At 48.5% G+C, this 69,995-nt stretch overlaps 5 protein-coding genes across 8 annotated transcripts; all 5 read left to right on the forward strand.

Annotated features, from left to right (window-relative positions):
• The first annotated feature begins 439 nt into the window (after positions 1–439).
• LOC124469796 (ankyrin repeat domain-containing protein 31-like) lies at positions 440–3,687 on the forward strand. The gene is made up of 8 exons (XM_047023292.1): positions 440–522; positions 1,037–1,140; positions 1,332–1,562; positions 2,092–2,234; positions 2,401–2,545; positions 2,632–2,699; positions 2,868–3,222; positions 3,632–3,687. The coding sequence occupies exons 1-8, from the start codon at positions 440–442 to the stop codon at positions 3,685–3,687; spliced, it is 1,185 nt and encodes a 394-aa protein (XP_046879248.1).
• A 1,647-nt stretch (positions 3,688–5,334) lies between these two features.
• On the forward strand, positions 5,335–9,289 carry LOC124469798. Its single transcript, XM_047023293.1, has 6 exons — positions 5,335–7,922; positions 8,007–8,162; positions 8,555–8,697; positions 8,786–8,997; positions 9,048–9,125; positions 9,208–9,289. The coding sequence occupies exons 1-6, from the start codon at positions 6,131–6,133 to the stop codon at positions 9,287–9,289; spliced, it is 2,463 nt and encodes an 820-aa protein (XP_046879249.1). The 5' UTR covers positions 5,335–6,130.
• Positions 9,290–15,129: 5,840 nt separating this feature from the next.
• Positions 15,130–20,410, forward strand: gcnt4a (glucosaminyl (N-acetyl) transferase 4a). The gene is made up of 3 exons (XM_047023315.1): positions 15,130–15,983; positions 17,932–18,008; positions 18,207–20,410. Exon 3 carries the CDS (start codon positions 18,208–18,210, stop codon positions 19,510–19,512), a length of 1,305 nt encoding a protein of 434 aa, XP_046879271.1. The 5' UTR covers positions 15,130–15,983; positions 17,932–18,008; position 18,207; the 3' UTR covers positions 19,513–20,410.
• Positions 20,411–32,094: 11,684 nt separating this feature from the next.
• Positions 32,095–48,635, forward strand: fam169ab (family with sequence similarity 169 member Ab). 3 transcript variants are annotated; one of them, XM_047023313.1, is made up of 14 exons: positions 32,108–32,244; positions 37,332–37,472; positions 37,569–37,668; positions 38,402–38,487; positions 39,676–39,847; positions 40,036–40,215; positions 40,581–40,703; positions 40,853–40,971; positions 41,069–41,096; positions 41,177–41,294; positions 41,410–41,476; positions 41,581–43,233; positions 43,675–43,685; positions 43,917–48,635. In XM_047023313.1, the coding sequence occupies exons 2-14, from the start codon at positions 37,338–37,340 to the stop codon at positions 47,311–47,313; spliced, it is 6,189 nt and encodes a 2,062-aa protein (XP_046879269.1). In that variant the 5' UTR covers positions 32,108–32,244; positions 37,332–37,337; the 3' UTR covers positions 47,314–48,635. The 3 variants fall into 3 exon arrangements, with proteins under 3 accessions (XP_046879268.1, XP_046879269.1, XP_046879270.1); XM_047023314.1 differs by having other exon boundaries at positions 41,581–44,505; positions 45,214–48,635; XM_047023312.1 differs by having other exon boundaries at positions 32,095–32,244; positions 41,581–48,635.
• Positions 48,636–49,715: 1,080 nt separating this feature from the next.
• Positions 49,716–54,060, forward strand: LOC124469477 (ectoderm-neural cortex protein 1-like). 2 transcript variants are annotated; one of them, XM_047022803.1, is made up of 3 exons: positions 49,716–50,016; positions 50,483–52,274; positions 54,021–54,060. In XM_047022803.1, the coding sequence occupies exons 1-2, from the start codon at positions 49,999–50,001 to the stop codon at positions 52,262–52,264; spliced, it is 1,800 nt and encodes a 599-aa protein (XP_046878759.1). In that variant the 5' UTR covers positions 49,716–49,998; the 3' UTR covers positions 52,265–52,274; positions 54,021–54,060. The 2 variants fall into 2 exon arrangements, with proteins under 2 accessions (XP_046878759.1, XP_046878760.1); XM_047022804.1 differs by having other exon boundaries at positions 50,483–52,278; positions 54,021–54,055.
• Positions 54,061–69,995: the final 15,935 nt, after the last annotated feature.

The following is a 69,995-nucleotide window of genomic DNA, read 5'->3' on the forward strand; positions in this document are numbered from 1 at the left end:
CTGCAAGTGGCGCCAAACTGTAAGGCTTGTCTTAGTGACTTTAGTAACCATAACTACCTGTTTACAAGTAGTAGCTCTGCTGCCCTGCTGCTAGTGTGTGGAGAGGCTGAATCCTAAGAGTTATCAAGTAGTGTCAAGATCCCCTCAATTTAATTCATTCCAATTTGATATACCTGACATACCTGTGCTACTGTATTCAGAAATAATCCTTCTGAATAACTGCTGACAAGGCTATAATGTAACAGCCTACATCAAGATTTGCAAACTCAAAAACAGATGAATGCTTGAAGTTGATGTGCTGAATATTGGGCAAGACCGTCAGCCGCACCAACAGATGTGGCCTCTCGCTGGTGGCCAGAGGTCTCCAGCCCCCACAGCATCTGACAGCTCTGAGGCCCAGACACACAATCAGAGGCTTATTCACTGAGAAAAGTACAGCATGTACAGGGAGAACTGCTGGGCAGCAGGAGAACTGGAGGAGCAGCACCAGAGGCCTGCAGCATGCAGGGGGGAGGCAGGGGGGTACACTGACCTCTGTACAGCAGCACTGTAGGAAGGCCTTATACACTGCGGGTACACATCCCCTGACAATCCCCCTCTCATGCCTCGCCCGTCTTCATGAACCTGCTCAGGACCACGCTGACGGAACAATGTGCTCCTTATGACCGGCCGCAGAGACCTGACACATAACTGATGCAGTAAGATAATATTTGTGGCTCGTAAATGAATGTTGTTTTCTCTTATTGTAGAGAGGAGAGGAGAGCAGATGGACCCAGTGTAAGTAGGAGGGGGGTGGACGGGGTTCATAGGATTTTGTCAAGTAGACCCATGGAGACCACAATTTGGTTCCTCGGTTCTGACAGCTTCTGGAGTCACTGTCCACATGAGAAACCCTTATTAATCTTATAGTGTCACATACAGTAATATAAGAATGCATCATATAATATAGTATAGGACTGTTTTCTCCAAAGCGTACATGGGAAAGCGTATGGTAAATTCAAAGCTGGTTTGATGTGTCTGTTCATGCCCCATGCAGCATCCAGCTGAGCTCTGAGGGCACAGCTTCCAGGAACAGGAAACGGAACTACGTCAGCACCAGAAAGACTACATCTCCCACGATGCACCAGTCCCCTCTGAAACGTAATCCTTTCACAGACTTCATTGTTTCTGTGCCAACTATGTTCCGTTTGTCTAGGCAGCATTCATCCTTTCAGATTTCTAAAAGCTGCCTTTTAATTATCTGTCACTAAAATGAAATAGAAAAACAGTAAAAGAAAAACAGTACCTCAGAGAAATGGAACTTTAAGGTTATTTTTCTGTGTTTTTGTCAGGAGCAAGGACCAGCCCAGTGAGGACCAGCAGCTGGAGGCGGGAGGGAGGGAGGAAGAAAAGAGAGAGGAAGAGAAGAGGGAGGAAGGAGGGAGAGGTGACCCTGTCCTTGGCCCACAGGAGGAACGTCCTTGGGGAGTCTGGGCTCCACGTGGCTGTGATGAACGGAGATACTCAGAAGGTCCGAGCGTTCCTCCGGCTGGGCCCCAACGTCAACATGGCTGACAACGCCGGTGAGACACAGAGACTGTCACCCCCAACACGCTCCACACCCTCTCTCTCCTGTCCTCACCCCCAACACGCTCCACACCCTCTCTCCTGTCCTCACCCCCAACACGCTCCACACCCTCTCTCCTGTCCTCACCCCCAACACGCTCCACACCCTCTCTCCTGTCCTCACCCCAACACGCTCCACACCCTCTCTCCTGTCCTCACCCCAACACGCTCCACACCCTCTCTCCTGTCCTCACCCCAACACGCTCCACACCCTCTCTCCTGTCCTCACCCCAACACGCTCCACACCCTCTCTCCTGTCCTCACCCCCAACACGCTCCACACCCTCTCTCCTGTCCTCACCCCCAACACGCTCCACACCCTCTCTACTGTCCTCACCCCCAACACGCTCCACACCCTCTCTCCTGTCCTCACCCCAACACAGATGGGACTGGAACATTATGAAAGGGTTTGCATAGCTGTTAGAAACTAATGAGCCGATATAAAAGTTGAACTGAGTGGTGTGTGAGTGTTTGCCGTGTGGTTCAGGCTGGACCCCTCTGCACGAGGCTGCTTCCAGGGGTCAATATGACATCAGCATGGCGTTGATCTCAGCTGGAGCTCTGGTCAACGCTGCTGCCGATGCTGACATCACGCCTCTCCACGACGCCGTCCGGAACCAACACCTGCAGGTTCGCCATGATGATTCAGCCCTAACCCTAACCATTCAGCCTAACCCTAACCATTCCGGCTAACTATAGCCCTTCATGCTCAGAACACCCCTTTGGTGTACAGAAGTGAAATGTTCTGAGTGTGTAAGAGAGGTGAGTGTGTAAGAGAGGTGCGGTTGTAAGTCAGGTTGCAGAGCTGCTGTTGCGTCACGGGGCCGACCCCCTGCTGGAAGACACAGGAAGAGAGACGGCCTATGACATCACCTCAGACTTCTCTCTGCTCAGGCTCATGGAAAGACACGCCCCTAAACACAAGAGAACACAACTGACAGGTAAAGTCCTATTCATTCTGTCTTGGATATATTCAGTGGGTTTAATGTGCAGTTGAAAACATCTGAGGTTTGTTGTGTTTTCACAGCTTTAAAGAAAGCAACAAACTCAGAGACCAGAAACAGTGAAGGCAGGATCTCAGAAGACAAGCAGGGTGTAAGTACAGCAATGGCTGCAAATATTGACTCTGTCACTTTTCTTAAAATAATGCACACTTTCTTTCAGAAATCTGTAAGGTTTAGGCTAACCCTAACGGTTTATATAAATACAATTATCTCGTTAACACACTTATACTGATTTGACTTGATGATGTATCTGACCAAGATGGAAGACCCACCTCTGCCCCCTGGGAGGAAGCGGAGGCCAGCTACAGCAGAGGTCATCTCTGCTCAGCTCAGCCCTAGACCCATCAGACCCATCAGATCCAGACCCATCAGATCCAGCCCCATCAGATCCAGACCCATCAGATCCAGATCCATCAGATCCAGCCCCGGCTCTGCTCAACCCAGCCCTAGGACCAGACCCAGCCCTAGACCCAGCCCTAGACCCAGCCCTAGACCCAACCCCAGCCCTAGATCCAGCCCTAGACCCAGCCCTAGGACCAGCTCCAGACCCAGCCCCAGCCCCAGCCCTAGGACCAGACTGGAAGTCCTTCAGGCCTCCAAGCAGGAACAGGAAGGTACGTGACTCAGACAGCTGAGATGGTTTGTTACAGGGTTTACGATCCATGCAAAACACACGGCTGAGATGGTTTGTTGCAGGTTTTATGACCCATGCAAACCACACTGCTGCAAAGGGTCCTAAAGAATGGGATTTTAATGTATTTTTGGGGGATTTACAATGTTTTTATTTTCACCTTTTGGAGTAATTTGATCAGTTTTCTGACTCGAAAGTAATAGATTCTGCACTTGAAAACAACATCAAATCTACAGTACGTATGACAGCTTTATCCTGGCCTTCCCCTGGAAGTGAACTAGACTCTGAATGTTCTCATCTCTTCCTCAGTGAGGCCTCCTCCTCTCAGTGCTCAGACTAGCCCCCCAGACCTCTCCTGCCCCCCTACACAAGCCTTAAGCCCCTCTCCCCAGCCAAGACTGGCAGTCTCCACATGCCCCAGAGCCCTCCAGACACCCGGGGGAGATGACTGTGGAGAGCTGAGCGTTCTCAGTGACAGTGACCAAACTGTGGATTACACTGAGGAGATGTTCTCGTCTGACGACACGCTGGACTGGGATCTAAGAGCCACTCAGGACTTCCACAGAGGTCCAGGGACCCCTACTCCGACAAGCCCACCTCCTCCGACAAGCCCACCCTTCTCTCCTCCTCCGACAAGCCCACCTCCTCCTCCGACAAGCCCACCCTTCTCTCCTACTCCGACAAGCCCACCTCCCCTCCTCCTCCTCTGACAAGCCCACCTCCTCCTCCAACAAGCCCTCCTCCTACTCCGACAAGCCCACCTCCTCCTCCGACAAGCCCACCTCCTCCTCCTCCGACAAGCGCACCTTTCTCTCCTACTCCGACAAGCCCACCTCCTCCTCCGACAAGCCCACCTCCTCTCCTCCTCCTCCGACAAGCCCACCTTTCTCTCCTACTCCACAAGCCCACCTCCTCCTCCAACAAGCCCACCTCCTCCTCCTCCGACAAGCCCACCTTTCTCTCCTACTCCACAAGCCCACCTCCTCCTCCAACAAGCCCACCTCCTCTCCTCCTCCTCTGACAAGCCCACCTCCTCCTCCGACAAGCCCTCCTCCTACTCCGACAAGCCCTCCTCCTACTCCGACAAGCCCTCCTCCTACTCCGACAAGCCCACCTCCTCTCCTCCTCCTTTGACAAGCCCACCTCCTCCTCCTCTGACAAGCCCACCTCCTCCTCCTCTGACAAGCCCACCTCCTCCTCCTCTGACAAGCCCACCTCCTCCTCCTCTGATAAGCCCACCCTTCTCTCCTCCTCTGATAAGCCCACCCTTCTCTCCTCCTCTGATAAGCCCACCCTTCTCTCCTCCTCCTCTGACAAGCCCACCTTCCCTTCCGCAGTAGCATGAAGCTGCTGCTCAGCTCAGTGCTCAACCGGCCAACTGTTTATGTTCTCGTTGACATTGGATGCTTTTGTCTAATCTCTTTGAATATGTTAGATACATTTACTGTATAAGTAACTAGTTAAGTAATGTATGTGTGCTTGTGTACATTATTTATTTTGTCAGTTGTGTTTTTATATTCATGTGTTGGTTTGATTTCAAAGTAGCATAATATGACCTCATGTATGTTGAGTTTCAGTTCCTCAGTATGTAGGATCTCAGGAAGTGTATTTTATCTGAACAGTTTATCTGGTTCTTGTTCTAATGCTGTACTTCTGACCAATATATTTTATGGGTCGCATCAGAGATAAACACATTACATTTACGCATTTAGCAGAGGCTTTTATCCAAAACGACTTCCAAGAGAGAGCTTAACAAAAGTGCATAGGTCACTGATCATAACAACGAAATAGCCCCAAACATTGCGGGTAGACAAAACATGAAGCATACATTGTGAAAACCAAATAAGTCCCAAAGGGAAGAACCATAAGAGCATGTAGTTAAACAAGTTACAACTAAACAACATGAACATCTAAAGTGCAAGAGTGTACCTGTGGAAAAAGCAAGCAACAATAATACATTTCACAGCGAATACGATCATTTTAAGTCAGTTTCAACTAACCAACAAGGGCCGCGTTTCCCAGATTCGTTAAGAAGCTCTTAACGCTAAGAGCTTCTTAGGAGCCTTCTAGAGCGCTCCTAGAACGCTCCTCGTTAAGAGCTTCTTATCAAATCTGGGAAAAGCAGCCAAGATTGATCAAATAACTACATAATTTCCATGCTATACTGCATCTGTGTAAATTATAATGGCAACATCATCATTTTAATACTCGTCTAGTTAATAACTTCTTGACTGCTTTCTTGTGTCTGTGCAGTTGCAGGGATTAAGGGAGATGGGCCACAGTACGGTGATGCAGGTCCAAACTGTCTCCTCCAGCCCAGTGACTATGGGCCAGATTATGGTGATGCAGGTCCAAACTGTCTCCTCCAGCCCAGTGACTATGGGCCAGATTATGGTGATGCTGGTCCAAACTGTCTCCAGCCCAGTGACTATGGGCCAGATTATGGTGATGCTGGTCCAAACTGTCTCCAGCCCAGTGACTATGGGCCAGATTATGGTGATGCTGGTCCAAACTGTCTCCAGCCCAGTGACTATAACAAGGCAGGCTTGGGATTGGTTCAGTGATAAACAGTACTATGTTTGTGCACCCTGCAACAGATTAAGTTTAGTCACATTGCACTTATATAGTGAGTTATTGTCTTGTTGCAGCATGTTGAACCCATCTTATATCACAGTTCTGTTGTTTTGTTGCAGCATGTTGAACCCATCTTATATCACAGTTCTGTTGTCTTGTTGCAGCATGTTGAACCCATCTTATATCACAGTTCTGTTGTCTTGTTGCAGCATGTTAAACCCATCTTATATCACAGTTCTGTTGTCTTGTTGCAGCATGTTGAACCCATCTTATATCACAGTTCTGTTGTAAATCAGAACTGTGGATCGTCAGAGAGGATGTTCTCCAGCAGAGCAGCTGAGGTTAAGGAGCAGCAGGGAAACCCATCACAGCAAACATCTACACCCCACAAAGCCATTCAAAAAGATCCCCGAAAAAGGAGAGATATTTTTGACCTGCTCTTGCAGAATGAGCCCTTTGACTTGGATGGCATGCTAGGTTTAGGGTTAGCTGCTCAGCTAACATGCCATCCTGAGCCAGGTCAGTGCCCAGCTGTGGAAAGTTCTGATGCAGATTTCCTGTCGGAGGAAACAGACATTGGAGGACCGAGCGAGAGTCTGAAACGCTGCCAGGAGACACCACTGACAAAGCTGCAGCATCAGCAGAATGGCAGCACGAGTGGAGGAGGCTGCCTCTATGAAGGGATGAAAGTAGTAGATGGAGGAGGCTGCCTCTATGAAGGGATGAACCCAACCAACAGTGATGAAAGAGATGTCCAGGTAGTGACCTCGGGAGCGTTGCCTCAGAAACAAAGTGAAGCCGATGTGAGAGACCCCTTCAAAGTCACGCCAGAGGAAGCTGTTACCTCCAGCCCAGCACCACCAGAGGAAGCTGTTACCTCCAGCCCAACACCACCAGAGGAAGCTGTTACCTCCAGCCCAACACCACCAGAGGAAGCTGTTACCTCCAGCCCAGCATCACCAGAGGAAGCCCAGCCAGACATGAAAGAGCAGACTTGCTATGCCGGTTCTCCGTCTCTGCTTGAACAAGACGCCAGCAGGCAAGAAGCTCTCAACAAGTGGTTGAGTCGTCCACCAAGCAAGGCAGTGTCACAGGAGGATGGTGTTGTTGAATGCCAACAGCAGGAGAGAGCTCCAGAAGTGTCTGATGTTTTAAGAGCCATCCACGCCCCTACTGAAGACTCAGCATTTACTGAGACCCATATCGACACGCCGGACGTTGCCAGGCCAAGGAGCAGAGAAGCGGACAGCGAGGACCCAAACATCTGTCGCTCCTCGGCCTCCCCAGACCCTGACCACTGTCCCATCACTGGGGGGCTGAGTCCTGAACACTCAGTCACTAAAGACCCAGGACACTCAGCTGACCCATCCGGCCATGACGACGACGAGGTAGAGTCCGACTCGGACTGCACCATGATATACGAGCCGGGCCAATCAGAGCAGCTGTCAGGAGGACGTAAGGGCGCTCACCTCCAATCAGATCGGGCCTTCAGCTCCAAAAGAGACAATGCCATACTGATGGACGGTCCAAATCTCCCCGTGGAAGGCGTGAGCGTGAAAGCTACGCAGAGCTGCCGAGAGGAACCTGACAGAAACCACTCATCAAGTTTATCTTCATCAACGGAAGATTCCAGAAGCCTGCTCACCCCGTCACACTACCAAGTTAGAGGTGACAGAGAGGACGGGAAACCTCAGGTTGAGACACAAGCTGCTGCTGGGCCAGAGGGACGCTCTGCTGGGCCAGGGGGACGCTCTACTGGGCCAGAGGGACGCTCTACTGGGCCAGGGGGACGCTCTACTGGGCCAGGGGGACGCTCTACTGGGCCAGGGGGATGCTCTGCTGGTTGCTCTGCTGGGCCAGGGGGACGCTCTGCTGGGCCAGAGGGACGCTCTACTGGTCCAGGGAGATGCTCTGCTGGTTGCTCTGCTGGGCCAGGGGGACGCTCTGCTGGTTGCTCTGCTAGGCCAGAGGGACGCTCTGCTGGCTCTGCTGGGCGGCGCAAGAGGAGACCGAAAAGCATCAGATCCAGGTTTGGACCAGGACCTTCAAAACCACCCAACCCGTGGAAGTCACCCCACGAATGGGCCCAGGCCAACAGCACTAAGTCAGGTACGCAAACATCACAAATTGTTTAAAAAAAAACACAAAAATCAAGTTACTTGTTTTTTTAAATGTTTGTGTTTCATTCATCAGGTCCTTTAGGAGGAACCAAAATCCTGCCGAGAAATGTTCACAAGAGGAATGGACTTGGTGAGACTCACCTGCACTTAGCTTGCAAGAAAGGAGACCTGCTTCACGTCAAAGCTCTTATTGAGGCTGGAATAAACGTCAATGAGAAAGATAATGCAGGTCTGTAATCTCATCGCTAACAGCATATTTCATCACTGCTAAATCACCCTTCAGCCTTCCTTCACTTCAGTATTGAATCTCAAACACAAGATGCCTTTTATCCTGCAACCACTTGATGTGTAGACCCGTCCCCCTGTATTGGCAAGGCTGGGTCATGTGACGTGTGTGCTGCGTGTGTATTGGCCAGGCTGGGTCATGTGACGTGTGTGCTGCCTGTGTATTGGCCAGGCTGGGTCATGTGACGTGTGTGCTGCGTGTGTATTGGCCAGGCTGGGTCATGTGACGTGTGTGCTGCGTGTGTATTGGCCAGGCTGGGTCATGTGACGTGTGTGCTGCGTGTGTATTGGCCAGGCTGGATCATGTGACGTGTGTGCTGCGTGTGTATTGGCCAGGCTGGGCAGCACTGCACGAGGCGAGCGCGGGGGGATTCGGGCTGGTGGTGGAGGAGCTGCTGAAGGCCGGAGCTGACGTGACCAGCCAGGGCCTGGAGGGCCTCACGCCCCTGCACGACGCTGCCGCCTCCGGACACGCACAGGTACACACCTGGTACCAGATACACACCTGGTGCACACCTGGTACCAGATACACACCTGGTGCACAGCCTCTTGGTGTGTGTGTTCCAGGTGGTGAGTCTGCTGCTGCAGCATGGCTCCAGCCCTGGGGCCAGGTCTGCTGTGGGCCTCAGCCCGCTGGATGTAGCGCGAGGAGCAGACGTCCGAGAGCTGCTGTCCACCTTCCAGCCCGTCACCCCCCTCAGACACGCCCCCTCAGGTGATCACACCCCCTCAGACACGCCCCCTCAGGTGATCACACCCCCTCAGACACGCCCCCTCAGGTGATCACACCCCCTCAGACACGCCCCCTCAGGTGATCACACCCCCTCAGACACGCCCCCTCAGGTGATCACACCCCCTCAGACACGCCCCCTCAGGTGATCACACCCCCTCAGATACGCCCCCTCAGGTGATCACACCCCCTCAGACACGCCCCCTCAGGTGATCACACCCCCTCAGACACGCCCCCTCAGGTGATCACACCCCCTCAGACACGCCCCCTCAGGTGATCACACCCCCTCAGACACGCCCCCTCAGGTGATCACACCCCCTCAGACACGCCCCCTCAGGTGATCACACCCCTTCAGACACATGCTGGTGTTCATAGCTTGGGCGTGAGGCTTCGCAGTGTTATGATGACCTGGGACCCTAACCCTGGGACAGGCAGGGAAGGGATGGGATGGGGCTGGGACTAACAGGGAGGATTCAGAGGGTTTAAACAGCTTCATTGTTCTGTCTAAAGACTCTTACAGCAGATGCCTGTAATATTCTTACCAGACAAACCAAACAAGCTTGTCCAAACTACTTTAACACACCAGGCATCATAGACAAACAACAGACACCTTGTTTTATCACTTCCTCTTCAAAAGCTTTTGAATTCCAGGTTCATCACAAGAATCCAACCCTTTTGTGAACGGGTCCATCTGACACCAGTGCTGTTGTCTGAGAGGAGCTCATCAGTCTCGTCTTCTTTCAGAGCCCGGGTCCTCCGAGGGAAGGGGAGTTTCGAGGCGTCTGGACGGAGGGGGGCCCAGTGCGTCCTCAGAGAGCGGAGGGGTCGGGAGAGGAGAGGAGAGCGACACAGACAGAGCAAGGCGTCGCTGTGACCCCCAGAAACACGGCTCCACACACACCGTGAGGGCTGCCTGCACCTCGCCCCACACACCCAAACACTGCAGACCGCCAGGCTCTGTTCTCACTGACGCTGTTGTTGTTGTTGTCCTGCTCATGTTTAGCTGGATCAGTTCCAGGTCATAACTGCAGCCCTGGAAGAGGTGGAGAGGAAACAACAGGAGATATCAGCCTGGAACTCTGCACAACCAGGAGACTCAGGTGGGCTGGTAGATCTGGAACCAGTCTGATCTGGAACCAGTCTGATCTGGAACCAGTCTGATCTGGAATCAGTCTGATCTGGAACCAGTCTGTGTCAACATCACAATTATCCCTGTGCTTGTTCAGGGAAGTTCTGCAGTCTACGACTCAGCCAATCTCAGATGTGTTGCTAATATTAATAAATAAAAAAATAAATGTAAATTTCCATGCAAATAAGAATCCATCAAAAATCAAATTTAAATACAGAATATCTGAACTTCTGCAAAGACAAAATTATGGGTATAACTCAGTGGTAGAACATGGGGATGGGTATAGCTCAGTGGTGGAACATGGGGATGGGCATAGCTCAGTGGTAGAACATGGGGATGGGTATAGCTCAGTGGTAGAACATGGGGATGGGTATAGCTCAGTGGTAGAACATGGGGATGGGTATAGCTCAGTGGTAGAACATGGGGATGGGTACAGCTCAGTGGTAGAACATAGGGATGGGTATAGCTCAGTGGTAGAACATGGAGATGGACATGTAACTCCAGATGTAGCTGTTTGTGAGTGATTGTGTTTGCTAACAGCTGCTCATGTGTTCCCCAGACCAGCTAAGCATGCAGCTCTCTCAGATCCAGAGCGTGCTCAGTGACGTGCTGGCTAAGCAGAAGGCAGAGAAGGAGGACCTCACCAGGAAGTACAGGTCAGCAGCTGCACCAGAACATCCTGTCTGACTGGGGCACGCGTGTAGCGCTGGGTCTGCTGGGTGTGTAGCGCTGGGACTGCGGGGGGGGGGGGGGGGTAACGCTGGGTCTTCTGGGTGTGTGTAACGCTGGGTCTGCTGGGTGTGTGTAACGCTGGGTCTGCTGTGTGTGTGTGTAACGCTGGGTCTGCTGGGTGTGTGTGTGTGTAACGCTGGGTCTGCTGGGTGTGTGTGTGTGTGTGTGTGTGTAACGCTGGGTCTGCTGGGTGTGTGTGTGTGTGTGTAACGCTGGGTCTGCTGGGTGTGTGTGTGTGTAACGCTGGGTCTGCTGGGTGTGTGTGTGTGTGTGTAACACTGGGTCTGCTGGGTGTGTGTGTGTGTAACGCTGGGTCTGCTGGGTGTGTGTGTGTGTAACGCTGGGTCTGCTGGGTGTGTGTGTAACGCTGGGTCTGCTGGGTGTGTGTGTAACGCTGGGTCTGCTGGGTGTGTGTGTGTGTAACGCTGGGTCTGCTGGGTGTGTGTGTGTGTAACGCTGGGTCTGCTGGGTGTGTGTGTAACGCTGGGTCTGCTGGGTGTGTGTGTGTGTAACGCTGGGTCTGCTGGGTGTGTGTGTGTGTAACGCTGGGTCTGCTGGGTGTGTGTGTAACGCTGGGTCTGCTGGGTGTGTGTGTGTGTAACGCTGGGTCTGCTGGGTGTGTGTGTAACGCTGGGTCTGCGGGGTGTGTGTGGGGGGCAGGATGGCGGCAGACTCCTTCCGGCAGGGTGTGTTGAGGGGTCAGCTGGCCTCGCTGGCCAGCAGGCAGAGGAGGCTGTTGGGAGTTCTGCAGACACAGAACCACCTTAGGCAGAAGCTCCGCCCTCACAAGGGCCCCTCCTCCCCCAACACCTCCACTCACTCCGTCAACACCTCCCCAGCCAGCACATCCACTCCCCTCCCCACCTCCTCCACTCACCCCCCCAGTGTCCTCCTGGTGCCCTCCACCCCGGTCTCCCCTGTAGAGCCCTGCTCCTCTCAGAGAGGTCAGAGGGACATCACCAAACCACAGGCTGCTAGCACCAGTGGCCAATCTCAAACAGGAAACTCCAAGCCTCAAACAGGAAGTGCCAAGTCACAAACAGGAAGTTCCAAGCCTCAAACAGGAAGTGTTAGTGCAAGCCTGCAGCGTGGAGAGGGGGGTGAGGAGGGGGTCAACAGGACACTGAGTGGTCTCATCCAGAGGGGGGTGCTATCCCCAGGGGACGGAGTCCTGCAGCTCACCTGGAAGGTGAGTCAGACTGGACCAATCACAGCTTCCTTCACTTTCCTGACACTCTGTTCTGTAGTATTCTGTAGTCGTAGTACTTTGAGGTATCTATGATGTTGCTGTGAGTCATAATCAACTGCACAAACATGTTTCCTGCCTGAATGACATAAAAACATCTACAGACTGTGTGTATGTCCAGAGTGTGTGTTCACCAGTGTGTGTGTCCAGAGTGTGTGTCCAGAGTGTGTGTTCACCAGTGTGTGTGTCCAGAGTGTGTGTTCACCAGTGTGTGTGTGTCCAGAGTGTGTGTTCACCAGTGTGTGTGGATCCAGAGTGTGTGTTCACCAGTGTGTGTGTCCAGGGGTGTACTCACCGTGCATCGCTGCTCTCTGACGGGTCGGTTCAGGGCTCGCAAGGCCGGGTGCTGTCGGCTCCGGAGGGCTGGGTGGAGACCATCCTGGGGAACAACATTCCTGTCAGCCACGCCTACACCTGGGACAAGGTACAGGTGTTCACCCTACACTCCACATGCTCCAGGAGATGCTCCTGGGAGGACACTTGGGCAGGTGTTAAATAGGGAGCTTGGATCTCACCTGTAGACATCTACTGTTGTAGCAGGAGAGAGCTGTTCTGCCCACACTGGCCTATCAGAGTCCTGTTAACACACTGGCCTATCAGAGTCCTGTTAACACACTGGCTTATCAGAGTCCTGTTAACACACTGGCCTATCAGAGTCCTGTTAACACACTGGCCTATCAGAGTCCTGTTAACACACTGGCCTATCAGAGTCCTGTTAACACACTGGCCTATCAGAGTCCTGTTAACACACTGGCCTATCAGAGTCCTGTTAACACACTGGCCTATCAGAGTCCTGTTAACATAACTCTGCTTCTCCTGTACTGCCTTGTTTGTGCATCGGTAGTGTCCATAATGTAGGCAACAGGGTGCTCAAAATAGGATGTCTATGTTTTCCCTGTTAGCGCTTTAGTTTAAGTTAATACAAGTCCACACTAACACACTTTAAGTTGGGTGTTTTGTAAAAGTTCAATAAGTGTTTCATAAGCCGACCCAGCTGAAACAAGCTTGACAACCCAAAGAGGAATTTCAGTCATGTCATCTTCATCACAAGAAACATTGTGAGACATTCCCCAACCACCGTCTCCAACATGCAGATAGGTGGTGAAGTTGGAGGCACTGGAGCTGGAAGGGTTGTGCGAGAGTGTTACTTCCTGTTTCCAGACCGGCTTGTCAGTTGGAGGAAATTGAACAGCAGAAGCTGATGAAGATTAAAAAAGCACCACAGAGCAGTAGCAGCCACAAGCTCCTCCTCCTTCTCCCTGTCCTTGTGGTAACAGAGACGTGATTACTTTGCAGTGTCACTAGTAAATACAGACCGTTCCTTGACGCTTACCACCAGAACACTGTAAGAACTAAGATCCAGATCCTTGATCTGGATGCTGTATGTTGCACATACACTATTTATACGTGGCTTTGAATGAAAGCTTCTGCTGGTCTGTCTGCCACCTGCTGGTAGCAGACACAGGATGTGTTTATTGTTCCGTACATATAAACTGTTGTACAGGATGTGAGGGGCTCACTTTGACCTATTACTGTTTCTGCAGGTCAACTACAGGGAGAGGTCGTTGTCTAGTTACATATTGGATACAGACGCAGGAACAGACCACAGTCCTACAGCACATCCCCAGCCCCGCCCCTCCTCCTCCCAGCCCCGCCCCTCCTCCTCCCAGCCCCGCCGCTCCTCCTCCCAGGAGCCCGGAGCCCACGGACCCCCCACAGGTGTGTCTACACCCCAGATGACTGGTCTCTGCCTCCTCAGTGTTGACTGGTCTCTGCCTCCTCAGTGTTGACTGGTCTCTGCCTCCTCAGTGTTGACTGGTCTCTGCCTCCTCAGTGTTGACTGGTCTCTGCCTCCTCAGTGTTGACTGGTCTCTGCCTCTTCAGTGTTGACTGGTCTCTGCCTCCTCAGTGTTGACTGGTCTCTGCCTCCTCAGTGTTGACTGGTCTCTGCCTCTTCAGTGTTGACTGGTCTCTGCCTCTTCAGTGTTGACTGGTCTCTGCCTCCTCAGTGTTGACTGGTCTCTGCCTCCTCAGTGTTGACTGGTCTCTGCCTCTTCAGTGTTGACTGGTCTCTGCCTCCTCAGTGTTGACTGGTCTCTGCCTCTTCAGTGTTGACTGGTCTCTGCCTCCTCAGTGTTGACTGGTCTCTGCCTCTTCAGTGTTGACTGGTCTCTGCCTCTTCAGTGTTGACTGGTCTCTGCCTCCTCAGTGTTGACTGGTCTCTGCCTCCTCAGTGTTGACTGGTCTCTGCCTCTTCAGTGTTGACTGGTCTCTGCCTCCTAAGTGTTGACTGGTCTCTGCCTCCTCAGTGTTGACTGGTCTCTGCCTCCTTAGTGTTGACTGGTCTCTGCCTCTTCAGTGTTGACTGGTCTCTGCCTCTTCAGTGTTGACTGGTCTCTGCCTCCTCAGTGTTGACTGGTCTCTGCCTCTTCAGTGTTGACTGGTCTCTGCCTCCTCAGTGTTGACTGGTCTCTGCCTCCTCAGTGTTGACTGGTCTCTGCCTCCTCAGTGTTGACTGGTCTCTGCCTCCTCAGTGTTGACTGGTCTCTGCCTCCTCAGTGTTGACTGGTCTCTGCCTCCTCAGTGTTGACTGGTCTCTGCCTCCTCAGTGTTGACTGGTCTCTGCCTCCTCAGTGTTGACTGGTCTCTGCCTCCTCAGTGTTGACTGGTCTCTGCCTCCTCAGTGTTGACTGGTCTCTGCCTCCTCAGTGTTGACTGGTCTCTGCCTCTTCAGTGTTGACTGGAGATTCTAACCCTAACCCCGACAACAGAGCTGCGTGTCTGTTGAAGCATGCCCACAGCCTCTCAATAATGAATGTCCTCGTCTAGTGGGTTCTGCACCTGGCGAGCTGCTGTGTGGGGATGAACTGGGGTCATAAACAAGTGCACCACGGCACTAGCTATAAATAGAGTGGTGATTATGGAGTGTTTGTTTTCTCAGAATGGACAGCGCTGCAACACCTCCTGCAGATCAAGACGATCCGGCTGGTGTGTGAGGAGGAGCTGGCGCCCAGCGACGTGATGGACGGCTACTGGGAGCGCCTGTGTCTGGAGGACAACTGGTCCTGCTGACTCCTCCCAGGGGAGGGGCTGGCCTACTGACTCCTCCCAGGGGAGGGGCTGGCCTGCTGACTCCTCCCAGGGGAGGGGCACCTCACCCTGGAGAACTGGCCTGCTGACCGTCACCTCACCATTCACAAAGAATCCCTAACCACACCTGATATGAAACATTCATGAACCTCATGTTGTTTTTGGGTGGTAACCCAGTGAGTGGTTTTTGTTGTAGGGTTGTGGATTTGGCCTACACTACACTACTGTTACTATAATGTAGTTTGCAGTGTAAAACATGGTGTTAAAACGGTTATAGGTAATTTAGTTTGAGTTCAAATAATGTTATTTCTGCGTTTTGTTGGACAATTGTTGGACTGTATAATCGTTGACTATTCGCATTTAAGTTTACATCAATTACATTACTTTGAATTAGTTTTGATTAAAATCTAAACTATGACGTTTAACAGAAAAACAGAAAAAGTGCTTTGTTTTTCTGTGGTTACTGTAAGGCTCCTTAGAACTGTAGCATATAACACTGAACTAGTAAACCAAGAGGACAGAAGCTTTTTTAGCATAAAAGGTCGGTTTTTTGTATTGCGGTCGGTTCCGGTTGATAAGAATCACATGGCCTCCATCTCCATGTGTTTTTTTTTTTTTACAATTCAACCCCCATACAAGCCAGAGTATAATATGAGCCAGTAGTGGGCGGAGGAGGACTTGTGCTTGGCTGATGATCTCACATGACTCCGTGACAGTCTGCAGTGTGATGTTGCTCCACCACACCTACAGAAGACGTCCCTCCAGCGCCAGTCCTGCACGGCAGCGGTGCGGCTCACTACTCACGATGCTCCGATGTGAGAATTCAGATTCCCGAGTGGTAAGTTGTGTTGTGTTCTATAGGTTGTTTGCAACGGGACGATTTGAAATCGTTTTTTTCTTTTTCGGTCCTGACATCGTTCACACAGCACGTTGGCCTTTCAGACTTGTATTAAATGTGTCGGACAAAGTTTGGGTTAGGGGTCTGATACATTTATTACTTCATCCTTAAACCAGATTATAAATAAAACTATCCTATGTCTTCCTAAACTAAATAACTATTACGCTTTTTTTCAGGCTACACTTACAATAGCCTAGACGTATGGAATATTTTCCAGCGAACTTTTATTTCAGAAACTAAAGTTCAGCTCTCAAGGCTGTAAAACATTGACAGAATGTCCTTGGTTAGTCATGTTAGATGTTTAGCTTGTAATTAACTTAAACATCGATCAACGCTGTCTTCTCACCTGGCTGTGTTGGCGGTCCTTCAGTTTAAAGGCGCGTGTCTTTTTGTATCGATACGACCTTCCTTTCAATAGAAGTTTTAATGGTAATTTTCTATGAATAATTTACCATGATTTTCTTTTCTTTGACTCAAAAATTCAAAACGTTTAAATATAGACTAAGGTCTTAACATTATCGAAATGATACCCGGAAATTTGATATTTTTAAGTATTTTGCATACATTTTACGTAATAAGCGTTTGAATAAAATAAATTAATTTCAAGGGGAAATAAAGTCTAATACTTTTACTATTTGTTACAGTTTTGAGTCAGAATCTTCAAAAACAAACGAATTACACGGTTATATTCCTGAGACCGTTCACTTGTGTGACGTCATTACCAAACCCCAGGGGCCTCATTACAGAAACTTCCTTAGTCTGAAACCCACCGGATCCCCGTTCAGGGCAGTTAGGACTTCTGGTATCACTGAAACATGTTTCCTAACTGCATTAGGACTTCTGGTATCACTGAAACATGTTTCCTAACTGCATTAGGACTTCTGGTATCACTGAAACATGTTTCCTAACTGCATTAGGACTTCTGGTATCACTGAAACATGTTTCCTAACTGCATTAGGACTTCTGGTATCACTGAAACATGTTTCCTAACTGCATTTGGACTTCTGGTATCACTGAAACATGTTTCCTAACTGCATTTGGACTTCTGGTATCAATGAAACAAGTTTCCTAACTGCATTAGGACTTCTGGTATCACTGAAACATGTTTCCTAACTGCATTTGGACTTCTGGTATCAATGAAACATGTTTCCTAACTGCATTAGGATTTCTGGTATCACTGAAACATGTTTCATAACTGCATTAGGACTTCTGGTATCCCTGAAACATGTTTCATAACTGCATTTGGACTTCTGGTATCAATGAAACATGTTTCCTAACTGCATTTGGACTTCTGGTATCAATGAAACATGTTTCCTAACTGCATTAGGACTTCTGGTATCACTGAAACATGTTTCATAACTGCATTTGGACTTCTGGTATCAATGAAACATGTTTCCTAACTGCATTAGGACTTCTGGTATCATTGAAACATGTTTCCTAACTGCATTAGGACTTCTGGTATCACTGAAACATGTTTCCTAACTGTATTAAGGAAAAAATCCTATCTTATCTTAGTGTAGGAATATAGAACCATTGTAATTTCCCAAAAATGGCAGCAGCACTATTGTTTGGTCTGTAGTAATGAAGATGAGGAACGTGAACACAGAAATAGAACACATCGGTGAGTTTAGGAATTGCTTCTGTAATAGGACGATAGGATTTTTCCTTTATTTGAAATGTAAGTTAAAACAGGACAAGCAGGTAAGATATTTTTCTGTCATGAAGCTCCAAGATTTCCTTTCACCTGGACAAGATAAATACATACAAAGAACAATATGGTTGCTAAGGTACTAGTCCAAAACTAATGTCCACTATAGTAGACAAAAATGTATTGCTGGGTGTCAGGATTATGTAAGTATTTTAGTAACTGCAATCTGTTCGTTTATAGGTTGCCTTATGAGATTTCAGAAGACAAACCTTTTGATGGCATCTGGCAGAACTTCAAAGACTTCTCTAGAGTGCAAGGTATTAATATTGTTGTTCAATGCAAATCCACAAAGCATTGAAGTAAATTCTTCTTAATTGGTCAATATAAATGGTATTAAAATATTAATAACGTATAAAAGGAATCTTATTTTTTTACATGAATTAAGTTAACAACTGTAATTCCCATCATGCATCTCTTCCTGTTACCAAGACCACTACCTGTCTTCTCCTCCACAGAATGAAAATAAGATGCTCCCCCTTCCATAAAGTGAGACGCAGATGTTGCCTGCTCTGCGTGTCTCTGCTGGCTCTGTGCCTGCTGAAGCTGGTCTACATCAAGGTGTCAGTGAGAAACCACTTCTACATCGAGCCTTATGGGATCACCGCCAGTGCATACAGGATCAAAACCCACAGGTACAACATCAACTGCACGGCCATATACAACCTGGACCCTGTGGAGATTGGCAAGTCCCTGGAGATACGGAGGAAGGTGATCGTGGACCTGGAGGACGACAGCGTAGTGTCTCTGACCGCAGACTGTGAGAGGTATGTGGAGGCCAGAGGATATGACCTCATGTCGGTCTCTGAGGAAGAGAGAGGTTTCCCGCTGGCGTACTCGCTGGTGGTCCACAAGAACGCTCCCATGGTAGAGCGCATCCTGCGAGCCATCTACGCACCTCACAACGTCTACTGCATCCACTACGACCAGAAGTCCTCCCTACCCTTCATCACAGCCATGAACAACCTGGCTCGCTGCCTCCCCAATGTGTTCATCGCCTCCCGGCTGGAGACCGTGTTGTACGCCCACATCACACGGCTCAACGCCGACCTCAACTGCCTGTCTGACCTGCTGGCTTCAGAGGTCAGCTGGAAGTACGTCATCAACCTGTGCGGCCAGGACTTCCCGCTCCGGGGGAACAGGGATCTGGTGAGGGAGCTCCGGGCGCTGAACGGCAGCAGCATGCTGGAGTCCAGCCGGCCCAGCCAACTGAAGAAGCAGCGCTTCCTGTTCCAGCATGAGCTGAAGGACGTCCCGTACGAGTACCGCCGTCTCCCGGTCAGGACCGGCCGGCCCAAGGCCCCGCCACCGCACGCGCTGCAGGTGTTCAGCGGGAGCGCATACTTCATCCTGCCTCGTGACTTTGTCAGCTTTGTGGGCAGCAGCCCCGTGGCTCGGGACTTCCTGGCGTGGTCCGCAGACACGTACTCCCCCGACGAGCACTTCTGGGCCTCGCTGGTGCGCGTCCCGGGCGTACCGGGAGGCATCCTACCGACCGCCCCCGACGTGACTGACCTGCAGAGCCGTACGCGCCTGGTGAAGTGGAACTACCTGGAGGGCTCACTGTACCCTCCCTGCTCCGGCGCTCACATGAGGAGCGTCTGCATCTACGGTGCGGCTGAGCTACGCTGGCTGCTCAACTACGGACACTGGTTTGCCAACAAGTTTGATCCCAAAGTGGACCCAGTGCTGATCAAGTGCTTGGAGGAGACACTGGAGGAGAAGAGACAGCACAGTAGGAACTTGGTGAATGAGGAGAAATGAAGACAGGGAGCGCCCTGTTGTGTGTTTGGAGAGTGAGGAGCACCAGGAGTTTGGGGAGCTCATACTAAGAGGGCAGGATGAAGCTCTTTCCTACAGCTACGTTCCGTCCTGTTTGTGACTGAATCCTTCAGGAGACAGAACCTTCAGGAGACAGAACCTTCAGGAGACAGAATCTTCCTGTTCTTCTCTGAGGAGTGCATGTGTCGCTGTACACCACAGAGTTATGCAACAATAATGCCTATCACAAGGAGAAATGCCATCTTTGAAAAGTGTCTTGAATTTACAGCCATTCCTGTGTCCGTGTGCTGTGATCTCTCTGTCCTTCATGCAGCACCAAAGAACCCTCCACTTTCCAGACCAATCACAGACACACCCACACACACCTACCACCAACACTCCAACGGTTTGGAAACATTGACAAATATCAATGTTTATTTTATAATGTATGCAGTGAAGCTGAAGAAAGGAGAGTTTGATACAACAGCAACTGCGTTATCTTTATTTTATTTATTTCTTAATAAAAATATGATCTAAAGTAACTTTTTACTATGACGCATTTAGCCGTGGTGCAACACATGTTTACATATTTGTCTATAAATGGAACATGTTTGTTCAGTGTAGTCCTTTAATTTGAGCAAATATCCAAAACACAGGTAGTGTTCAGCTCTGTTATAATGCTCACTTACATTATAATTCCAGCTACTTTTTAATGTTCTACGTAGCCAACTGCCTTGTTGATAAATATTGGCTAACCATTTAAAATCAGGAATGCTTTCAGTTTTAATGAGGTTCAAGTCTGACAGACTGGCGTTAGTTTTCAGGTGTGCCAGCTATCCTGCTGGCAGGTATGTGTCACTGTTAGAGAATGGGACACAGAGGCTTGCTGGCAGGGTGAAATATTACGTCCCCTGCAACATGGAACTTCCTTGATACAAGTGATGTTTTAATCTCCTCCCCCAGGCCCACACTCAAACACACACCCAGCTCTACAAGACTGATGACTCGGCAGGAATAATATTCATCAAATCTCCATCGGAGGCTGAAGAGCCTCCATAACTCAGCTGCTCCCCCTCCCTCCCTCCCCCCCCTCCCTCCCACCCCCCCTCCCTGCCAGCTGGACGCTGGGGAGGCTGGCAGCCACTGACAGGACAGGAGAGTAATGGGTCCCTGGGCCCTAAAACACAGGGACACAACTCGGTCTGCTAGTGTAGCCAGTGCTGCTAGCATAGTCATCCAGCTAACTGAGTGCTGAGGCAGACAGAAATCGAATCTCAGTGCTGTTTATATAAAAGCTAATGTGTTAAGTTACAACAACAGGCAGCATGTGTCTGCGCTGCAGCCTGTCTCTGGTGTCTGGCCGTGCCCCAGACTTCTGATCTGTAATCGGGTGTCCGCTGACAAGATTGTCCACCACGATTTGATCCAGGAGAGTCTGTTAACAAGTGTGCCTGGAGGGTTTTCTCAACTGAGTGCATGGTGCTGTGGTACAGGACACCTTCACACAGTCTGCCCCACAAAGCCTCCAAGGCTAGGCTAATCTGCTTCGGTTGCTTCTGAAACACTTGTTAACCTGGTGCTAACAGGCCGAGTCGTTACTCACGCCTTGGTTTCACAACACTGAACTATAAAAATCCAGGGTGGTTTTACACAAAGCTTCTCTCACACATTTCACACTTAGTTTCTAAAAGGAAGTTTCACAAGAGTTAAACTCATGTTCGACTGTAGAAGCGTTCTGACGAGCCTACTGTGGACATGGTAATGCCTTTATTGCATTTACATTTTAAGCACATCTCAGCTACCAGAGAATGTAAAGCACATCTCAGCTACCAGAGAATGTAAAGCACATCTCAGCTACCAGAGAATGTAAAGCACATCTCAGCTACCAGAGAATGTAAAGCACATCTCAGCTACCAGAGGATGTAAAGCACATCTCAGCTACCAGGGAATGTAAAGCACATCTCAGCTACCAGAGAATGTAAAGCACATCTCAGCTACCAGAGAATGTAAAGCACATCTCAGCTACCAGGGAATGTAAAGCACATCTCAGCTACCAGAGAATGTAAAGCACATCTCAGCTACCAGGGAATGTAAAGCACATCTCAGCTACCAGAGAATGTAAAGCACATCTCAGCTACCAGAGAATGTAAAGCACATCTCAGCTACCAGGGAATGTAAAGCACATCTCAGCTACCAGGGAATGTAAAGCACATCTCAGCTACCAAGACTTTGTTCTCTTGATAAGTGAAGTGTCATTGTTCTGCAGCTTATCCAGAGACCAGACGAACACTTAACCCTAACAATAACCCTAACACTAACCCTAACACTAACACTAAACATTGGGGGAGGGAAAATTTAAAACACTTTAGGAATACAGACTCAAATTTCATCTGCACTTTTTCTTTGCTGATATGCAAAATGAAAGCCATTCAAACACGTTTACCAACTCACTGTATATAGTACACAGCCAAACAATATTCATTTCTGAATGAAAGCACTCATCCTGTGTACCTGTAGCCTCCATGAGAAGCCAAACAGCTTTCTCCTGGAGCCCTGAGGCTGCGGGCAGGGGGCTAATTGGCCCCAGGGTGTTTGCCAAAGAGCAAACTGCTGCTTGAGCTCTCTTATTGACATTGACATTATCCCTGCTCCTGCAATACAAAGGTCACTGCGCCATAAACACACCTGCTAGGAGGTCGAGACCTGCCCTAACCCCCAGGACAAACCAGCCCTGCCCCCAGGACAAACCAGATGGAGGGGTGAGACACATGGAGGGGTGAGACAGATGGAGGGGTGAGACACATGGAGGGGTGAGACAGATGGAGGGGTGAGACAAATGGAGGGCTGAGCTGCGACAGGTGGTTTGCTGAGGATGGGCTTGGCTCCTGACAATGTCCGCAGGTCAGCATCTAGGAGCTGGGGAGAAGCAGGAACATGAAACCCTCTCCTCGTCTGCCTACAGGAACACCCTTCCACCCCTCCACTCCTCCCTTCCCCTCCTCCCCTCCCCTCCCCCATGTTGGCTGGATGTCTACAGGTGGACAGTGGACAATAAGCATCATTCTCTTTCCTCCACTGGTATTTTGTACCCTGTCCAAATTCAGCCCCCCCCCCCCCCTCCTCTCCTTTTTCTCTCTCTTCTCCTTTCTCTGTTTGGATATAGGTCACCACGACTGCCTCTCCTCCAGAACTGCTCTGTCACCCTCTGCAGTATTCTTGTGCATCTCAACACAACCTGCCGGTGAAAACAAGCTGCTGAAGAAGCAAGGTTTGTTGGTCAAGGAGAGACTCTGCCTGTTTCATTCCCTAATCACATCTCTGATTCAGTCACTTCCATCACGCAGTGTGGCTCAGGGCCAAATACTGTCCTAAGGCCAAATGCTGTCCTACTTGACGTCACAATGCCATTCCGAAGCAAGGACGCGTCCGTCCCTATGCCAACCGTAAATTCCTGAGATAGCTACGCGTGCTAGCAGGAAATGTCGAACGAGTGAAAACTTTAAATCATAGAGAAGAATAAACTGGTTTAAATAAGCCTAAATACAAAACTTCCTACCTAGTAACCAGTATAGCAACCATGACAGTTTCCTGCTAGCACGCGTAGCAATCTCAGGAATTTAAGGTCGGCATAGCGACGGACGCGTCCTTGCTTCGGGATGGCATTGTGACATCAGGTAGGACACTATTTGGCCCTAGGACACTATTTGGCCTGACAACTCCTCCTCCTTGGGGCTGGGCTGGATCCAGAAGGACTAGGCTGGGATTAGCACATGAAGGACTAGGCTGGGATTAGCACATGAAGGACTAGGCTGGGATTAGCACATGAAGGACTAGGCTGGGATTAGCACATGAAGGACTAGGCTGGGATTAGCACATGAAGGACTAGACTGGGATTAGCACATGAAGGACTAGGCTGGGATTAGCATATGAAGGACTAGGCTGGGATTAGCACATGAATGACTAGGCTGGGATTAGCACATGAAGGACTCCGAATAGTCAAGCACCGATTTCACCAGAAATATGCTGAGCCCATCCATCACAAGACGGTATTTATCACAAAACAGCAGTTGCTGTCGCAACAAGACTATGAATAATCTATTTTTGTTCCAAAGTAGCCAAGCAGGTTCATACACAGTTCACACATCAGCAAAGAAAACATTAAAAAGATTTGTGTCTCAACTACTGTCACTGATGCTGTCAACATAAGAGCCCATGTACTGTATCCAGTTCATTGAATGACTAGTAGTTTACAGGAAGTAGCTGGATTCCGCCATTGGCCAGTAGCGCACAGGAAGTGCAGGCTAGTTGGCGCTCGAAGCAGAACCCTGACTCTTTAATCCATCAAACTGACTGTAGGTCCTCGTTCAGGGGGCTTCTGGCTGCAGAGATGAGTCTTCATGTTGATCCAGTCTGCTGATCATGTACACAAGGAGTCATGTGATCCCTCTGTGTCCAGGCCACCAGGAACCTGTTATTAAGAAAGGACTCCTTTGTGTCTAACTACATAAGGACCAGCAACCTGTTATTAAGAAAGGACTCTTATATGTCTAACTACATTAGTGATGCCGTGAGGAACCTGGCTGTGCTGTGTGAGACCTGCAATGGTGGATTATCCAGTCGAACTGGTAATCAGGTTGAGGGGCGGAGGGTGGTGGTCATATGAGAGTCGTTATGAAAGGGGGACGGAGAGCAGAGGAGACAGACTTAGCAAGAACGTTCAAGTAGAAGAGTTTCTTACTGTGGTTGTCTGAGGACGACAACTTGAGGGAAATGTTGTCTGGATGTTGTCTGGATGTTGTCTGGATGTTGTCTGGCCTGCAAAGTCTGACTCATCCCAGGAGGAAACACGAGGGGGAAAGACAACATTTATTTCCTGTTGACGTATTTATGCTGCCTAAAAATGTATGAAAGAGGACATACTTTAAGGTTGTAAAGGCCAGCTGTAACAGTGCTTCCAGTGCCCAAGGCAGGACAGGGTCATGGGCAGAAAGTTGGGAAGAGGAAGAGTACAGTCATGTTTAGGGTTAGGAGGAGGAAGAGTACAGTCATGTTTAGGGTTAGGAGGAAGAGTACAGTCATGTTTAGGGTTAGGAAGAGGAAGAGTACAGTCATGTTTAGGGTTAGGAGGAGGAAGAGTACAGTCATGTTTAGGGTTAGGAGGAGGAAGAGTACAGTCATGTCCAGGGCTAGGAAGAGGAAGAGTACAGTCATGTTTAGGGTTAGGAGGAGGAAGAGTACAGTCATGTCCAGGGTTAGGAGGAGGAAGAGTACAGTCATGTCCAGGGTTAGGAAGAGGAAGAGTACAGTCATGTCCAGGGTTAGGAAGAGGAAGAGTATAGTCATGTCCAGGGTTAGGAGGAGGAAGAGTACAGTCATGTCCAGGGTTAGGAGGAAGAGTACAGTCATGTTTAGGGTTAGGAAGAGGAAGAGTACAGTCATGTTTAGGGTTAGGAGGAGGAAGAGTACAGTCATGTCCAGGGTTAGGAAGAGGAAGAGTATAGTCATGTCCAGGGTTAGGAGGAGGAAGAGTACAGTCATGTTTAGGGTTAGGAGGAGGAAGAGTACAGTATATATTACCAACAAGAAGCTGTGGAAAGTTTCTCAAACACAGATGAATTGATGATTACAGTAAATGATTACAAATGTGTTTGAGTCTTCAAGGATAGGGTCCAGTCTGATTCTCAGCACCAGAAGCCTGTCTGGTGCTGAAAGCAGAGCCCAGGCTGGCCGCGGTGAGGCAGACAGAGGGGCAGATTCTGCTGGCTCACTGTTGGCTCCCGCCTCTCTTGGCCCAGGCTGAGTGCTGCTGTCATCACCCCCATCCCCATCATCAGCCTCGCTCGTTTCCGTGGTGACGAATGTTGGTCCTGCGCTCCCCAGAGAGAGCAGCACCCACTCAGCCAGCAAGAATGGGGCTCTCTCTCCCTCTCTCTCCAAACGCTGTCCCTCTCTCTGTACTCCCTCCCTCCCTCCCCACCCTCTCCCCTCTCTCTGTACTCCCTCCCTCCCTCCCCACCCTCTCCCCTCTTTCTGTACTCCCTCCCTCCCCACCCTCTCCCCTCTCTCTGTACTCCCTCCCTCCCCACCCTCTCCCCTCTCTCTGTACTCCCACCCTCCCCACCCTCTCCCCTCTCTCTGTACTCCCTCCCTCCCCACCCTCTCCCCTCTCTCTGTACTCCCACCCTCCCCACCCTCTCCCTTCTCTCTGTACTCCCTCCCTCCCACCCTCTCCCCTCTATCCCTCACTTTCACTCTCTCTCCACCCATCTCTACACCGCACCGCCAGTGCATGGCTGCCAGTCCAGAGGTTGGTTGAAAGTGGGGTGGAGGGGGTGAGGAAATAGGGCATGCAAAGCCAGGCCTGCAGAACTGGACAATCCTGCCCCACTCCAGAGTACCTTTTCACAGCTTCTTGTTTGATCGTAGGACAGGAAAGGGAAAGGGAAGGTTTCTTAAAGAAAGTTTACCACGGCATCTGTATTCTGGAACTTGTCACCTGCCCCTTGAATGTTTTCCTGTCCCACTGAAACGTGTAGCTAGTGAGAGAGACGGCGTCGAGCAGTCATGAAGAAAGTAATGAAGAAGTAATAAAGTTCAGGGTGTGTCAAAGGAGGAACACGAGCGTTAGTTTAGACGGAACCGATCAACCGCTGAAAAACCGTTGGGAGAGCTGTGAACACACCTTGTTCTCAAGCAATATCTAGAACTACACACCTAACACACCAATCACAACACTGTGACAACAAGTGACAGCTAGTAGAGACGTATCTATTGACTGAACAGTTCCATATAACATTTACTTTGAGTCATTTTGATCTTTAGGATGGTTATCTTGATGACAATGTTTTTCTCTGGCCTTTAGAAGTGAACCTTGCTTCCAGAGCAGGATAGCAGTGAATATTCACCTCTGCCATGAGAATAACAAGTATTAGTGTACCCACTGAAGTATACAAAACAACTTACTTGTTTGCTAACACAGAACATCTAAAGTATTGTGTTTCCTTTATATGATGATGTCTAGTCCATATTAGACTAACGTACAAGATAGTTTATGAGGAAAGTTCTAAAAAAACTGGCCACTTATCATCAGTACGCATCACAATATCTGGCATTTGTAGGCATTTAATGAGTAACTGCAGATGAATTACATGGTGCATCTGCAACCCGAATGCCTGCTCCTGCAGCTACTGCTGGAAGAAACTGCTCCTTTCAAGCAACAGCAAAACAAACAGTGTAAGGGAGTCTCTCCTGTCTGCTGAGCGCTGAGTCGTGGCTCTGGGACAGAGGGGGGCTGAGCGCTGAGTCGTGGCTCAATCAATGCCTGGATTGTGCCCTGGCGTCTGCCTGGCCCGCTCTGGTTGCAGAGAGGCCCGCCTCAGCCAGCCCACCCCCTTCAGACACACTGAGCTGTGGTGTGTGTGTGTGAGAGAGAGAGGGAGAGAGAGAGGTTAGGGAGAGAGAGTGTGTGTGTATGTGTGTGAGAGAGACAGTGTGTGTGACAGAGTGTGTTTGTAAGAGATTGTGTGATAGAGATTGTGTGTGAGAGAACGAGGGTGCGGGTGTGTGTGAGAGAAAGTGTGTGTGAGAGCGAGAGAGTGTGTGTGTAGTTTTCTGCTGCATTACCCTGAAGGGGCCCAGACTGGGGTGTCCAGACTGGGGTGTCCAGACTGGGGTGTCCAGGCTGGGGTGTCCAGACTGGGGTGTCCAGGCTGGGGTGTCCAGGCTGGGGTGTCCAGACTGGGGTGTCCAGACTGGGGTGTCCAGGCTGGGGTGTCCAGACTGGGGTGTCCAGACTGGGGTGTCCAGACTGGAGTGTCCAGACTGGGGTGTCCCGACTGGGGTGTCCAGACTGGGGTGTCCAGACTGGGGTGTCCAGACTGGGATGTCCAGACTGGGGTGTCCAGACTGGAGTGTCCAGACTGGGGTGTCCAGACTGGGGTGTCCAGACTGGGATGTCCAGACTGGGGTGTCCAGACTGGGGTGTCCAGGCTGGGGTGTCCAGACTGGGGTGTCCAGACTGGGATGTCCAGACTGGGGTGTCCAGGGCTCAGGAAGTGTGCCTCCATGTTTGTCAGATGAATCACTCTAGATGCTCCTGGCCACACTGAAGTATCAACCCTTTGACACCCACTCATCTAACTCTCCAGTCTCCTTTACAGTGTACTTTCTGTCAGAAACCCTGCATGCCATATATGTCCCCAGCTGAGGAATTACACTACTATATATCAGCATCAGGACAACACTGGATTGGGTTATTTTTGCAGTTCAAATGTTTGTACAGTAATAGAATAACAGTCGTGAAGATGTGACCCTTTCCTGTCCATGAGGCCACAGTCCAGACTCATCCAGACGGTCTGTGAAGGAGAGAGAGCAGGAGAGAGAACACACCTCCTCTTCCCTCTCAGCTGCTGGAGACTCTCACCTGATGTTAGCTTGGTGACAGCTTTACCTGGAGCACACCTCCTCTTCCCTCTCACCTGATGTTAGCTTGGTGACAGCTTTACCTGGAGCACACCTCCTCTTCCCTCTCACCTGATGTTAGCTTGGTGACAGCTTTACCTGGAGCACACCTCCTCTTCCCTCTCACCTGATGTTAGCTTGGTGACAGCTTTACCTGGAGCACACCTCCTCTTCCCTCTCACCTGATGTTAGCTTGGTGACAGCTTTACCTGGAGCACACCTCCTCTTCCCTCTCACCTGATGTTAGCTTGGTGACAGCTTTACCTGGAGCACACCTGCCTTCCTCATACACCTTCCTTCCAACACATTCCCAGATCCTGTTTGTATTCTGGGTGGTTCTGTTGGTTTCTGTTGGATTAATAAGAAAACACACTAAGTTAGAAAGAGGCCCTTTCATGGCCGCCCAATCATGTGAGAGGAGTCTGTGTTTGAAGACTAAAGTACGACTTCAAAGTAATAATTCTTATCCTTGATGGCACTACTGAAGGGCCACTTGGGTAATCTGAACCCCTGTCTTTCCCCCCCCTCTCCTGCTCCCACACACTGCTGCGATTGTTAATGTTCAGGATCAAATTCTTTAATTTTGATTATGTCTCCTCAGATAAGCAATGTGGTAATTAAAGAATATTGTTTGCCGACTTCATAAATTCATTAAACGTGGGCAGGATTTCAGTTAATAATTGATATGAAGTCTTGTGTGTCACCTCTGCCTCTGCAACCCACCCACCTTATCTCTCTCTCTCTCTCTCTCTCTCTCTCTCTCTCTCTCTCTCTCTCTCTCTCTCTCTCTCTCTCTCTCTCTCTCTCTATCCCTCCCTCTCTATCCCTCCCTCTCTCTCCCCCCCCTCTATCTCCCCCCCTCTCTCTCCCTCCCTCTATCTCTATCTCTCTCTCTCTCCTTCTCTCTCTCTCTCCTTCTCTCTCTCTCTCCCTCTCTCTCTCTCTCCTTCTCTCTCTCCCTCTCTCTCTCCCTCTCTCTCTCCCTCTCTCTCTCCCTCTCTCTCTCCCTCTCTCTCTCCCTCTCTCTCTCCCTCTCTCTCTCCCTCCCTCTCTCCCTCCCTCCCTCCCTCCCTCCCTCCCTCCCCCCCCTCTCTCTCTCTCTCCCCCCCCCTCTCTCCCCCCCCCTCTCTCCACCTGTTGCCTGTGTTGCTGGGAGGTCTACTACAGTGAGTGAGCCCCTAACAGACAGAGCATGTGTGTGTCTGTTTGTGCATACAGTGTGCATACACGATAGATATGCTTGTATGTAAAGTATGTTAGTGTGTGTGAGCACGACTAACAACAGAGGAATGTCAGATGCAATATGGGTGTGTGTTTGTGTACAGTGTGTGTGTACAGTGTGTGTGTACAGTGTGTGCGCTGTTGCTCCTTGCTCCTGTCTTTGATTGGATGAGGGTCTATTCAACATGACAACCAAACATGGCCTGACCCTCCCAACACTAGCGTTGGGTACAGAACCCCAGTGCTAATATGGCACCGGTACCTATGTTACCGGTATGCACCAGATCGAATCTGGTGCCTCATTTTGGTGCCACTTAGGATAAATGCCTGAGCTGTCTAAATATTTGCCCTCTGGTGCTCTGAAACGGACGTAAGAAGCATCATCAGTGCACATGATCGCTAGTTAAATGATACTGCATTTATGGGGAGTCCGAAAAATCTGAAAAAGAATTTCCCAACTGAGAAAATTGACATGAATGCCAATCAGTGGTTATTGTTTTCAAAAAAAGATCCTTTCATGTCTTTATCCACTTCATCCACTGGTTCAGGCTCTGTGTGGGCACCGAAACCGTTTGAAAAGTATCGATTTAGCACCGGGATCATAAAAACCTAGAAGATACCCAACACACACTCACTCACACACACACATACACCCTAGTTGGTGTTGTGTTCATCCACAGTGGCGGGGGGGGGATTGTGTGACCATATCAATATCTCCCCATCAACATCACCACTGTCAGCACCAGTCAGATGAATGGCCTTCCTTCATGTAACTTGACCTGTTTTCTGTTGTGATATTCAGCAGGGCCCCACCGCTAACCTCCAGCTGGGCCGCTAACCCAAACCTCCAGCGGGGCCGCTAACCCAAACCTCTAGCGGGGCCGCTAACCCAAACCTCCAGCTGGGCCGCTAACCCAAACCTCCAGCGGGGCCGCTAACCCAAACCTCCAGCGGGGCCGCTAACCCAAACCTCCAGCGGGGCCGCTAACCCAAACCTCCAGCGGGGCCGCTAACCCAAACCTCCAGCGGGGCCGCTAACCCTCCGTCAGACGGATCCAGCTGATTGGAGCCATGATGACATAAGGCGCCATGGTAACAGCATCAGAGCATGCATGCCTGTCTCATGACTCCCTACTCATCAGCAGCATGACTGTGTGTGTGTGTGCTACAGTCTGTGTAAAACATGCAAAGAATCATTAGCCTCTCGTTTTCAGTTTCATGTTGAGTGAATCTTGACCGGCCTAGAGAGCACACTGCTCCACCAATCACAAACAGCAGGTCACTTTACTGGGATCATTCCCAATCCAGTACTGCCCCCTAGTGGTAGAGCTGGTTATAGCAGGTTCATCAGACATGTCTCCCCCACACAACAGCGTACTACAACCTCTGCATGTACAGGACGGTCCGACTGCCAGGGTTGTGCTGTATCTTGTTACAGATCTAAAAGCCAAAGCTGCCAGATTATTAGCTGAGTAACACAATGTGTGTCACGGCAGAGCAGGGGGTCACTGCACAATGTGTGTCATGGCAGAGCAGGGAGTCACTGCACAATGTGTGTCATGGCAGAGCAGGGGGTCACTGCACAATGTGTGTCATGGCAGAGCAGGGAGTCACTGCACAATGTGTGTCACGGCAGAGCAGGGGGTCACTGCACAATGTGTGTCATGGCAGAGCAGGGGGTCACTGCACAATGTGTGTCATGGCAGAGCAGGGGGTCACTGCACAATGTGTGTCACGGCAGAGCAGGGGGTCACTGCACAATGTGTGTCATGGCAGAGCAGGGAGTCACTGCACAATGTGTGTCATGGCAGAGCAGGGAGTCACTGCACAAGTTCAGAAGTTCTGATCGTCAAAACGAAAACTAGGATTAACAGCAATGGAGATTAGAGATTCAAGTTGCGCAGACTACCCTAACCCTTAAATTCACTCAGGGCTGGTGTTTGCTACAGGCGAACTATGCAGTCGGGGGCCATGAAGAGGGGGGCGCCAAATACCGAAGTGCGTCCATTAATGAACCGTCCCACACCACCACTAGAGGGTGCCGAGTTGGGGTGGGGGGGCGTCTCTATGATTTGCGCTGGGAGTGTGGGGGGGGGGGGGCTGTTTAAACAAGTGTGTATTTGAAACAACAGTGACAAGATATATTTGAAAAAACATCAAAGAGCAAACACAGTTGACATGACATGTAGTAGGGCATGCAGTAACAGCTGCAGAGCCCTTGAGGATGGGCAATTATCTAACAGGCTTTGTTGAGGATGCCCGTAGCTGCATGAAGGGCCCCTGATCTGTTACACACTGAGCAGACTATGGTATTGTTTCACTCTGATTAACTGACTGTCAGTTAATAACGCAGGTTGGTTTGGTCTTGTGTTTGACTGTAATGTTGGCATACTGTTACCATGACACCATGCCAAATGTAAGAACACTAAGGTAGCAGGATCTGACCGCTGACCTCTACATCAGGGTCTGACCTCTGACCTCTACACCAGGGTAGATGAGACCAAGGCAGGAGTCCGTGTGGGTCGGGGTTTTGAACTTCATCAGACCTTGCCAGTAGTATTTTCATAAGTTGATTTTATTGTTTATTTAATACAATAACAATGTATTATTATAAACTGTTAAGTTTACAGGACAATATTGTTGTAGTCTTGTAGTAATGAGTTAAGCTGTTTGCCTTGTTGTATGCATATGAAAAACTCAGTAGGAAATGTTTTTATTATATACTTTTCAGTGTACAGTTGTGCTGTAGTGGGCCTTTTGATAATCAAAACTTGTTTACGTAATAACTATTACTACGTAATTTAGTAACTGGGTAGACTTGAATTTTAGGTCACCCAAATGTTATAACATGTATTTTGGCTGCAGGGAAGTCTATTATGTAACGCGATTGTGCGCGCTCCTCTCTCGTTGGCCGCTTGGGCACACGGGGTGTCGTCAAGCGAGCATGCGCCAAGACTAGCACCGACCAACATAATAATACCATCACTGATGTTTACGGAATTTAAATAAATAACGTAGTTTTATTGGGACTACCGAATTATCTACTAAGTGAAGGTGAGTTCTGCCATTTTTTTGCGGCAGTTTCCCTCGGTAGATTCGCTGGGTTGCGCGAGGTCCAGTACGTGTTGTTCGGCACTTCTGTTCGATATGGAACAAAGAATTAGAGCGCGATGAGCGGAGAGGAGCATCCGATACGCACAGATGGATTAGGGATTGTTGAACCCGATGACTCCCGTAAAACACTTTAAAAACAAATGGAGACATTTGCCACTTTCATGAGCTGCGCCTAGTTTACAACAAAGCGTTTTGGTTCCATTTCAAAGGAGAGTACATATATTTAGTATAAGGAGAACAAAATGTTCCAGATTTGGTTATGGTGTATTTTATCAGACAGTGGTTGTAGAGTCCCGTAGTAACTACATGCAATGTTTGTTGATTTGCATTCTGTGCAATGTTTTTTCTGTGTTTTTTTTTGTTACAACTTAATATCTTATAACACGTTTATGTTAAATTCGTATGCTTTTTTTGTAAACACAAGACAGAAAGCTGCGCATATAGGCTATGCTTCTCCCGCCAACTTCGGTGATTTTCTAAATTCCGGACTGTTTCTTGCTTACAATTACTTTTGATTCTATAAAATTATTACGGTCTCCATGTTACTATATCGTTTGTACCGTCGTGTGAATGACCATTTTAAATGTCTTAAGCGAGACCAACAATCATGTTTTTGTCTGTGCGTTCGGTGCACTTGGTGTCCTAAAATACCGTATACTTTACAACACCTCGTAGGTTACCGACTTGTGCATTTACGTGGCAACATTATAAAACGTTCATAACTTTGCCTATATTGTAGTAATATGATTTGTTTCGGGAGATTGTGGAGGCGATCCTAGGATTCCTCTCCTCAGCGTAGAGGCAGAAGCCACACACCCACTCTGAGCGCCGCCGCCCCCTGCACATTCTTCTGAACTTTTTGTTCCCAAACAAGCAGCAGTACCAATACTTGGATTTTGCAAACGCTGTGAACAAGTGCAAACGTAACCTCTCGTGTCTAGTAGTCTGCCGTGGAACCGCAACTGCGTTGTTTATTTCTGCCCGGCGTAATACTTTTAAGTACGTTGTCAGCACTTTTATTTTCAGACGACGCGCGTTTAGTTCGACTGTCGCTGTTAAATTGAACTTCAGTGGAGAGTTTTGATTGACCTTTCTCCGCAAAAAACACACAAACATTTTTGAACTACTTTTTATTAGTTTTTTTGTTGTTGTGTTAGATGCTGTATATCTTTATTATGGGTTTATACTTGTTTGCTTCAAAATTCAACTCAACGACACATACTGCATACAAATTGTCTGTGTACATTTTAGAAAAAAAACTATACAAAGGCTTCCCAAAGTGAGTCGGTTAGCCTACTACTGTGGTTTAGCATGCAGTCACATGGATCCTGCATGTGAACTTCTCATTATGCAACAACAGTGTTCAACCACACAAGCTCTGCATGTATGACCATGTCAACCGTCACATACAAACAGCAACTTGTACATACCACTATATATGGGCATCGCCCCTATTAAGAAATGAAGCATGTTTGCATCAGATATGGCCTCCCTCCATATGCTTGTGTGTGTGGCTAGTTTGGTCTGCATGCAACAAATTAAGCAAATAACTATGCTTTGCATGTTCGTAGGTGAATGTTGGAGGTTTTTAGAGGCTAAAATTGCGGTTAGGACAAGTCACATAGTCATGCAAAACAAGCATAGGTCCTATATTTTTGGCAGACATTGCATTTGCATTTTGCGTAAATATCAAGCTTTCAAAATGTACTTTATTTAAGAAGGGAGTCTGAACACCATCAGCAACTGCACCCCCCCTCCTCCATCCCTCACGACCCCACCACAACACAGCTTCACCCAGTGAATAACAGACCCCACCACAACACAGCTTCACCCAGTGAATAACAGACCCCACCACAACACAGCTTCACCCAGTGAATAACAGACCCCACCACAACACAGCTTCACCCAGTGAATAACAGACCCCACCACAACACAGCTTCACCCAATGAATAACAGACCCGACCACAACACAGCTTCACCCAATGAATAACAGACCCCACCACAACACAGCTTCACCCAATGAATAACAGACCCGACCACAACACAGCTTCACCCAATGAATAACAGACCCCACCACAACACAGCTTCACCCAGTGAATAACAGACCCCACCACAACACAGCTTCACCCAGTGAATAACAGACCCGACCACAACACAGCTTCACCCAGTGAATAACAGACCCGACCACAACACACATTCACCCAGTGAATAACAGACCCCACCACAACACAGCTTCACCCAATGAATAACAGACCCCACCACAACACAGCTTCACCCAATGAATAACAGACCCGACCACAACACAGCTTCACCCAGTGAATAACAGACCCGACCACAACACAGCTTCACCCAATGAATAACAGACCCCACCACAACACAGCTTCACCCAATGAATAACAGACCCGACCACAACACAGCTTCACCCAGTGAATAACAGACCCCACCACAACACAGCTTCACCCAGTGAATAACAGACCCGACCACAACACAGCTTCACCCAGTGAATAACAGACCCCACCACAACACAGCTTTACCCAATGAATAACAGACCCCACCACAACACAGTTTCACCCAGTGAATAACAGACCCGACCACAACACAGTTTCACCCAGTGAATAACAGACCCCACCACAACACAGCTTCACCCAGTGAATAACAGACCCCACCACAACACAGCTTCACCCAGTGAATAACAGACCCCACCACAACTTCACCCAGGCAGGAACACCAGATTATGTCCAGACACAGAGCCAGATAGGGAGCATAGCAGCAGTCGGATTAAAACTGCTCCGAAGAGACAAACGACATTGAGAGCTTGTGGATAGTCCAGCTTGTTTCTTACTTTCTGTGTCTGTTGCCCTCCTGTCCAGGGCTGAGGTGGGTCTGTTGCCCTCCTGTCTAGGGCTGAGGTGGGTCTGTTGCCTTCCTGTCTAGGGCTGAGGTGGGTCTGTTGCCTTCCTGTCTAGGGCTGGTGTGTCTGTTGCCTTCCTGTCTAGGGCTGAGGTGGGTCTGTTGCCTTCCTGTCTAGGGCTGAGGTGGGTCTTTTGCCCTCCTGTCCAGGGCTGTGGTGTGCTGCTCGAGGGGCCTGCTTTCAGGGTGTGGAGGAGGAGGGAAGCTCTGGTGGTTACAGTGCTCCCAAACTGTTGCAGGAGCGAAGTTGATCTCTTGGTGGCCTTTTATTGTATTTATTGTTAATATACATCCCAATAGTCCCAATTTCCCATTCTGCTCTAATACGATTCCTCTCTGTGTTTGCACATGCTTTTTACATGTGTGCATGGGCTTAGTAGTATGTAGCCTATACCATGTTCCAGATTTGTGTGTGGTTCTGAGTTTACTCAGAAGTCACAGTGAGACTGCATCCCAGCTGGCTGGTTGTGGTCCGTTTCAAGAAAGAATGTGTCAACTGTTGGAGCTGTAGGGAATGTGCAAACAACAGTCTCTGTTTGTGAGTGTGTGTCAGTGTGTCAGAGTGCATGCCTCCGCCCCTCTTGTTGCTATACGTTCTCCACGGCCCCTGCAGACGTGGGGGGTTGACCCTGTACTTCCTGGTACTTATAGAGACATATAGAGTTCCCTTATGTAACCCCACAGCTCAGCACTGCTCCACCGTGTGGCACAAGGACACACCTATGAGTCTGTGTCTGTGTCTGTGTGAGTCTGTGTGTGAGTCTGTGTGTGAGTCTGTGTGTGTGTGTCTGTGTGTGAGTCTGTGTGTGTGTCTGTGTGTGTGTCTGTGTGTGTGTCTGTGTGTGAGTCTGTGTGTGTGTCTGTGTGTGTGTCTGTGTGAGTCTATGTGTGAGTCTGTGTGTGTGTCTGTGAGTGAGTTTTGAATGAGGCACATACTTCTGGTGAGATGTGGATTCTAGGCAGACTGGAACAGGTATAGGTGTGTTCTGGTGGTGAAAACAGTTGCCTGGGGGATGGCAGTATGTTGACTGTGGGGATTGAAGTTCAGTACTTGATCGCACTTCTGTAACAGAGCAATTACAGGAAACAGACCATATTTTCTAGCTAATGGTATCTGACATGGGGTGCAAAGGGGCATCTTACCGTCTGGCTGGGAGACACAGCAGATGTACAGGTGTGGAGCATGTGATGGGCTGATAATGAGGGCAGTGCTGTTTATCATGACGGATACAACAACACCCCGATCCTATCACATTGTTCAACTGTCTGGGAGAGGGAGGGGCTTGGAGTGTCTGTCACAAAAATAGAAAAGTATGAGAAGGACTGGAGACAAGATCTAGAAATATTCTGACCTGTACTACTATATCATTACAATATACTCTGACTGGATTGTTATATTTATTACTATACTCCTAACAGCCCCCCTCCACATTCCTCCACATTCCTTGACATTCCAGTCTTCAGTGTAACACAGGGCTTCTCTCTGCGGGAGCTAGCTGCAGTGCTGTCTGGAGCTATTTGAACAGCAAAGGCGTTAGGTTGCTTTCCTACAGATGCTTAGTTAGCAACATTAGCACCCTGCATCACTGGCACCCTGCATCACTGGCACCCTGCATCACTTGCAGCCTGGCATCACTGGCACCCTGACACCACTAGCACCCTGCATCACTAGCACCCTGCATCACTGGCACCCTGCATCACTGGCACCCTGCATCACTTGCAGCCTGGCATCACTGGCACCCTGACACCACTAGCACCCTGCATCACTGGCACCCTGCCACCACTAGCACCCTGCATCACTGGCACCATGCAGCCTGACACCACTAGCACCCTGCATCACTGGCACCCTGCATCACTGGCACCCTGCAGCCTGACACCACTATCACCCTGCATCACCGGCACCCTGCAGCCTGACACCACTAGCACCCTGCATCACTGGCACCCTGCATCACTGGCACCCTGCATCACTGGCAAACTGAGCAGAGCAGCATTACTCAAAACACCCCTACAGTCCAACTCCTATACTCCCAAAATTCTCCCAAAGGGCCTATCATAGATACGTATAATCATAACTATGTGTGATGACTGTTTGGGTTAATTCATCATGGTTCCTCTAGGCAGGGATGGAGTTCCCTGTGGATGTGCTTGTGGGCGTGAGCCAGGAGGCTCTGGAGAGCTCCGCCCAGAACTACATGAAGGAGCTGCTGTACAGCAACCCAGATTCACCCCAGTACCTCACCCTGGAGGACCGCACCCAGGTAGACCCACAGACACCTACACACACCTATACACACACCAACAAACACACACCAATCAATATACCTATCTGACCTCCTGGCTGACCTCTCTCCCAGGTTCCTATCGGTCTTCCCAACGTGGGCTTTGTTCCTCTGTACGGAGCCAGCAATCAGCAGAAGGTCCTGGCCCTCTTCTCTCCAGGAGACCAGCTCACAGGTACACTGCCTCTAGACACTAGCTCACAGGTACGCTGCCTCTAGACACCAGCTCACAGGTACACTGCCTCTAGACACCAGCTCACAGGTACACTGCCTCTAGACACTAGCTCACAGGTACACTGCCTCTAGACACTAGCTCACAGGTACACTGCCTCTAGACACCAGCTCACAGGTATACTGCCTCTAGACACCAGCTCACAGGTACTAGAGACCAGCTAACCCTAGAGCCCAGCTCACAGGTACTAGAGACCAGCTAACCCTAGAGCCCAGCTCACAGGTACTAGAGACCAGCTAACCCTAGAGCCCAGCTCACAGGTACTAGAGACCAGCTAACCCTAGAGCCCAGCTCACAGGTACTAGAGACCAGCTAACCCTAGAGCCCAGCTCACAGGTACTAGAGACCAGCTAACCCTAGAGCCCAGCTCACAGGTACTAGAGACCAGCTAACCCTAGAGCCCAGCTCACAGGTACTAGAGACCAGCTAACCCTAGAGCCCAGCTCACAGGTACTAGAGACCAGCTAACCCTAGAGCCCAGCTCACAGGTACTAGAGACCAGCTAACCCTAGAGCCCAGCTCACAGGTACTAGAGACCAGCTAACCCTAGAGCCCAGCTCACAGGTACTAGAGACCAGCTAACCCTAGAGCCCAGCTCACAGGTACTAGAGACCAGCTAACCCTAGAGCCCAGCTCACAGGTACTTTGTGTGTGTATGTATCTGTGTGTGTGTCAGCTGTGGGGCTGTACCTGCTGGACAGGTGGTGGGCGGTGGAGGACATTCTGAGGACGTCTGACCCCTCCAGAGATGGAGCCATGGAGGTGAGTTCTGGTGCTCCCTGGAATCATAGTGCTGCTGTGGACAGGATGTGGAGATTGGGGCATAAGGCTGTGGACAGGATGTGGAGATTGGGCATAAGGCTGTGGACAGGATGTGGAGATTGGGGCATAAGGCTGTGCAGTGTTTCCCACAGATTAGAAATCTAATTGTGGCGGGGAGGGGTGGGGGTTGTCAGACCGAGGGGGGGGGGGGGGGGGGGGGGGGTCGTAATAATTCCTTCGTTAATAATTCGTTACACAGTTAATTTGTTAATAATTTGTTACATTAAATATTAATCCAAAATGATTCACACCTTCACAAATTAACAACAACTAACATATCATTTCTGCATTATGCATGTAGCAACGCTAGTGCTAAACAACTATTTAACTGGTCGGCTCCATAACGCCGGGTAAGTAGCTAGCTCCTGAGACTTCTCACCAAAAGAACGAAGGGGAAACTTCGAGTACTGTAAGTCGCTCTGGATAAGAGCGTCTGCTAAATGACTAAATGTAAATGTGAGTAAGGTACCTAGCGAAAAGTAGCCTCAACTTTCCTCGACTTTTAGCTACGGCACTAATGCTGAAGGCTCGCTGATATAGCTGTCGGTCTTACTAGAACGGCATATGTGACTGGCTGACGTTGTGACTGTGTGCATATGTGAGAAAGACGAATGAGTGACAGAGAGACGGAGGGAGAGCAGGGGAAAGGAAATGCAGCTACACAAATACGTTTTAACCTAAATAGCGATTTAAAATTTTTTTTGTACGAAACGCAATGTGTGGCGGCCGGTGTTGATTCTGTGGCGCACCGCCACAAATTAGTCTATGTGTGGGAAACACTGCTGTGGACAGGATGTGGAGATTGGGGCATAAGGCTGTGGACAGGATGTGGAGATTGGGGCATAAAGCTGTGGACAGGATGTGGAGATAAGGCTATGAGAAAGTACAAAGAGTTGTTTCCACCTCCTGTAAAACTCTTCATGAACAACACTGGCTTAAGCTTAACCAAGAGAAGTCAAATGTATAATTGTTTAAGTTGAGTTAGGGTTTAAATTGGGGCAGCATTATGGGTTGGAGTATAACAGGTCTGGCACCATGAACATATCTCACTGAAAGCTGTATGTGTGTGTGCCTGTGTGTGCGCTTGTGTACGTGTACCTGTGTGTCTGTTTACATGTGTGTTCCTAGGTGGAAACCATCAGAGAGAGAATAGTTCTGTACATCCTAAATCGTGTAGTTTACAGAACCCAAGACAGGAGCTCTGACGAGATGCCCTTCCTGTGCCATGAGGAAACAGACTTCGCCAAAATCCTCTGGAAGAGCGGAGAGGCAGTGGGGTTCTACTCAGTCAAGCCTTCAGGTAACACGCTCACAACCAGTGATGGCTCTCAAACTGGGAGGCCAAATAAATAACTAGAATAAAAGAAAACTGTGTCATTTCTTCACCTTAAAATGTGTTTATTTTACCCAAACGCTTCTGCTATGTTAACTCTAAACATTAAAAAAATATTTGTATGTGTCTGAGGAGAATATGTCCCTCCTTTCCAGACAGCTTATGCAGTAGCTTCGTGACCCAGCGGTACCAGCTTCCTGTCATGGACTCCATATTTGTCAGGAAGCGGCACCGCGGCAATGGCTTCGGCCTTCAAATGCTTGAAAACTTTGTTGACAGTTTCAATGAGGACAGTCTAGGGTTGAGATACCCCCTCCCCACAGCAATGTGCAAAGGTAATCCAAAACAGCAAAATCCTTTCATATTAATATTTCAATACAGAAAATGTTTACTGAAGCACTGTACGAATGACTGGATGCAGTTTTATCATTTTGATAAAATTGCTTTTGGAAGAATTTGAGTTCTTACTGTTCTCACCTCTTAGAATTGATAGAATCTCCCAGATAAACATATGTTACATCTATACATGTCTGTGTGTGTAAACTCTATGTGTGAGGATGGTATAAAGTCCCAGCATGTTCTTATTGAACCTCTTGTACGACTGACTAGCATTTTGATGGAAAAACATTTATTTTAAATAGTGCTGTTAATTACTGTTGTGCTTCTAAAAAAATATATTCTAATCTGTGTGTGATCCCAGTTTGTGCCAAGTACCTGAGCCTGTACCCAGCTGACAGCAGCCTGCTGTGGGAGGTGGAGAGCGTCGGAGGGCCCAGCCAGAGAACCAACATCGCCTGCAAGATCCAGGCCATGGATCTGAATGGTAAGAGGGGCCCGTCTTCTTTGTTGCTAAACCAAATTTGTACAGATCTATAATATTTGTCTATGAATAGAATGGATTCCCTTTAAGTTGACCTTTCTAGGTTAACATCACACAGAAGATTACCCACTGAAATTACACTTCTTTTTCAGCCATATCGAAGAATCTCTCCTTTGAGCAATCGATTGTTAGTCATGAGTTGACTGGAGCAGACGTGGTCATGGAGGAACTCACTACGTCCATCCACAGACATGGATCCTTGGAGATTGTGGTGTGTTTGAATACATGAAAAAGAAAAGGGTTACATTTATCTAATTCATTGCAGAATTACAAAATTATGTCTTTCATGTTCTGTGATCTGTTTACAGGAGGAAGTGAAAATCGAAGTTTCAAGAGGTAAATATTTGATATATGATGAGTGTATAGGGATGATATGTCTCCTGGATGGGTGTTGATTTGAATGCAATCTGTTGCAGACTCGGAGGAAACGCCGGTCTCTGCCCGCGGCAGGAGCAGTGGGCTGAAGAGGAGGAAGATGAGAGAGGAGGTAGCTGAGGAGGTGTCAGAGGAAAACAAATCAGAAAAAGTAATCAGGTACCTGAGATTTTGATCCTATGAACACCCAACGTTATTTTGATGATCATGTACCCCACATCCCATCTGGTAATAAACATGATGATGGAACTCTTGCTGCTCTGATCTCATGCAGGATTGAGGATATCGAGGCAGTGGAGGCTGTGGAGGAAACAGCACAAACCACTCTGGAATCAGCTGGGGTATGAATGTTTTACCATTTCATCCAAAAAGTATACTGTTTTGGGTCCAACAGTTAACTCAAGAAAATATTTTTCATTATCCTTATGTTTTCAATTCTCTACAGGAAACTGTTGTAACAGCAGAAAGGCCAAAAGAGGAGGAGCCTTCACTTGGTGAACCAGAAAAACCGGCCACAGTCCCAAGCACAGTATCGCCAGAGGCCAACAAGGAGCCTGCTGTTGAGGAGATCCAGGGAGGAGAGAAGGCCCAGGCTCAGGCCCTCCGGCTGCAGAGAGCCACCGTGGTGCTGGTGGACGTGACCAAAACAACCTTCCAGACAGCAGTGGAGGTTGAAAATGTTGCTTCAGAACAGATTTCAGAGGACAAAGATGCAGTGGAGGTGGCAGGACATGAAGACACAACGATGGACGAGGCGGTTGAGGAGGAGATCAGGGAGGCTGAAACCAAAACTGATGAGTCCGAAAAAGAAGACAAGAATGAGAGGGACAGGTCTCACCGATCCACTCGTCTTTCAAAGCAGCCCCTGGACGAGCAAGCAGAATGCAAAACCTATCCAATCAGAAAGTTCTCCAGATCAGCTGCAAAGGCCTTGGAAGCACCCCATGAAAGTCCCAAAGGGTTAGTCCCACAGTCCCAAAGATCAGATATTCTCCTCAGGGCCACACCTTCACGGGAATCCAAAAGGCATAAACATCAAGAAGAACCGGAAGAACCTGCTGAAATAACGGAGCCAGAAACCATCCCTTCAGAGGATCCGGCGTCCGAGGAAACGGGTGAAGCAGCAGAAGTGGAGCAAGTAGGTGACAGGAGACAGGAAACGGCTGCAGAGGGACAGGAAGCAGAGAGTGAGAAACCTACAGAGGTAGTAGAACCTCCTGGGAGAAAAACGAGACTTACGAAGAATACAGCCATGAAAACGCCCAAACGCAAGTCGCAGCGACACCTGAAAATAACCGAAGAGGAAGAAGAGGGTAAAAAAACATCTACAACCCCTAGAGGTAAAACACGACAACCCAGAGAGCTACAGGAAACAAACAAAGACGAGGCAGCAGAGCAGCAAACCTTTAGCAGAGTTTTGAGGAGGAGGACTACAGTCATCGCTAACTTTACTCCTCGCAAATACACACGCATTCATGCTGTGAAAGAAAACGATGAACAAGCAGCAGCTCCTACAATAGATAAGAATGATAAAGAACAAGAAATTATTCCTGAGGAGAAGAAAATGGCACAAGATGTTGTAGCCCTGGAGGAACCAGGAGAAGCTGTAGCCCTGGAGGAATCAGGAGATACTGTAGCCCTGGAGGAACCAGGAGAAGCTGTAGCGCTGGAGGAATCAGGAGATACTGTAGCCCTGGAGGAACCAGGAGATGCTGTAGCGCTGGAGGAACCAGGAGATGCTGTAGCGCTGGAGGACCCAGGAGATGCTGTAGCGCCAGAGGAACCAGGAGAAGCTGAAGCCCTGGAGGAACCAGGAGAAGCTGAAGCCCTGGAGGAACCAGGAGAAGCTGTAGCACCAGAGGAACCAGGAGAAGCTGTAGCCCTGGAGGAACCAGGAGATGTTGTAGCCCTGGAGGAACCAGGAGAAGCTGAAGCCCTGGAGGAACCAGGAGATGTTGTAGCCCTGGAGGAACCAGGAGAAGCTGTAGCCCTGGAGGAACCAGGAGATGTTGTAGCACCGGAGGAACTAGGAGGTGCTATAGCCCTGGAGGAACCAGGAGATGTTGTAGCCCTGGAGGAACCAGGAGATGCTGTAGCACCAGAGGAACCAGGAGGTGCTATAGCCTTGGAAGAACCAGGAGATGTTGTAGCCCTGGAGGAACTAGGAGATGTTGTAGCACCGGAGGAACAGGGGGGACAAGAAGAGCAGACTATGGACAAGTTGGAGGAAGAAGCAGTGGAGGCTGCGGAGGGGAAGTTGGAGGATGAGAAGGAGGAGAAAATCGGTGAAGAGGAAACTATGGCTGATGAATCAGCCGCAGTAGAACATGATGAAAAAATGGAGGGCAAAATGTCGGCTGTAGTCCAGAGTGCTGGAGATGAGGTTACAGAAAAGGGTTCAGAGGAAATGCCCTCAGAGGAGCCAGCAGAGGAGGAGAAAGAGACAGAACCATCAAATGAAGTGGTAGAAACAACAACTGAAGAAACCTTGGAAGAAAAGGTGGCACCAGCTGAAGTTGAGGAGGCTGAGATCTCAGAGGAAGAACAGGAAGCCCCAGCAGTAGAAACAAGAGCTTCCAGGAGGGGAAGGAAGAGCGGGAAAGCTACTCCAAAACACAAATCCACAGGCAGAGGACAAAAACAGCAGGAGGAGGAAGAGGAGGAGGAGGAGGAACCGGTCATAGAAATAAGAGTTCTGAGAAGAGGAAGGAAATCTGCACCTGTCACACCGAGTCGCAAATCTAAAAGAGCCCGCAAACAACCTGAGGAAGAGGAGACTGCAGAACAGGAAGCAGGACCAGCAAAGGAGGAAGTACATGTTGAACAAGAAAAAGACATGGAAGAAAAGATTGAGGCTGTGACACTCGAGGAGAACCTTGTGGAGGATGCTAGGGCTGACGAGGGCACTGTGGAAGAGGACAAGGTGGATGAGGGAGCAACGGCTGCAGAGGAAAAGACTGAGGATAAAGAGGAGGAGGAAATCGTAGCAGAAGAATCAGCTGCAGTAGAAGAAGTTGAAAAAACAGAAGATCAGAGCACAGTTGAACCCATGGTCCAGAGTGCTGGAGATGAGGTTACAGAAAAGGGTTCAGAGGAAATGCCCTCAGAGGAGCCAGCAGAGGAGGAGAAAGAAAGAGAACCATCAAATGAAGTGGTAGAAACACCAACTGAAGAAACCTTGGAAGAAAAGGTGGCACCAGCTGAAGTTGAGGAGGCAGAGATCTCAGAGGAAGAACAGGAAGCCCCAGCAGTAGAAACAAAAGCTTCCAGGAGGGGAAGGAAGAGCGGTAAAGCTACTCCAAAACACAAATCCACAGGCAGAGGACAAAAACAGCAGAAAGAGGAAGAGGAAGAAGAGGAGGAAAAGGAGGAGGAACCGGTCATAGAAATAAGAGTTCTGAGAAGAGGAAGGAAATCTGCACCTGTCACACCGAGTCGCAAATCTAAAAGAGCCCGCAAACAACCTGAGCAGCAGGAGGAAGAGGAGACTGCAGAACAGGAAGCAGGACCAGCAAAGAAGGAAGTAAATGTTGAACAAGAAAAAGACATGGAAGAAAAGATTGAGGCTGTGACACTCGAGGAGAACCTTGTGGAGGATGCTAGGGCTGACGAGGGCACTGTGGAAGAGGACAAGGTGGATGAGGGAGCAACGGCTGCAGAGGAAAAGACTGAGGATAAAGAGGAGGAGGAAATCGTAGCAGAAGAATCAGCTGCAGTAGAAGACGTTGAAAAAACAGAAGATCAGAGCAAAGTTGAACCCATGGTCCAGAGTGCTGGAGATGAGGTTACAGAAAAGGGTTCAGAGGAAATGCCCTCAGAGGAGCCAGCAGAGGAGGAGAAAGAGACAGAACCATCAAATGAAGTGGTAGAAACAACAACTGAAGAAACCTTGGAAGAAAAGGTGGCACCAGCTGAAGTTGAGGAGGCAGAGATCTCAGAGGAAGAACAGGAAGCCCCAGCAGTAGAAACAAGAGCTTCCAGGAGGGGAAGGAAGAGCGGGAAAGCTACTCCAAAACACAAATCCACAGGCAGAGGACAAAAACAGCAGAAAGAGGAAGAGGAGGATGAGCAGGAAGAGGAGGAACCGGTCATAGAAATAAGAGTTCTGAGAAGAGGAAGGAAATCTGCACCTGTCACACCGAGTCGCAAATCTAAAAGAGCCCGCAAACAACCTGAGCAGCAGGAGGAAGAGGAGACTGCAGAACAGGAAGCAGGACCAGCAAAGGAGGAAGTACATGTTGAACAAGAAAAAGACAGCGTAAAAGAAGCAGTGGCTTATGAAATGAATGAGGAAGAGGAGGGCAATGAGGTGGCGGAGGCAAGGACTGAGGAAGACGCAGCAGAAGAAGAAAACAAAACCCCAGAGGAAGAAAAGTCTCCAGAGGAGGTGGTGGAAGAAATACCTGATGAGGGGTCTGCTGAGGGAGGAGAGGAGCGACAGGCTGACAAAGAGGAGGAAGAAGGGAAATCAGAAGCTGCTGCAGCAGAGACCAGGACAGCGGAAGCAGCAGACACAGCAGCAGAAATGCCTCTTGATGAAGACACTGAGAAGAGCTCACCTGCCATGGAGGAAGAAGCAAAGAGCTGTGAGGAAGAGGAAGTGGTGAAAGAAGCACAGAAAGATACAGAGGAGGAAGAGGAGGAAAGGGGTGGAGAGGAGGCTGACCTGACCACAGACACTGTGGCAAATGCTGAGGGCAAAGAAGAAGCCATCACACAACCACAGGAGGAAGGTATAGGAGAGCCAGTAGAAGAGCAAATAGGAGAGGAGAAGGTGGAGACAGGGGAATTGGCTGAAACTGAAGAGGGGAAGCAGGGGGAAGACGCCAAGATTGCATCTGCTTCCCGAGATGTAGAACAAGCAGAGGAAATACTGGAGAAGGAGAGAAAGGAGGCTGGTGAGACAGAAACCGCAGAGAAAACTGATAAACAGGAGATAGGAGAAGAAGATGTGGTGACTGATGAAGGGTCTCCAAAAGAAGCGAAGGTGACACAGACTGACGGTCCTGTGAAGGAGGAGGCTGAAGAAGACAAACCTCCAGTTGTGGAGACAAGAGCTTTGAGGAGCAGATCAAAGATTCTCCTCGGGGCCACACCTTCACGGGAATCCAAAAGGCCAAAACATCAAGAAGAACCGGAAGAACCCACTGAAATAGCGGAGCCAGAAACCATCCCTTCAGAGGAGCCGGCATCTGAGGAAACGGTTGAAGAAGCAGAAGTGGAGCGAGTAGATGACAGGAGACAGGAAACGGATGCAGAGGACAAAGAACCTCCTGTGGTAAAAATGAGAGTCCTTCGGAAGACTGCAGCCATGACGAGGCGTAAATCCAAACGCCACAAACCGTCGGTGGATTACACTGAGGAGGGGGGAGGGGAGGAGGACAACGATGCCATGGAGTCTGAGGAGGGAGAGGGAGGAGAGGAAAGTGAGGGAGTGGAAGAAGAGGGAGAAGCTGGCATTGAGGGCAAAGAGGAAGCTGAACTTGAAGAAGATGTGGACACAGAAAATGTACACGGAAACGTAGCAGATGAGGAGGAAGAACCTCCCGTGGTAAAAACAAGAGTTCATCAGAAGAAGACTGCAGCCATGACGAGGCGTAAATCCAAACGCCGCAAACCGTCGGTGGATTACACTGAGGAGGGGGGAGAGGAGGAGGACGACAGTGATGACATGGAGTCTGAGGAGGGAGAGGGAGGAGAGGAAAGTGAGGGAGAGGAAGAAGAGGGAGAAGCTGGCGTAGAGGGCAAAGAGGAAGCTGAACTTGAGGAAGATGGAGCAGATGAGGAGGAAGAAAAGACAGGAGAGGAAAAAACTAAAGAGGCAGAAAACAACATTTGTTTGGAGTTAGATGAAGATGAAGAGCAGATGGAGGAGGACTCAACAGCAGCTGACAGCTCAGAGGAAGAAAAGGAGGCTCCAGTGACCCTGAAGACAAATCTGAGAGGGAGGTCAATGGCCACTCCCATCCCAGCGCCACGGCGCAAATCCAGAAGACTCAGCCAGGTCACACACACACTGCAGGTGGAGAAGGCTGCTTCTGAAGAGTCTGTGGAAGAGCAGAGTCCTCCGACTGGGAGGAGTCTGAGGAAGAGGAGGAGTCTGAGGAAGAGGAGGAGTCTGAGGAAGAGCGCCGAGCCCACGCCCACATACAGGTCCAAGCGCCGCAGCCGAACATAGAGTACATTTCACACACACACACACACTCGTCCTCACACATGTGTTTCCCCTTCCCTCTTTCTATCACATGCACACAAGGCACAAAGTTAAAGGCTATCTAGGGGACCAGCTAAAGTACCTTTTGCATATGCGTTTTTCATGTATTGCTTGAATTTTTAATGTAATTTCTTTAAACATAAATGATTTAAATATCAATGTGGAGCATATTAGATACCTTTCATATTGTACTTATAGAATATGTCAATATTGAAGGCAAATGATGAATTGGTTTTTATAAAAATTTCAGGTGCCAATTTGAAAGGTTCTTGCTGTTTTTCATAATTGCTTAACTAGTCCTTCCCTCTATAAACATGTCACTTTTTAGACAGTATAAAGACGTGAGTTAAAATATAGAATATAGACTTTAGTGTTTTAGTTCATACCAAGACCTCTTCTGTATATTATCATCCTTATTAAGACAATTTCGAACTGTAATTCTCTTCAAGATATTGGGTTAGTAGTTAAAAAAATGCCTGAAGTTATTATCCTCCATTTAGTTAATTCAAACATCTATTAATACATTTCAATATTTTGGCAGTTACAAAACATTGTCTGAGTTTAAAATTGGCTTTGTGGCTTAATACAAAAAATATATTTATATTGTCTCAAATATGATTACCTGTGTGTTTGGAACATGTAACATATTTGAACTATTGTTTCATTTTTCTCTTCCAAAGGGAATATTTTTTAAGATATTTTATTTTTATACAATACATTTGAGTCAAATTGTTATACTTAAATGTATCCGGATCAAATTTTGATGAAGCTCAGGATCTAAAATCACATATAATGTTATTCAAAAGTTTATGTGGACAAATGTTTATATTTTTCTCACAATTTCATTATAGAGCATATGCTACCTACACACGTTATTACGCTGTGAAAACCACCACCTGTAGACGTACACAGAATAATATTAGTGTCATTACAAAACATGACATTTAATTGTTAAACCATTTAATGTATCTCCTCACACTTTGTTAATTGCTAATATGTAACAATTTTATCACATTTAGCAGTTTTTTCCTAATTGATTAAATGCTTGTTGTCGGTGACCTGTGATGTGAAGGTTCCTAGAGATGCAATTGGAAAAATCATGTTTTTTGTTGTTGTGTTTTTCTCTTTCATCGTGCTAGAATGTTTTCTGTAGGCGGTCCTCCAAACAAACATCTTACTGCGTTTGGTGAACAGATGTTTACAGGAGCATTTTCTTCTGGAGCTGTGACTTTGATACTTTGTAGTGGTCTTTTATTGGTAGTAAATAAAAAAAAATTTGAGCGTGACTTATGTCTGATGGTGTTTGTTTGTTTTAATGATGGGGGTCTCTCCAGGAGTAGGGTTTCTTAAAGCATGGCTAGATGGTCACAGACCAAGGAGAAGCCCTATCACACAGAGAGAACCCTTCAAACAGCAGGTGGTGCTATAAACTCTTAAATCACTCATCCTTTCTCCGTCTTGGACAAGAGGAGATTTGTGCCAAAACAAGATTAATTCTACCCATCAAGGCCATAATCATAAAACATATTGGGGGGGGGGGGGGGGACAACCCCCTAATATCTTGGTCAATCTGGTCAAAATGTCCCCCCCCCAATATATTGATATGAAAATATAAATGTGCTACACTACGACAGGCAACCACGCACGCTGTCCGGAATTACCCCCCCCCCCCCAATGTTGACTCCATGGCTTCGGCCTTGCTACCCATGTTCCACATTTACTATAAGATTTACTTATATCTGCTCCTTCTATAAGTACAATAAATAGACATCTGTAAAACCAGAGTACATTTCAATATTATGCTTTAAAACCATGTAATGTATTGAATACATGTAGCCTATAATCCATGTAATGTATTGAATACATGTAGCCTATAATCCATGTAATGTATTGAATACATGTAGCCTATAATCCATGTAATGTATTGAATACATGTAGCCTATAATCCATGTAATGTATTGAATACATGTAGCCTATAATCCATTTAAAATGCTGGTGAATAGGGACATGGTTAGACAATGAACCAGTTCAAACTAGTTAGATTCTAATGTAATAATAAACACCTTGCCTGTATGGCAGGTATGTACTTGTTTGATGTAATTAAGTTTTGATAAAATAAAGGTGGCTTCCACGTCCGATAATGTACTCGGAAGGGGTCATCAATTTTTACCCTGAGTTCACTGTCATAACATTGTCAAAACATTTAATATAAGTATTTACAGACAAGGCACAAAAGATCCCTACTCGAACTGATGCGCTATTTTGAATTCCCCTCCACCCCCCGTCCCCTCTCCCTCTCCCTCCCTCCCACTTTGCCCCTCCTACACAACACTTTTTGAACGCTCTTTAAAGGCTGGAGGAGAGAATACTGCACTCATATGACAAACCAAACGACGGGGTTTACAACCACATTCCAGCCCAGGATCTATTTGGGATTATAGAACACATCCTCCGTAATAAATATTTCGTTAATTTCGATTGAAGAAAAATTTCGCGGACAAGAGAAAGATTAGGATGACACAGTTTTGATTGTCTAGGTAACATTAACATAAGTTAGTATATTACTGGCGAGGCGAACAATTGTTCACGAGCATCGTGCTTTGCTTGAATTGCCATGCACGAAGGTTAAAAAAAGAAACATTGGAATCCATGCTGTCGTTCAAAGAGGTACGTTGATACATTGATATTTCATATTTCTAACTTTTTTGTGCTACAATCCAGGACAGACGCAGCTCTGTTTTGAATGATCAGACGCTCTTCATAACGTCCTCAGAGTAACGGCGTTCGAACTTTTATTGTGCTTTTGATGCCGTCTTGAGCGATGCAACCGTTTTCGCTTTTTGAGTACATTTCCCCGCATCTATAAATATGTCTTGATATGTCAACGTTACACCCAGATAATGAATAGTTAGAAGATTAAGTATAGATTACAGACCTGTTGTTTTTGCTTTATCCTCAGAACCCTGTTCGTTATTATTTACATTTGGCAGACGCTCTTATTATTATATCTAACAAATAGCTAAATGCCATGTTTTGTATGATCATAGACGCTCTTTACTGTGACAGATGTGGCTCACTGTAACACTTAAATAAATAGAAGATACCTTAATAGTTACTTTACTTTTGTTTTAAGGATTCAATGAAAATGTCTGTCTGCACTCACGAGAACCGCAAGTCGAGAGGCAGTAGTGAGTCCATGAACATCTTCCTGTTCCACAAGTCCTCTTACGCCGACAGCGTCCTCATGCACCTCAACTCCCTGCGGCAGCAGCGGCTGTTTACCGACGTCCTGCTGCATGCCGGCACACGCTCCTTCCCCTGCCACCGCGCCGTGCTCGCGGCCTGCAGCCGCTACTTCGCTGCAATGTTCAGCGGTGGGCTACGGGAGAGCCAGGCCAGCGAGGTGGACTTCCGGGACTCGGTCCACCCCGAGATTCTGGAGCTGCTCCTGGACTACGCCTACTCTTCACGTGTCGTCATCAATGAGGAGAATGCAGAGTCGCTCCTTGAGGCCGGAGACATGCTGGAATTCCAGGACATCCGAGACGCGTGTGCAGAGTTCCTGGAGAGGAACCTGCACCCGTCCAACTGTCTGGGGATGTTGCTCCTTGCCGACGCGCATCAGTGCACTAAGCTGTCCGAACTCTCCTGGGGAATGTGCCTTGGTAACTTCCCGGCCATCTGCAAGACGGAAAACTTCCTGCGGCTGCCGAAAGACATGGCAGTCCAGCTGCTGTCGCACGAGGAGCTGGAGACGGACGACGAGAGGGTTGTCTATGAAACCGCCCTCAGCTGGATAAACTACGACCTGGAGCAGCGCCTCTGCCACCTCCCGGAACTCCTGAGGGCTGTCCGGCTGGCACTGCTGCCCGCCATCTTCCTCATGGAGAACGTCTCCACAGAGGAGCTGATCAACGCCCAGGCCGAAAGCAAACAGCTGGTGGACGAGGCCATCCGCTGCAAGCTCAGGATCCTGCAGAACGAGGGCGTGGTCACCAGCCCGCTGGCCCGGCCACGGAAGACCAGCCACGCCCTCTTCCTGCTGGGCGGACAGACCTTCATGTGCGACAAGCTCTACCTGGTGGACCAGAAGGCCAAGGAGATCATCCCAAAATCCGACCTGCCGAGCCCCAGGAAGGAGTTCAGCGCCTGCGCCATCGGCTGCAAGGTGTACGTGACAGGTGGGCGGGGCTCCGAGAATGGGGTCTCCAAAGATGTCTGGGTGTACGACACGTCCCACGAGGAGTGGTCTAAGGCAGCTCCCATGCTGATTGCTCGGTTTGGCCACGGTTGTGCCGAACTCAAAAACTGTCTTTACGTGGTGGGCGGACACACGGCTGGCACCGGCTGCCTCCCGGCCTCCCCCTCCGTCTCCCTCAAGCAGGTGGAGAAGTACGACCCAGTCAGCAACCAGTGGGCCATGGTGGCCCCTCTCAGGGAAGGGGTTAGCAACGCAGCCGTCGTCAGCGTGAAGCTCAAGCTGTTTGCGTTCGGTGGCACTAGTGTTACCCACGACAAGCTCCCCAAGGTGCAGTGTTACGACCCTCAGCAGAACCGCTGGAGTGTCCCGGCCTCCTGCCCGCAGCCCTGGCGCTACACCGCTGCCGCTGTCCTCAACAACCAGATCTTTGTCATGGGAGGGGACACCGAGTATTCTGCGTGTTCGGCATACAGATTCAGCAGTGACAGCTACCAGTGGACCAAGGTTGGAGATGTGGCGGCCAAGCGGATGAGCTGCCAGGCGGTGGCTTCCGGAAATAAACTGTTTGTTGTGGGCGGGTATTTCGGGACCCAGCGGTGTAAGACCTTGGACTGCTACGACCCAACGCTGGACGCTTGGAACAGCATCACGACTGTGCCCTACTCCCTGATCCCCACTGCCTTCGTCAGTACCTGGAAACATCTACCGGCCTAACCTTTTCAGAGTAGGTGGGCTGACACAGCCAGCAGTTTAGACTATTAACACCTCAACACCTCCAAATCTGTCCATGAATCCAACAGCACATATTGAGCACACAGAGTGTATTTACGACAGATATCAACCACATACAGCGAATAACCCAGATAGCAGATGACCATTCAACCATGGTGTAGGAGAGCTTTCATAGCCTGCAGCCTCAGTGCCAACCGGAGGGAGCAGAGGTCATAAGCGTTCCCTGGGTGAGGTGGTGGTTTGTGTCTTGTGTTCTGCAGATCCCTTAGGTACTAACTGGGGAAGGGGAGGCGGGGGAGGGTCGTTTTGAAGTCTTTGGCGGCGGCCTTTATTGTTTATTGAAGTGAGAGTCCTGGGTGGGCTGAGATCCACGAGGACACAGCATGTGTGTGAGGGGGAGAGGGAGGGAAGAGAGGGGGAGGAGGAGAGGGGGAGGAAGAGAGTTGGAGGGTCACTGCTCTGTCCCTGACAGAAAGCAGAGCGCGCTCTCAGAGGGGGTCTTTGTTGCTCTGGGAATTCCCTCTCCCTGGACAGGCGTTCCTCACTACCTCCGAGCCTCACACCCAGACAGGCTGGCTTTTGTCCAAGCTGTTTGATTAGGAGGTAATAAAGGACAGAGGTGGCGTGTTTGTCAGCCATCACTGGTCGCTAATGGTTATTGTCCCCCGTTTCCTTATTAAAGGAGATGCTGTTTATTGGAAAGTCTGCTCTTATGAAACTTTTTCCCAGTAAGATGCTTGCATAAATAAATCTTGTGCAGACTTTATGTTTGTTTAAAGTCCAGGTTGAGTTTCTCATGCTATGTGATGTCTCATCATTGTATAAAGATGTAGCCCAAAAGATCCTCTGAACTGCCTTGAGCACCATAAGGACCAGGAAAGACCTTGCTTAACTTCCTGTGGCTGTTAGCACTCACCACCAAGACAGCAAGCTGACTTAGATTACACACAGGAAGCGGTCCTTTGTCCAGAGGTTTTCCCAAGCCTTGTGAGAGAGAGGGGGTAGGAGAGGGAGAGAGAGGGGCGGGAGAGAGAGAGTGGGGGGAGAGGAAGAGATGTGACCAACGGAGGAATAATGTGTTAGTCTGTTACTCTGCAGAGGAAAGACGAGTGAGAGAGAAACTCCATGGCGACCTGGCGGCCTCTGGAATGTTCCCCACCTATGCTGGGCGATAAATCCCAGCCGCGGTGGGCCCATTGAGAGGGTTATTAATGTGTTTAGAACAGCCCCATAGACACTGGACTGGGCCCCATCAGCAGGTTTATTACCCTTCCAACCAGGAGAGCTGGTCTGGGGAGGATCTGGGAAGTCTTTAAGTATCCCTGTCCGCCTCTCTCTTTATCTGCATGTCTCTGTACCTCTCTCTGCCAACTCCTGTTCACTCACTTCCTATATTCTATCATGGTCACTCCATCCGCCACTGCCTAAAAAGCTCTTGATTTTTTCTTTGCTTGTTGTGTAACTCCTTTTCAGTGGTAGACCAGAGCTTTCAGAGTTCAGGATAATGTGCTTTTTATGTAAAGAACAAATTCACAGTAGTTTTTTGGGGAAAATTTGTAATGAAACACAACAAATTAGCATTCATAACAATTTTTTATGGGTTAGTATCGGAACTAAATAGACTCTTGTAGACGGCTAAAGATTAGAAGATGGAAGAATTAACGTTGGAGAGCATTAGAAACGTGCTGGGATTTGTCATGTTTGCGTGACCTTTTCTGCTTTGTCCATCTCTCCTCAGGCCTCCCAAGAGAAGAAGAGAGGAGGAGCAGGAGGAGCAGGGGGGGAGGTGGAGGAGGAGCAGGTGGGGGAGCAGGAGGAGGAGCAGGTGGGGGAGCAGGAGGAGGAGGAGCAGGTGGGGGAGCAGGAGGAGCAGGTGGAGAGCACAGCTCAACACGCAGAACCGGAGAGTCAGTGAGGAGTGAGATCATGTCAGGTTTACATAAAGGATGAAACTATCTTTTAGTTTATTGAGACTGATCCCATCATTCCTTACTTTATCAGTGGCAGTACTGTTATGTTAGGCGTCAAGTAACAGAGGGTTAATTTATAGGGCTGTTTCAGTCCGTAACTGAATGAGGAAGCGTGTTAGTAATGGGTGGCTAAAATGAGGAATGTGTTTGACTGGATCTGTTGTGCTCTGGGTCATCATCCTGATCAGTCACCAGTAACCAGACTAGTCTGGACCGGTCCAGGCTAGTTCCTGGGAGGAGACCGGCTTCAGTGTGAGACCTGTCAACAGTTCATTGATCCAAGGATCTTGCAGTTATTGAACGTTTCCTTACTGTGGACTTATACCATAAACACGTGTCACCAATGTAAATTGGTTAACTCACACCTCAAGTATAAATACTGTCCCCCCTTCCAGTGAAAAGCTATATTTCCATTGGCGTAGCTGGCGAGTTTCTGGCCAGTAAACGCTGTGAGGAAGTGAACTGAGAAGCAACGCAACTACGCCTGTTACACACGTGAACACTAGCGAGATCCTCATTCTGCCTACGAGCAGGACCAAGTCTGGGGAAGCTCATCTGGGAACAGACCAGAGACCAGCCTACAGATCAGCCAGAGACCAGCCTACAGACCAGCCAGAGACCAGCCTACAGATCAGGAACTCAAGAAAACACGTTTCAGACACACAACTCTGCAACTGAATGTTTTTGAAAGAATGCTTTTTCTTTAACAGAATGTAGTTTCCCTTCTTCTGGCTGCTTGTGTTGATTTACACATTAAGTTAACTTGGTTTTTGTGTTGTTACTTGTAATTGTTTGCACATTTGCTTCTGACCCAGCAACATGTACCTCAACATGTTAATATTGAGGATTTGCCAAATTCTATGTAAGGCCTGGAGGAACAGAAGATCTGTTTCAGAACATTTTCAAGAACTACTTCTCTTTGTTCTCTTGTTACCGCGGGAACTGAGGTCTATGGGATTTCTCATCCTCATGATGAATGATTACACAGTGACTATAGGTAGATTAACAGAGTTTCCTAAATAAATTACATGTCATATATATATAGAATCCTTATAAACAATATCTATAAAAGTCTTGAAAGTTGGTTACTTCCAATTTGTGTTCTCGTATACAAGTCAGAAATGTAGACACCTGAGTGTTGTTGATGGTTAAATATGTAACATTTTGCAACTTATAAAAGAAGAACAGTTTTGTTTCTCTATTTGGCTTGATAGGAATCGTCTTGCTAGTCTTGTAATTTGTGTTATAGTTTGACTGCGTGTCTTCTAAGCACTACTGCAGAGTGAATCACTAGTACACTCCTTCCTGTTTAACAGTGTAATACACAGTGGAAACTCTAATCATTTTGCTTAAACTTTTAACAGACGTTTCCATTTCATTTTCTATTTGTTTAGGGAGTTTGTTTTATTTGTGTTTTCCCAAAAACATTTGGTGGCGTTTGTTCAGAGCTGGGTTGGCTTTCTTGATATTCTAGTGGCATTGTGACGCACCCTGATGTATATTTACGTATGACTTGACTGCTTACGGATGTTATTGATATTAAGATATTTTGTTGTCTGCATAAGGATGTGCTATCAGGAAGTGAAACATGGTACAGGAGACAGGACATGTTATGTTTGTATACATTCCATTTTGTCAGACAGAATTCTCCATTTTGTACAAGTGTATTTTTTTTTCACAATGTGAAATTCATATTAAAAATAAGAGTTTTTCCTCTTCAATGTAAAAGCTGAGTTTAGTGTGTTCTTGGTTATTTGCGAAACCGTGAAGGGGAGCGTGAGTTTAAATAGTTACACACCTCATAAACATGACACACTGAATGGCAGCATGGCTCACTGATGTGTCAACTCGATTGAACACAAAATACATTTATTTGTAATTGTTTTTTAAATGGTTTTGGTTCCTCCTTCAATGTCCCATGCACACAAGCCACAGTCATGTACAGGTGTCATCACATACCAGAGTCATGTACAGGTGTCATCACAAGCCACAGTCATGTACAGGTGTCATCACATACCAGAGTCATGTACAGGTGTCATCACAAGCCACAGTCATGTACAGGTGTCATCACAAGCCACAGTCATGTACAGGTGTCATCACATACCAGAGTCATGTACAGGTGTCATCACAAGCCACAGTCATGTACAGGTGTCATCACATACCAGAGTCATGTACAGGTGTCATCACAAGCCACAGTCATGTACAGGTGTCATCACATACCAGAGTCATGTACAGGTGTCATCACAAGCCACAGTCATGTACAGGTGTCATCACAAGCCACAGTCATGTACAGGTGTCATCACATACCAGAGTCATGTACAGGTGTCATCACAAGCCACAGTCATGTACAGGTGTCATCACAAGCCACAGTCATGTACAGGTGTCATCACATACCAGAGTCATGTACAGGTGTCATCACAAGCCACAGTCATGTACAGGTGTCATCACAAGCCACAGTCATGTACAGGTGTCATCACAAGCCACAGTCATGTACAGGTGTCATCACAAGCCACAGTCATGTACAGGTGTCATCACATACCAGAGTTAATACAAACAGCTACATTCTGACAGGTTCTGGAAGTATCTGAATCAGGTAGAAATACCAGTTCACCTTGTTCCAGAGGGTTCACACACACACAGCACCAGATACTCAGAACACCCAGGTGATGACAACTAAAAATAACACGACACAAATGCTGCATCATCGCACACTTGATCTCATCTGGGATAGTTTCCCATGTGGATTAAGTTTCTGACTCAGACACAAACAATACAAGTAATGTGAGAGAGGAGCAGACACAGGAAGTGTTCTGAGCTAAAGGACACAGCAGACAGGAAGTGCTCTGAGCTAAAGGACACAGCCGACAGGAAGTGCTCTGAGCTAAAGGACACAGCAGACAGGAAGTGCTCTAAAGGACACAGCAGACAGGAAGTGCTCTAAAGGACACAGCAGACAGGAAGTGCTCTAAAGGACACAGCAGACAGGAAGTGCTCTAAAGGACACAGCAGACAGGAAGTGCTCTAAAGGACACAGTAGACAGGAAGTGCTCTAAAGGACACAGCAGACAGGAAGTGCTCTGAAGGACACAGCAGACAGGAAGTGCTCTGAGCTAAAGGACACAGCAGACAGGAAGTGCTCTGAGCTAAAGGACACAGCAGACAGGAAGTGCTCTGAAGGACACAGTAGACAGGAAGTGCTCTGGAGGACACAGTAGACAGGAAGTGCTCTAAAGGACACAGCAGACAGGAAGTGCTCTAAAGGACACAGTAGACAGGAAGTGCTCTAAAGGACACAGCATTCACCCTTGTCTTCATCTCTGAAAGGATGACTTAAGAAGAGAGCCTTCAGGAGAGATGGCTTGAGGGTGGTATTTAAACAGAATATAGTCCAAATCTGTTAATCTGTGCGTTGGTTACCAACCCACAGTGCTGCAGGGTGGAGCTTCCACAGGGGACAGCAGTGATGCAGGGTGGAGCTTCCACAGGGGACAGCAGTGCTGCAGGGTGGAGCTTCCAGAGGGGACTGCAGTGCTGCAGGGTGGAGCTTCCACAGGGGACAGCAGTGCTGCAGGGTGGAGCTTCAACAGGGGACAGCAGTGCTGCTGGGTGGAGCTTCAACAGGGGACAGCAGTGTGTAGCAGTGGTCCTCTGGTTCTGCCCAGACCACATGGTTTACTCATAACGTCCCTTCAAAACCCCCACAGGGATGCTTGCTGTCTGGACCAATGAATCTGCACAGGAAGTGGAGTTTCCTGCCAGTGAGGAATGCTAACAAGCTCCCTAAAACACAGCCCAGGGAGGGGCCACTGCTCGGTACTCCAGTCTCTCAAGGTGGGGACCCATCAGGGTGACCATCTTAGGATCAAAGGGTCTGCAAACTGAATTCATTATTATTATTATTATTATGTTATCTAATTTAGGGGGACAAAAATATCTGACAGAAGAATATGTACAAAGGGCCATTTCAGGACAGTGCTCCTGAGCCCTATGTCTCTCTCTCTCTTTCTCTCTCTCTCTCTCTCTCTCTCTCTCTGGCAGGGCATGAGAACAGTGCTGGGTTTGGAGAGGAGACATCGTGAGAAATAACAATCAGAAGACGACTGACTCAGGACTGAAATCACACCCAGTTTCTTCTGAGGAAGTAGGTGGAGGGAGGTGAATTGTGTGTGTGTGTGTAAATATGTGTCTGTGTCCTTCTGCATGTGTGTGTGTGTGTAATAATGTGTCCGTGTCCTTCTGCATGTGTGTGTGTGTGTGTGTAAATATGTGTCCGTGTCCTTCTGCATGTGTGTGTGTGTGTAAATGTGTGTCCGTGTCCTTCTGCATGTGTGTGTGTGTGTGTAAATGTGTGTCCGTGTCCTTCTGCATGTGTGTGTGTGTGTGTAAATGTGTGTCCGTGTCCTTCTGCATGCGTTTATCCAGTGTGTGAGGGGTGTGACTATCTATTCAAGACTCCAACATGAGCTGTCAATTCATCCCTAATCTCTTTCGCCTCACAAGCATCTGTCAATAACAAAGGTTTGAATGCGGGCTGGAGAGGAGGGTGTGGGAGACGGCTTATCTCCGTATCTCAGCTCTCGGTATCAGGTTCATGAGAATCACAGGTTCCCGTGCTTTTATCTCTGCTCATCACCCAAAACCTGTCTTATCAGCCTATAGCACACGTCTCCGAACCCTGAGACCAGTCGTGGCTGTGTCTCCTGAGGAGACAGATGAGATTTCCTTCACTTCCAGGGTGCTGCATGTACCAGAGAAATCTGTTGGCTGTGATGATCTACATGCGATAAGACTCTGTTGATAGTTAGGGTTTTGTGTCTGCAAAATGTTTCTGTTGTGGTGTGGATTTGACAGTGAACAAAATAAATAAAATGAACACATAAAAAAATTTGTGAGGGTACGAAGAAATTCCTTAGTTTTGTTTTAAGCAGAATGCAAGAGGATTACAGTGACTCCAAATCTGAATTCATTCATCACAGTTTTTCTCTAAAATGATATCCAGGACATCACCACTGGCAGACAAAAACAAGAGACACTTTGTCAGAATTTCCATCGAGCACCATGGGTCTGTAAGACTGCACATCTGCAACCCTTAAAGAGTAAGAGCCAGAAGTCTGTTTACTCAGATGTGAGAAGCTATTTATCTCATGATTTCACAGAACCATCAAACGTAGACTGTCACAGTCCAGGTACAGATGCTCAACCCAGCGCTCCTAGAGAGTGCAGTATCCCTATAGCTGCATGTGGGGGTGTGTGTGAGGGCGAGTGCGTGTGTGTGTGTGAGGGCGAGTGTGTGTGTGTGAGGGCGAGTGTGTGTGTGTGAGGGCTAGTGTGTGTGTGTGAGGGCGAGTGTGTGTGTGTGTGGGAGAGTGTGTGTGTGTGAGGGCGAGTGTGTGTGTGTGAGGGCGAGTGTGTGTGGGAGAGTGTGTGTGTGTGAGGGCGAGTGTGTGTGTGTGAGGGCGAGTGTGTGTGTGTGTGGGAGAGTGTGTGTGTGTGAGGGAGAGTGTGTGTGTGTGTGGGAGAGTGTGTGTGAGCGTTCAGCATATTGTTTGTGTTCTCTTCTTGCTCTGGTCCCACGGCTGCTGGTCATCTTGGTGCTTTGTGATTTCTCAGGGGTAGGGTGAGGATTTGACCCTTGACCCCAGCTCAGACCAGAGGTCAGACCAGAGGTCACCCCCCCCCCCCCCATTCAGGAGTCTCCCCTGAACCTGGGAGAGGAGACCCCCGCAAAGCACCTTGGGAAAAAATTTGAATCGGACCCGTTTCAAAGCAACCAAAATACTTTTTTTTCAGGATGTTGTTATGCCTTTGTGCTAATTGATGTTGCTTCGTTTGCAGTGCCTCTTTCTGAATAATCAGACATCTCGCCTCTCAGAGCTGCTGCCCTCTCATGACCACTCCCCCGTCACCAACGCACTACACTCGTCCAATCACTGTCTGTACATCCGCATTTAAACCCTGACCTGTACATCTCTAGTCTTGTGTGTGTTTGTAGTCGGCTCTGTATGTGTTTGTGCCATTGCCGTTATCGCTGACACTTTGAGACACCTGTACATTGTTATACGTTGTCATCCTCCTGTTTGTTTGTTCAGTTAGTGCCGATACTCAGTATCGTGCTTTTCATTGTTTTCATTATTAGTTCAGTCGCACAGGGGCTTTGGAACAGGTAAGCTGCCCATGGGCATACACCCCATCACGTAGCTAACCCCTGTTAAATACCCTAGGTAAGGAGCAGGTGCCACCCATTTCTGTTTTATTAGTATAGGGACATCTTTTGGTTCGGTAGATAGGACACTTTTGTTAAATACTTTTCTTTGGCACCGCTCATAGTTCCACTGTACCCTGTCGGCTGGGTTTTTCCTTTTTGTGTTAAGAAATAAACGTTTTGTTCGCCTGTACCACAGTCCCAGGCCTGTCCTGGCCACACCAACCCCAGCGGTCAGCCCCGACACACAGCCCTGACCGTACAGCGGTCACACAGCCCTGACCGTGCAGCGGTCACACAGCCCTGACCGTGTGGCGGTCAGCCCCGACACACAGCCCTGACCGTACAGCGGTCACACAGCCCTGACCGTGCAGCGGTCACACAGCCCTGACCGTGTGGCGGTCAGCCCCGGCACACAGCCCTGACCGTACAGCGGTCACACCTCCCTGACCGTACGGCGGTCAGCCCCGTCACACAGCCCTGACCGTGCAGCGGTCACACAGCCCTGACCGTACGGCGGTCTGCCCCAACACACAGCCCTGACCGTACAGCGGTCACACAGCCCTGACCGTGCAGCGGTCACACAGCCCTGACCGTACAGCAGTCACACAGCCCTGACCGTACAGCGGTCAGCCCCAGCCCTGACCGTACAGCGGTCACACAGCCCTGACCGTACAGCAGTCACACAGCCCTGACCGTACAGCGGTCAGCCCCAGCCCTGACCGTACAGCGGTCACACAGCCCTGACCGTACAGCGGTCAGCCCGAGCCCTGACCGTACGGCGGTCTGCCCCAACACAAGCCTGGTCGTCTTCGTCTGCCACACCTCCCAGCAGCTGTGTTCAGCAGCAGGGTAGGAGGACTGCGTTCAGGTACCGTGTGTGTCCTATGGAGCTCCAGCCCCCTGCGTCTGCCAGGGGTTCTGCTATTGATTACGGCAGACGTGTGGGATGTAACATACTGAGGAAAATGGAACAAGGTCTGGAAAAAACAAGTCTGTTTCCATGATGAATCAATTTACAGCAGGATCTCTGTAAGCTCTTTGTTATATCATGGAATCCTTGTTTGGAAAGTTTCTTGTCTCCCATGAGCCATAAACTCTTACAGTTTTATTTCATAAAAATAACAGCATGATCGTTTGCACTCCAACCGCCAGCCCAAAAGCTTGGCCTTTTTGTCAAACTCTCTGAAACAATGGCGTCAGAGTAGCACAGCCATCTTTAAGAGCTGCTTAGGAAACCGTCCCGAGGAGGTCTGTGACCCCAGGATCCTCTCCTTCACACTGTTATGCTAATTAGTCTGAAGACTCCTTCCTCCCCCGAGGGTGAAGGGAACAGGAAGTGAGATCACAAGGCCTCCTTTCTCGTTCTCCAGGCTCTGTTCAGGACCATCACCCAAACATCCCCACCCACATTCACGCTACCTGGAGACAGTCACTGTAATCACCAATGAGACGTTTTCTCTCATGTCAGCTCCATGTGACATCTATGGTTTATACTGAAACCTATTCCACACAGATGTAAATATAGATCCTCTCATTCCTCAGCCGTTTAATTTCCTGTGGTTGTGATTGAGATGGTCTCAGTGGTGGCTGAGCCCCGGGCAGGGCTGGGTCTCTCTGACGGATGTCTGCTGTGTAAAAGCCTCCCTCGTTGTGTCAGGAAGATAGATGGGGCTAAGTGAGAACAGGGAGACATTAAACGCACAATTACTCTTTTTATCGCCCGTGACGACGGCATGCTTCCTGTTCTGTCACACCATATGACTGCCAGCGTCAACCCTCACCCTCTCACCGTCACCCTCTCACCGTCACCCTCACACCCCCTTGCCCTCACACTCACCCCCTCACTATCACCCCACCTCCCCCAGGGCTAATGGTCCAGCGAGGACACGCTCTCCTTGTCGCCTGTTCAATCACACAGCCAGCAGAGAAAAGGTCACAACCTTCATGTGCCCCAGTTCTTTCATGGTTTACAAACTTCCCCCTTTATGTCAGTTTAATTTGGAGAGGGCCATCCAAGTTCATTAGGTAGAGTAAGAGATACGATGGTGTGTTATGTGGCTGTTTCCAACACGCCTGGAGATCATGGTCATCCCCTCTAATTAGACCTGCTCTCCTTCTGTCCTCAACACTGGCTGGCTGGCTGAGGTTTGAGGTCACCTACCCCCCCCCCCCCCCATGATTTTTATAAATAGATATTTATCTGTAAACTGACATTGAACGTCTATAACCTGAGATTTGAGACATGATGTCAGGATTGCTCCTCACAGCTGCCCCTGTCCCTCCTCCCGGTCACCACCACACATCCTGCTCCTGCCTGTGTGACAGGCTTGTCTGACAGGGCGCAGGTGTGATGCTGACAGGATCAAGCAGGGGACAGGAGGAGCAGGTGGATCGTTTAGTTCTTCTGTCTCATCTCCCACCTGCCAGACGACAGACCAGGTCTTGACTCGGCCACATGGGGCAACTGTTAATAAGAGGTTTAGGTAAGGAGTACAGAATGCGAGCAAGTCATTTTTAAGTGTAGTGTGACAGGAAAGACAGGGAGACAGAGACAGAGAGAGAGAGAGAGAGAGAGAGAGAGAGAGAGAGAGAGAGAGAGAGAGAGAGAGAGAGAGAGAGAGAGAAAGAGGGGAACACATGCAGCGGCCTGCGTTCAAATCCGGCCTGGGCCCATTACTGCATGTCTTTCCCTGTCTTTCTCTCCCTGCCTTTCCTGTCACACTTCACTTAAAAACTGTCCAATAAAGCATGACAATGGGTCCCAGGCAGAGAAATGATCCAGTGGTGTCCCCCCTAACTCCCAACGCCACTTCAGCTTTCTAGGAACACCAAGCTCCTCTAAACAAAGGAGACCCAGCAGAGGAATGGTTTTCAACAACAACGGGCCACACTTGGGGGCACAGGAATGCATTCCTTTGTGTCGACATCACAGCAGATAATCCCTCCACCGCATTCTCGCAGTGACACCATGGGGACACACCGCAGGAGGGCACACTGCAGGGGGGGGGGGCAGCGGGGAGGGCAAGAAGGGGGTGGGTCTCTGCAGGAACGGCTGATATCTCCCACTCTGTTGTCTTCTAATTCAGGAGGGCACGGTTTCTGACCCCAACTAACGCACAGCGGTCTTCAGTCCAACCCCCATGATGGACACGGCTATTAGCTCCCCCTCACACACACACACACAGGATGTGCATGGTTTCTCTTCTCACCCCCCCCCCCCCCCCCCGCCCACGTGCCTCCACTAAGCCAGGAGATGCCTGCACTAGCGGAAGCTGGGTAGGAATGGATGGGAGTTGATTACTATGATGTTAAAACCGACAAATTGTGTGACAAATGTTTGACGCTGTGTGACATGTTTGTTGAGGTATAAGGCCTACTATGTTTGTGTTTTTTTGGGGGGGGTAGTTCCATGTTTGGAATCAGATTTTACACCAAATGAGTTTGATTTCAGAAGGGCAAAAAAAGACAAATCTGTTTAAATAAAAACCAGAAACTGTGTTGTAATGGTTCAAAAATATATATAACAGTGTCTCTATCTCTCTGAAGATAACAGCAGAGGGAGTAAAATAACCCAGACAGTTTCTCCTTCTAGGGGTGTTCATAAAACATATGAGAAGACAATTCATCTGACTGCTCCTCTGGGTGTTCCCGGCTGCCAGTGAATATTTTCCATCTGCAGTATTTCTATCCTGGTGAAGAACCAGCACGAGATAGACAACTTGTGTTGAGTTTACATCGGCCCCGAGAGTTCACTTTGCTCTCACTGTGTTCAGAATTAATCAGAGAAACACGTGGGAATCACAAAACACACCAATAAAGCGACCGTATATTGGTTGTATATATCCTGGTTTTCTCAGGAGCATGTGATCAGCAGATCCTGGTAGAAAGCTCTAGGCATGCACCGAATACCGAATCCACTGGTTAAGATTCGGCCGAATCCGAAACCGAATACCGAATCCTACTCCCATCCAAAGCACATTAACACATTAATGAAGTAAACAACGTCCGCAGCAGTCAGAGTTTCCCGCAGCAGTTTACAGGTAAGGCGGCCGACTAAGCAACACACGCCTGCCGAATTAACTACGTTGTAAATAAAAATTAAAAACAAAATTATTGCGATATCCGCTGTGTTACTACTACTTGTATTCTCCTTCCATTTCAAACGCCAGTCTCCCTTCATTAGGCTATTGCAGAACCCCCCCCCCCCTCAGAAGCTCCTGATCTTCATGGTGTTACTCCTAGGGGTTAGGGTTAGGTAACCGTACTCCTGAGGAAAGGCTCCAGGGTTCGGGTTAGGTAACCGTACTCCTGAGGAAAGGCTCCAGGGTTAGGGTTAGGTAACCGTACTCCTGAGGAAAGGCTCCAGGGCTGGTGGGGACTGGTTATGCACAGAATACCCATGTACCTTTATGGGAGCCTGGCAGTAACTCAAAGCAGGTCCCCATATAAAAGTCTTTCTTCCAGGGGCTGAATATATTGCCCTTCACGACAGATAAATCTGTTCACCTCACGCCCTCCTCCGATTCACCTGCTGTATCACCCCCCTCCTCCGTTTCACCTGCTGTATCACCCCCCTCCTCCGTTTCACCTGCTGTATCACCCCCCTCCTCCGTTTCACCTGCTGTATCACCCCCCTCCTCCGTTTCACCTGCTGTATCACCCCCCTCCTCCGTTTCACCTGCTGTATCACCCCCCTCCTCCGTTTCACCTGCTGTATCACCCCTGTATCACCCCCCTGCTCAGGACACACCTGCAGTATCAGCCCCCTGCTCAGGACACACCTGACGCCACACACACAATAAAAGACCAATAAACACAGAATCTTCCGGGACTCAAGATTTTTATATCAACTCTGAAACACCATCCTTCATCTCCGCCTCCAGAATACTCTGACAGCATCGGAGTGCTGCGGCGATGCGAAGCACCGTGAGACTAGTCAATATCACCATCCCATTTACGCATGAGAAAGATGCTGAAAGAGTATGTTATTATTCATTCAGTTTTAGTATTACCATCTGATTAAGGTGCAGAGTAATTACCTATAATACATCATATTAGAAGTGGTCTTCGACAACAGAAAGACCAGGGTCTTGGCCTCCCTGTGTGCATCTGCTAGGGTCTAAGTGCTGTTAGGGTTACCCTAACCTTAACAGCACTTAGCTAAGCACTAACCCTAACCCTTACTGTACACACAACCTTGTGTTAATGCACATGCTGTCTGTCACTGTACACAAGTTCATAGCCTCCATTACACACACACACACACACACATGCTGTGCTCTCATACATGCACACACACACACACACACACATGCACACACACACACACATGCTGTGCTCTCATACATGCACACACACACACACACATGCACACAGACTTCACCAACATCCCTCAGTCTGGTGATGTCATCTCTTGAGGTATTTCAGTTTGGATGTCATCATCTGTTGACATTAATTAAATGTCACAGTATCCACATAACAATCTCATGCTGAGTTAGAAATGCACAAGTATGCACATAACAATATTATTGCAACGTATTATTGGACCAAAATGAGAAATACATTTTCTCAGTTTCACTTTCCATAAACTCATTTCAAGGATAAATATTTAAATCTAGATTGTATTAATTTCAGAGAGACGAAGAATGCAATCCATTAAAAGAACAATAGTATGACATCGTAAATATTAATATGCTAATTAAAAGTCAAGTGTTAATCAAGTTCCCATTATCCTTGTAGACTATTCCATTCTCATCTCTCCTCAGCACCAGTGCTGCATCACTGTAACAGCACAGTAACTGTAGTAACAGTAACAGTAACAGGAAAACCCTTTAATAGCAGCTCTTCTGGTCTGATCAGCCTGAACTCTCCAGAGCGGCAGTTAGCAAGGTCATGTTTGAGTCAATGAAGTGTCAGTTTAGTAAGTGCTCTAACACACAAAACACACACTGATGGTGAAGCCAGAATAGAAAATGCAGCTGCGTTTGAATAAAAGGTAGCTGGGTCACTCAATGCATTCCATAAATTGCTTGCTTGCTCAATGGTATTTACATTACATGGCATTACATTCTACAACAAATCTGTCATGCACAGCCATAGTGCAGTGTTGCCAAAATAATCTCACCTGAAGTTGCTATTGGTTTTCTGAAAAATTGCTAATAACACTAGATTACGTGATGACGTAAATCCAAACAAAATTGGGGCCGTCATCCACACCCAACTCCGCTTTCGGTGGGAGGTACGACTTTCTATGACAACACAGACTACAGTACAATTTGCTATTTTGCGGCTGCTAAACAACGAAAACGAACATTTCCACTGTTGTAAAAAGTCGCTATATTTGACGAGAGGCACAAATAAACAGTATCAGGCCTACCTTGGATGTCTTCCCGGGCTTGTCTTACCAGGCCAATGCGCGAGGCAGAGACGTCGAGGTTTACCGTTGAAAATATATTAGTTTATCACAGTTCAATAAGTCTGACTGTTCCCGTTCAAAAGGCGAAGGGGAAGATTTTCAGACGAGGTGTTGATATGTAGGCTCTCAGTCTAATATTGATCAGATTACTTGTTGAAGAGACTTGAGGAGACCTAGTCCTGAGCTGCTTTCGGTGTCAGTCGACGCCATTAGCTAGCTGTGAAGGCCGGCCTGTGGTGTTTGAAGGCGGACATTGCGTGGCTCCTCTCTCCGGTGTTAATGGACTCAAACAGTTGCAGCCGAATTAGTCACCGGCTCCACCAATCGTGGTTTTTAGCAACTAACATTTGTTTTGACGTTGTTACTGTTGGGTTAAGTTTGTTGGTCACCAAAACCGGGCTATTCGTTTTTAAGTTACACTAACATTAGCTAGTAAAGCAGCGGCGTTTCAATTTGGCGCTCTTGGGAAATATTTCAGCTGGCCAATTGCAGCATCCGTCACACACGCGCTAAAGTACAAAATGATCTTTATTGGTTGAAATAAATGACAGATTGTTGGCTCCAATCAGTACCAAAATTATACCCCAGCCCTCCATGTCATACTGTTTCACAACAATATTGAGTCGTTTTATAAAAATATTATTAAATCTACAGTTTGGACGACAATGTGTCCAAACTTTTGACTGGTACTGTATATTGGATGGGCATGTGAGCAGGCCCAGCCAGACCCACCAGTACAGTAGCAACACACACACACTATGGAAGCTAAGTTAGTTAGCTCTATAGCAGACATGTACGGGCTGAGAATGGTGGTGTGGTGCTTTCAGAAGTACATTATACATGAGTGGAGAAAAAAAGTGTAATCTGTCCTGAGGCTAGTGTGTGTGAGGAGTTTCCTGGTCTGTTTTCTGGTCTGTGCTGAACCATGTTTACTCAGCAGCTCAGCAGAACCACCTGGAGAACATCCAAAAGGAAGAATCCACTCCTGGTCTGTTTTCTGGTCTGTGCTGAACCATGTTTACTCAGCAGCTCAGCAGAGCTCAGCTCAGCAGAACCACCTGGAGAACATCCAAAAGGAAGAATCCACTTCAGACATTTCCCAATGTCTGCCGCAAATCTGGCATTATTTACTGGTGATATTATTATTTATTATTATTTACTGCATCACAGCTTTGATCATCAGAAGAAGTGTCCATATGGCTTGTGGTTTCTGGGGGGAGGGGGGGGGGAGGGGGATGTGAATGAGTGTGTGTGTGAATGCTCATGTTTGTGCTGCTGTGTGTGTGTCAATAATGTTGTCTTGTCAGATTTGTACATCTACCTTTTCATTTGTATGTTCCACCATGTGTTGCATGTGTGCGTTGCATGTGTGTGTTGCATGTGTGTGTTGCGTGTGTTGCGTTTGTGTGCTGCGTGTGTTTGTTGCATGTGTGTGCTGCATGTGTGTGTGTACGGTTGTAAAGGTCATGCCTGTGTCAGGACTGGTCCACAACAGGAGACGCCCATCACCTCCTCTCACTGCAGCTTCCTCCCTTCTGCGTTCATCTGGGTTCCATTAGAAAACACCAATCTTCATCACTCACAACCTCTCCTCCTCTTCACAGGCACCCACGTGGACCAGAGGGACTCAGTCTTCACCACCAACCCAATATGATCAGACTCCCTGGATATCCCCGAGGAGAGGAGGAGGAGAGGAAGAGGAGGAGGGGAGGAGGAGGAGGAAGAGGAGAGGAGGAAGAGGAGAGGAGGAGGAGGAAGAGGAGAGGAGGAGGAGAGGTGGAGGAGAGGAGGAGAGGAGGAGGAGAGGAGGAGGAGGAGGAGAGGAGGAGGAGAGGTGGAGGAGAGGAGGAGGAGGAAGAGGAGAGGAGGAGGAGAGGAGGAGGAAGAGGAGAGGAGGAGGAGGAGAGGAGGAGGAGTGTTGTTGGGAGTGTGTCCTCGTTCGACCACATCTGCAGCAGCCGCTGGGAAGAACATCTGGACGGAGAAGAGCAGCAGGAATGATGATCACACAGATGTATGTGGTCAGGGCCTCGTTCTCTCCTTTCTTTTCTCCCTCCCTCCCCCTTTCCCTTTCATCCCTCTCTCTTCTGTCTGTTGAGTGTGGTGAAGCACCACATTCTACAAATATTCTTCTTCCCTGACCGTGAACACAGATGTTGGAGGTGAGTGTCGTGGGTTTGATCATTCGTATAAAATCTTCATGGCACAACAAGCTGTGTTACAAGGTACAAATTACATTATGAATGCGTGAGACTGATAATCTATACTTTATCACATTAGATATGTATTTCTTTTCTTTTCATTATTTTGCTGCAGTGTAATCCAGTAACAGCATGAGAAAGTTAGAGAGCCAAATGTTCATACAAAGAAACAAATGTGTAAAGAAACATATTCAGGATTTTTCATCTGACGTTGCTCTGAATGTTCTCAGTGTAGATATAAAAATGAAGGGTTGTTAAGTTGCCTACAAGCCTTTTTTTAAGACACAAGCAAAATGTCAACTTAAGTATCTTCTTCCTAAAAGAGTACTGTAAGGGACAGTGCATCTGATTCCCCAGGCTACCCAGACACTGTGGATCCGCTAGCCTCAACACCTCACTGTCCTCCTAGTGTTGACCTTTGGATCCACTAGCCTCAACACCTCACTGTCCTCCAGACACTGTGGATCCACTAGCCTCAACACCTCACTGTCCTCCAGACACTGTGGATCCACTAGCCTCAACACCTCACTGTCCTCCAGACACTGTGGATCCACTAGCCTCAACACCTCACTGTCCTCCAGACACTGTGGATCCACTAGCCTCATCACCTCACTGTCCTCCAGACACTGTGGATCCACTAGCCTCAACACCTCACTGTCCTCCAGACACTGTGGATCCACTAGCCTCAACACCTCACTGTCTTCCAGACACTGTGGATCCACTAGCCTCAACACCTCACTGTCCTCCTAGTGTTGACCTTTGGATCCACTAGCCTCAACACCTCACTGTCCTCCAGACACTGTGGATTCACTAGCCTCAACACCTCACTGTCCTCCAGACACTGTGGATCCACTAGCCTCAACACCTCACTGTCCTCCAGACACTGTGGATCCACTAGCCTCAACACCTCACTGTCCTCCAG

The sequence above is a fragment of the Hypomesus transpacificus genome, chromosome 7 (genome assembly GCF_021917145.1).
Source record: "Hypomesus transpacificus isolate Combined female chromosome 7, fHypTra1, whole genome shotgun sequence".
NCBI classification, from domain to species: Eukaryota; Metazoa; Chordata; class Actinopteri; order Osmeriformes; family Osmeridae; genus Hypomesus; species Hypomesus transpacificus.

Coding starts and splice junctions, on each gene's coding strand:
- LOC124469796 (XM_047023292.1), top strand. CDS start 440: ATGTACAGGGAGAACTGCTGGGCAGCAGGAGAACTGGAGGAGCAGCAC. Junction 2,546..2,631: donor CAAGAGAACACAACTGACAG/GTAAAGTCCTAT, acceptor GTGTTTTCACAG/CTTTAAAGAAAGCAACAAAC. Junction 2,700..2,867: donor TCTCAGAAGACAAGCAGGGT/GTAAGTACAGCA, acceptor TATCTGACCAAG/ATGGAAGACCCACCTCTGCC.
- LOC124469798 (XM_047023293.1), top strand. CDS start 6,131: ATGTTCTCCAGCAGAGCAGCTGAGGTTAAGGAGCAGCAGGGAAACCCA. Junction 7,923..8,006: donor GGCCAACAGCACTAAGTCAG/GTACGCAAACAT, acceptor TTCATTCATCAG/GTCCTTTAGGAGGAACCAAA. Junction 8,163..8,554: donor CAATGAGAAAGATAATGCAG/GTCTGTAATCTC, acceptor TGTATTGGCCAG/GCTGGGCAGCACTGCACGAG.
- gcnt4a (XM_047023315.1), top strand. CDS start 18,208: ATGAAAATAAGATGCTCCCCCTTCCATAAAGTGAGACGCAGATGTTGC.
- fam169ab (XM_047023312.1), top strand. CDS start 37,338: ATGGAGTTCCCTGTGGATGTGCTTGTGGGCGTGAGCCAGGAGGCTCTG. Junction 40,216..40,580: donor CCCCACAGCAATGTGCAAAG/GTAATCCAAAAC, acceptor GTGTGATCCCAG/TTTGTGCCAAGTACCTGAGC. Junction 40,972..41,068: donor ATGGATCCTTGGAGATTGTG/GTGTGTTTGAAT, acceptor ATCTGTTTACAG/GAGGAAGTGAAAATCGAAGT.